The sequence below is a fragment of the Nelumbo nucifera genome, chromosome 4 (genome assembly GCF_055504915.1).
Source record: "Nelumbo nucifera cultivar China Antique chromosome 4, China Antique-T2T, whole genome shotgun sequence".
In the NCBI taxonomy this organism is placed as follows: Eukaryota; Viridiplantae; Streptophyta; class Magnoliopsida; order Proteales; family Nelumbonaceae; genus Nelumbo; species Nelumbo nucifera.
This window is the reverse complement of record NC_142652.1, coordinates 35,486,194-35,553,316: the sequence shown is the minus strand read 5'-3', so window position 1 is coordinate 35,553,316 and position 67,123 is coordinate 35,486,194. Positions and strand designations below refer to the sequence as shown.

The 67,123-nt window shown below is 38.2% G+C and overlaps 1 protein-coding gene across 3 annotated transcripts; it reads left to right on the top strand.

The window, feature by feature from the left end:
* Positions 1-22,263: 22,263 nt before the first annotated feature.
* VCL1 (vacuoleless1 (VCL1)) lies at positions 22,264-59,140 on the top strand. Of its 3 annotated transcripts, none has more exons than XM_010273035.3 (15): positions 22,264-23,291; positions 23,599-23,889; positions 25,928-26,067; positions 27,357-27,462; positions 27,557-27,649; positions 28,562-28,651; positions 28,750-28,863; positions 29,053-29,160; positions 29,315-29,388; positions 29,571-29,625; positions 46,858-47,039; positions 49,782-49,911; positions 50,100-50,202; positions 53,123-53,220; positions 58,746-59,140. In XM_010273035.3, the coding sequence occupies exons 1-15, from the start codon at positions 22,515-22,517 to the stop codon at positions 58,908-58,910; spliced, it is 2,526 nt and encodes an 841-aa protein (XP_010271337.1). In that variant the 5' UTR covers positions 22,264-22,514; the 3' UTR covers positions 58,911-59,140. The 3 variants fall into 3 exon arrangements, 2 of the variants coding, with proteins under 2 accessions (XP_010271337.1, XP_088742673.1); XM_088886547.1 differs by having other exon boundaries at positions 58,659-59,140; XR_002023234.2 differs by lacking the exons at positions 50,100-50,202; positions 53,123-53,220; positions 58,746-59,140 and adding an exon at positions 49,417-49,564 and having other exon boundaries at positions 49,782-49,906.
* Positions 59,141-67,123: the final 7,983 nt, after the last annotated feature.

Sequence of the window (67,123 nt, the reverse complement as noted above, 5' to 3'; positions counted from 1 at the left end):
GAAGAATAAAAAGAAGAAAGGAGATAGAGAGAGAGAGAGAGGAACTCCACTTCCTGTCGAGAGAAAGAAGATGAATCAATGCTTCTCCTAACATCATGATAAATCGATAGATCATTGATAGTTTTCTCTCTGGATCTGCAAAAAAATTCCACAAATGGAGGTCTAACATAGTCACATTATTAAACCATTGTGGAGGTTAGAGTTACATGATTGGCACCAAATATTAATTTCTATTTTACTATTTTTACTTTTTTACATTAATAAAAAGTCAACCAAATATTAAAATCTCAAATGTAAATTAAAATATCAATTCATAATTTATAAAAATATATAATTTCAATTTATAATACATCAAATCTGTTAAAAATTCTAGATACATATCATATGCAAATTTTTAATTACTAAAATAATTATTCGATTATTAATATTTTTGTGTCTATAATTTTTTTAAAATTAAAAACCATTTTTTGATACAAATATTAATTTGTAGATTTGATAGGTTCTATTTAATATTATATTCTCAAATATTTTCTAATTTTTTTATTTTTGTAAACAATTAATATATTATTATTTAATGTAATAGAATATCGGTCTCTATTGCTGAATTTTGGCTCATACAAAGCGACGCAGATTGATACGCATTCATATCAACTATCGGACGTATCAATATTTCAATCATTGCCATTAAACTCAGCATAATTGACTCTAATTAACACTTCATTTACTACTATTGATTCCACGACTAACCTTATTTAACACACCATGGTATCTTAGTAAATTAGCATTGACAAGTAACCATATTATATCTATGCATATTAAAGTATAAAAAGCTAGCTCTAATTTCTCTTGCCTCTAATTTCAATTATCCATTTAAGAGACTTTTTTGGATGACTATTTCATCAGAGAATGCAATTTTCTACTATGACATCACTATTATTTATTAAACTTTGTTTACTTTAAAATTGGTAACCTTTTATATGATTATTAATGAGATTTATAGATCACATAGTTATAAATTATTAAAATACACATTTCATATGCATAAAGTTGTTAGAGTTATAGATTACATATATTTGAATTTCTATGGTGTGTCTATGTGCGTCTTAATTTTTTCACCATATCCATGTATATCCGAACCCTATCCAGAAGTCTATAAATTACCTCTTCAATATTCTTCGCATTTTTCAATACTTTGAACATTTAGCCAAATTTTACATCACATAAGTAAAATGTTATGCCCCCTTTTAAGTAGAAATGATGTAGTAGGTTAGTGCTAAAGATGGATTTATACTCAGGTATAGGGAGTGGGCATTCACAATAAATATAATTGGGTTTGGATAATATTAAGGTTAGATACCTTTCAATTCTTATGAAATTTTCATCCCTAAGAATAACACATTCCCCAAAACCCTACAGGATTTGATCCCAAATATCTAGAGGTCTTATTGTCTTTCTTCAAAACTTCTACCTTAACAACAACACTAAAGTTGAACTAGCATTACCAAATGGAATGGTTCTACTAAGATCATCGAAATGTGGCCTTGTTATGAATGCTATGCTTGAAGATGCCTTTTGTTTTTTTTATTTTTTGATACCTGAAAATGCCTTTGCAAACAAAGGAAAATTATATTTAAAATGATAGTTATAACCAGCTACTTGGAGTAACAATTACTATTTTAGTGCTTTACTTCAACCATCTACAATATTTTTTGTTTAAGTAAAATTCAAAACATTTTGTTGAATAGACCCAAATTCCACCAAAAACTTTATAGTACCATCTTCTATGCCCTAAACAATGTTACAATTAAATGGGTATTCATCAAAATTCACAGGTGCTTTAATCGGTCAAAGCTCTTCTAGTAACATGTCTTCCTGGTATCACAGATTTACCTAAAAATAAAAGTTCCTCCAACCAAACTACCAAAGTCATGAAGAGATAATAGGCAAAGAAAAACCCTTTGATTTTTTCCTATGTTTCTAAGGTTGTGTTTGGTTGCAATATTGATTTATTTGCATTGATGCAAATGATTTTAATGCAAATTATGATTTATTTTATTTTAAAATTTACTTTCTTTTGTTTGATTGCAATACAAATAAATAACATAAAACCTGAAGCAAAATAAAGTAAAACCCAAAACAAAATTAAACCAGAATTTACCTTTTTTTCATTTACATTCCCATGCATTTGTACTAATTCAAATAAAATTGCAATACAACCAAACACATCCTAAAGATTTTCACATTACAAAATACAAATGCAGCAACAAACTGCACAATATCATATTCAAAAATAAATAAATAAATAAAATAAAGACAATAATTTGTAGAATACACACACATATCATCAAAGCCAAGAAAAGATACAACAGGAACATGGCAAAGACATGGACAAGAAACAATAACGATTGTGTCCTTTAACAAGTCTTTTTTGAAGAAAATCTGACAATCAAAAGACGTAGTGAGCTTTTTTACATATGGTCCCGTTTGGTGTGTCTTTCTGTGTGGTCTCTCGCTTGTTTACAAGCTAAGCAAACTGCACCACAATCTTTTTCCATTTGGTTCATTACAAATCTAGTTACCAAAAGCCAGTGCATTGATAACTCGATATTTTGATGCCTTAAGGGCATCATTTTAGGGGTATTTCAGACCTTAGACAAACTAATTTGTATCCTTTTCTGGTTAAATTCAATATTTGTGACTTTTGAGGGTCTCTATGCAAATTCTGGATAAAAATTGGAAAATTTATAGAGTTTTCTGCAAATTTTGAGAAGCTAGTGAGAATTCCAACCGAGAGAGAGAGTGTTTCTATGAAAAACTAAGCACAGAAGGGCGCCTCCTATCTGCTAAACCCAGAAAGGCACCCCTCCCACTGTATTAGCATACTCCCCTCTCCTTAGCAAACCCTAGGGCGTCTCCCCACTCATTCTTTTCACCTCTAACAAACCCTATCTGCCTCTAACTGCTAAATCTTCACCTTCCACTCCTCCCTAACATTTAATCTCAACCATCCAAGCAAGCCTTAGCAACCTCCCATACCCTTAGATCTTCACCTTGCAATCTCCCCTCTCCATTCTAGGGTGCCACCTAACTCCTTTTTATCTCCACCTTTCAGTCCTAGGCACCCAAATCTCCACCATTCAATCCTATGAGCTTAAATCCTAACCCTCCATTCCTAAACCCTAGGGGCACCCATTTTTTGCAAAAACCCACTAGCCGCCCCTCTCTTTCTCTCTAATCCTACTTTTGTCCACTCTTCTCTATAAAAAGGACCCCAAGGGCCCTAGAGAAGGGGTTAGTTAGCCTATCTCACAAGGCCAAGGCTTCTTGAGGGGTTCAAGGGTTATAAGAAGGATGATGCCCAGTGCTTGTTCGGAGGGGTTCCTACAAACAGTTCGTCCAACTTGCAACTGCCGCCACTAGAGCTGATCCACCATTTTTATTTTATTTTATTTTCTTTCTTTTTGTTATTCAGTTTTTCTAGCAATTTAATTTCTACAATTTTGATTTTGGTTTGATTTAACTTCTATTTTTCTTTGTCTTTTGTAGATCTGAATTCGCCCAGTTCAACGCTAAGGTGTCTCGAGGGGTTCAAGGGCTGAACGAAGGAGGAACGGCTTACAATTTGTCTTCCTGGAAAGCTATCGCCACTGGATCCGAATTTCTGCATATTTTTGTTTATTTTCTTGTTAATTTCAGTTTTATTTAATTTCTTGTCTTTTTCAATTCTGAAGATTTAATTTTATCTTTAATAAATTTTATTTTTCTAATTTTATACAAATCCCAAATCTGTTTTCTTTTTCTTATTTGTCCAAAACAAAATAATAATTTTTAACCTTACTTTCCTAAGGATTCGACCCCTTCCTCACCACTAAACTACGTTCTTTATTTAGTTTTGAGAATTGAAAAAATATAAATTATTAAACTGGTGTCCTAGGTGTTTGACGATGCAACCTGGGCGCACCATGCATCGTAAAGACACGAGCAACCCATTTTGGGCTGATTTTGAGAAGCTCCAAATGGAGCTTTTCGCATATTTCTTGTTTTATTCTCATAAGGAAAGACATGCAGAAAGCCACGCGGTAGCCAAACTAGCTTCGGGCTACTCAAATTTTCATGCAAAAAAATCAACGTGTCTTTTGATTGCCAGAGCTACTAGAAGATCTTACCAAAAAGACTTGCCAAACAGCCCTGATGAAGGGAGATTTGGCCCGACCTCGTAACCACTCAACACATGGCAAAGGCAACAACTCGGCACAATAGCACACTCAAGGCGCAAGCTCCGAAAGGAGGAACCAGCGGTCCGAACTCCCTACAAGGAGATAAACTCCCCGCAAGGAGCCCGAGCTCTCCCTTAGACCCCAAGCCTTACGAAACAACCCGAACTGGCCTGCCCCATGACAGTTCGGGCCACACCTCCATCCGAATTCAAGACTTCACCCAGCACACCACTCCAACACTACGCCTCCAAGACGCCGAATTGAACAACCATACCAAACCTGACACCGAAGGAGTCCGTATCCTGAGGCGGCGCACCTGACTGACTTGGGATCTGATGCTTGACAACCGCACTTCAACGGCCACCTGCCACCGCCACCTGCCACTGCCATTTCCAGTTACAGAGGCAGCTCCGACAAAGAGAGCAGTGGCGGTTCTTCCCCAGCAGAGGTGATGACACCCGAACTGGCAGAAGCGCAGAGGTAATCATACCCGACCTGACAGAAGCTTAGGAGTGAGTGCGCGAAGTGGTTATAAAAGGCTCTCTACCCCCCCAAGAACGAGGTATGTGAACTTTGCGCCATCTGGTTTATCTTGCCTTTGAGAGAATACTAACTTGAGCTTCTGAGCAATCTCATCGGGTTCCTCCCTGGAGATTCCTCACCTTCTTCTCCGTTTCAAGCACCTGTTGCTCCAGTCAGAGGCAAGGTCGTTGACAGCTAGGACCGGCCGGATTGCGCACCATCAATTGGCGCCGTTTGTGGGAACGCTTCTAAAAGCCTCCCTCTAAAACTCTCATAACCCCTTTTTTCCAAAAAAACCCCCACACTCATGGCTTCTTCCAGCAATGCCGGACGTGTCACGGAGATGAATACCACCGGGGAACAACTTCAAGTCCCCGTGGTGTGCATCAGACAGTTCACCATCCCCCTTCCGGTGGATGGGATCCCCAGCCTGAATGCGCCACGAACAGTGGTGCCCGTAAACCTTCCTGCCACAAACGTCCCCTTTCCTCTCCCTATCGAAACAACCTTTACTGAACCAACTGTTGTCCCCCTGGCGACCAGCAAAAACCAGTTTGACGACCTGATGCAATGCATGCGGGCAATGCAAGCCCAAATGCAACGATTCCAGCAGCATCAGCTCCAGCAGCATTAAGTACTGCACCACATCTCTCAGTATCACTATCAGCAGCAGTTCCCTCAACTACCTCTGAACCAACCACAACTTCCACCTCGGCACCCAGCTCCCAACTTTAGAACCACCACAAGAGCCAGGCCTCATCCCCGGGCCGAGGGAAAAGAAAAATCACCCCCGCCTCGCAGCTTGCCGGCGGGTCGGGAACCTCGCCCGCCAAGTCAGTATCTCGGCACTCCAAGCCTAAGCTCCCGCTGACAGAGAATCGATTCAGCGTCCTAGCGGCAGACTACCAACAGTCCGGGCCCATTGAGCTCGGCAACACAGAGGCCAGCAGCGCCAGTACCAGGCCCACTCAACAACGAAGACGCCGGCGAAGTCGCCGAACTGCCACCCGTGTCCTGCCCGAGCTCAGAGGTAAAGAAGAGACAAGCTCAAACGAGGTAAAATCTGCCCCTATTCTCTCAGTTCCTTCCCCCCTCTCATCAGAACTCCTTGCAGTCCCCATGCCCAGAGACTTCAAGCTCCCCCCTTTAGAAAAGTATGATGGGTCCTTCGATCCCAATGACCACGTCGATACCTTCCAGTCCCAAATGCACATAGCCAGGGCCAGTGAATCGTGCATGTGCGTGGCCTTCACCACCAACTTCAGGGGGGTGGCCCGCACTTGGTACAGGAACCTGGCCCCCGGGTCAATAAGAAGTTGGACCTAGTTCATGCAGGTCTTCACCGCACACTTCGTTACCAACAAGCGGTGCCCTAGAACCGAGGAAAGCATCTTCGGAGTAGTCCAGAGGGAAGGAGAGTCCATCCGGGGCTACATCAAGCGGTTCAATGACGTGTGCTTGCAGATACCATGACTGGACCCCGCGGTGCAGCTCGCGGCGGCCAAGAGAGGAGTAACACACAAGGAGTTCAAATGGCACATGGTAGCTAGCCAGCCCGCGACCGTAGCCGAATTCCTTAAGCTCGCGGATAAGTTCATGAGAACAGAGGAAGAGATCAACCAAAGGACCGAAAGCGGGATCGAGAAAAGGAAGAGAGAAGGCAAGCCCTCCAACCTAGTTGACAGAAGAAAAAACCCGGCCCAGGAGATGAAGCCGAGCCAGCCGTTCCGAGCTCCCTTAGCAGCTCGGACTTACTACACACCCTTAAAAACAAGGTGGACCGAGATCTTGATGATGATCAAAGACGCCCCATACGTAAAATGGCCACCTCGCCTAAAAGGGAACCTAAACGAGAGAAAATAAAAACTTATACTGCAATTTCCATAGAGACCACGATCATAGTACCAAGCATTGTAATAATCTCCGGGACGAGATAGAGGGACTCATCCGTTGCGGGTACTTGAGAAATTTTGTATAGCATAGCAATAATAATAATAATAATAATGAGACAGGTCGGCAAGGGGAGCATGGTAAGGATGCTCCCAAGTCCAGCGGTAGGCCGACCGAACCGCCGCAAAGACAGCCTCCGGAGGAGAGGCCAGTTTGGGGAACCATCCACATGATAACAAGAGGTTCGATAGTCGCGAGTTGCACTTCAGCAGCAGCCCGGGCGTCAGTTCGCGAAGCTACCCGAGAAGAGCAGAACCCTCCAAAGAGGCCAAAGACGGAGGAACCGATTTTCTTCACGGAAGACGATGCGCGAGGGGTCCGCTACCCCCACGATGATGCGCTTGTCATCAAACTAAGGATCAGCGACTTCGAAGTTAGTTGCAGAGAAGCGAGTTGAAGCCCGCGAACACTCCCCTGGTGGGTTTCAGCGGAGAGGAAGTCAGGCCCCTTGGGAAAATAACAGTACCTGTGGAAGTCGGCACATGGCTCTGTGCGGTCAGACTCAACCACGATTTCCTGGTGGTTGCGATCCCCTCCCCATACAATGCCATAATAGGGCGGCCAATCACTCATGTCCTACGGGCAGTGGTCTCTACCAATTACTTGGCAATGAAGTTTCCTATAGACTTCGGTGTGGGGGTAGCACGGGGCGACCAGCTCGAGTCCCGCAAGTGCTATGTTGCCGCCCTGAAGGGAAAAAACAAGGTGGTCGACGACCTCGAATTGGAGCGACCTACGGAGCAAGGCGAAGAACGAGTTGCGCCCACAGAAGAAACAGTCACGATCCCAACTTCAGCTGCGGACCCAGCTCGGATACTACAGATCGGTGCTTCCCTCAGAAACCTCTATGAACCGAACTGGTGAGTTTCTTACTTCAAAATTTAGATATTTTTGCATGGTTTGCTTCCGATATGCCCGGTATTAACCCCAGCCTTATAACTCACAAACTAAATTCTGACCCTGTAGTCAGACCCATTAGACAGAAGAAACGCAACTTAGCCCCAGAGCGCTGGAGGGCGGTTGACGAGGAGGTCGAAAAGCTCTTCGCAGCAGACTTCATAAGGGAAGTTCATTACCCGAGCTGGGTAGCCAACCCAGTGCTGGTAAAAAAGGCGAATGGCAAGTGGCGCATGTGCGTCGTCTACACCGACCTGAACCGAGCTTGCCCGAAAGATTGCTTCCCCCTCCCCAGAATTGACCACCTAGTGGACGCGACCTCGGGACATGAGTTGCTAAGCTTCTTGGACGCCTACTTGGGCTACTACCAAATCAGGATGGACCAGTCCGATGAGGAAAAAACCACCTTCATAACCGAGTTCGGCCTATACTGCTACAAGGTCATGCCCTTCAGACTAAAGAATGTTGGGGCGACCTTCCAAAGATTTGTGAATAAGCTGTTTCAGCCCTTAATTGGCACGAAAATAGAGTGTTATGTAGACGACATGGTCATCAAAACACAGTTTTCACAGGAATTAATACAAGACTTAGATTCTGTCTTCCAAATTCTGCGTCAATTTAGCATGAAACTGAACCCAGACAAGTGTGTCTTCGGGGTCGCCTCGGGTAAGTACCTAGGGTACATTGTCAACCGGCGCGGTATTGAGGCCAACTCGGACAAGATAAAGGCCATCCTAGATATGAGACCACCCCAAAAAGTAAAAGAGGTTCAGAGGCTAAACGGCCGCATAGCCGCTCTGAGCCGCTTCATGTCCAAATCGGCAGACCGCTGTCTGCCTTTCTTTAAAGAAATCAAAGGCAAAGGGTTCGAATGGACCCGAGACTGCCAGCTCGCGTTCGACGAGCTAAAGAACTACCTCGCTAGTGTGCCGGTCTTAACCAGGCCCGAGGAGGGAGAGGTCTTAGAACTGTACCTCTCGGCAAGTGACGATGTGGTCAGTTCGGTACTAATAAAAAAGTAGATCGGGTCCAACGACCCATCTATTATGTTAGTAAAATTTTGTAGGGAGCAGAGACGAAATACCTACAGATAGAAAAGCTAGCATACGCACTGATAATTGCAACTCGAAAACTCCGCCCATATTTCCAGGCTCACACTGTCATCGTCTTGACTGACAAACCTCTGAGGCAAGTCCTACTCAAGCCTGAGGTTTTTGGTCGACTGACGAAGTGGGCCATCGAGCTTAGCGAGTACGACCTCCAGTATAAGAAGCGAACTGCTATTAAGGCCCAAGCCTTAACAGATTTCATCGCCAAGTGCACGTTCAACCCCGAAGTCCCTAGGCCGGTCGAGCCCGAGATCCCCAGTACGGGTGAGCCCGGAGCTCCCAAGCCAATAAAGTCCGGAGCTCACAGGCCCGGAGGTACTTCTTCATCATCAGAAGGCACTTCAACGATACCCGAAGGTCTTGCCTCATCCTCAGAGTCCGGTTCACCGTCTGCAGCGTTGGCCATCTCCTGAGTAATGCACGAAGTGATTATAGCGCTAATATCGAGCTCGGGGTACGTATATCAGATCATCCACCGGCTTAATTTGAAGCCCCTTCTGTATGAGCCCACCATCAGGTCATCAAAGCGTGACGAGATGATGTATTCATCGATGGCCTTCTTCTTGGCATCCTCGATGCCTTGAGAAAAGATCTGTGTCCGCTCCCTAATATCCTCTTGAAGGGATGCTGCAAATCCAGCCTCAGGTCCGCCATATGCTTCACCACAACTCCCATGGTCTCGGTATCTCTCTGAGACCTCGCCAGCGTGGCCTGTGCGGCACAAGAAGCTACCTCAGCAGCTCGAGAAACCGCCTCGGCAGCACGTGAAGCCTCTTCGGCAGCTCACGCCTGCCTCGAGCTCCTTTCCACTTGGGCCACCAAGGCATGGATAGAAGAATTCACCTACCAAAAGGAAAAATAACAAATGATCAAAAGAACGATAGCAAGAAAGATAAAAACAAAGAGCTCGACAAGAAATTGCTGACTTACCACCATGGCATGAGTGGCAGCACGACAAGCGACCTGGTTCAAAGGGAGCTCGGTCCATGCCGCGACCTCCTCAGGATAAATGGCCTCCCTACTCTTCTGAAGAGCATGGTTCGGCGACAACACGCTCCTGAACTCACCTTGGGCTCCCGAGCCTGAAGGCCCAGCTCGCGTATAAACAAACTCAGAGTAAGCGGGAGCCCCCGTGTAAGTAGCCTCGGCATAAGGGGCCCCTGTTGCTTCTTGCATTGGAGGGGCCATCTCGGGCTCCCTGGGCGGATCCACTGACGGGTAGTCTGGTACCTCGGGCTCCACATCTCGGGGCAACTCGGCACGAGTTCGCTTGGCGACTCGCTTCCTCCTCTTCATGGCGTGAAACAGGTTCCCGCCACGAGTCTTCTCTGAGTCCATCACACCTGCTAAAAGAGCTCGGCATCAGGAAAATGAAAGAACAGAACAACAAAAGGCAAGCCTCTGAGTAAGGAACCTACCCGAACTCAGACCGGCCTTGATGAGCTTAGCCTCCGTCAGATAATGGTGGCATTTTAGCCCAAGCCGTGCCCATTGCCGGAGGCCCTTCGCCATCTCCCTATCAAGCGTAACACCGGCATCAGGGGCAGCCATCCCCCACCCAGTTTGGAACGGCCACCCCAATGCACTTCGCACCCCGAAGTAGTCCCGTTTCCACACCGGGACCTTGTTGGGAAGATCATGTAAAAGCTTAAAACCCGGGCGAGGAGACAGGTAATACGCCCGCCTACGCCCGAGAAGGGGACCCGCTTGCTTCTTAAGCATTAGAATGGAAGAGAAGATCTCCAGGTCTAAAGGCAAGATTTGTTTGCAAAATAGGGAGATTGTCCCCACCAAGTTACGAATAGAATTCGGGTGAAACTGGCCGACAGTAACGCCGAAGTGGTTCATAACCTCGACAATGAGGGGGTGGAAAGGCAAGCGCAACCCAGCAACGAGCTGCTCCCGGAATATCACGGTCTCATCAGGACCGTGTTCCCAAGGGAAATTGCCTGAGGGTATAAAATAGGTGTACTCTCTAGGCAAGTTGAACTGGGTAATAAGGGAGTGAAGCCCCTCAGGCGTCATGGTCGAGGGCCCAAACTTATCTAACGTCCGACCTCGACGGGAGGAGGACGCCAAACTACCGGAGGCGACTCGGCCTACGGGTTCAAGCTCCTCCTCGAGCTCTACCTCGGGTTCACTAACGTTGTTGGGGGATGTAGCTCGATTCATAGAACCTGCATCTGAACCCCTCGAAGAATCGTTTGAGTTGTCCGAGCTAGACATCAGGAGGAAAAGGGTACCAGGAAGAAAGTAGACTGACGCGGAAAAGGCAAACGAACTACGGAAACTTGGACGCGAGCTCAAGAAGCAAAACGCGGGAGAATGGCAATGAAAAGCGACTGGGGTCCCCCACTATTTATACCCACAGTAACCGAAAATCAACGGTTCTGATCAAAGCAAATCCAACGGCCCGCAGCCACGCTGACCGCACGTCTCCTAAGACCGAGACGTGACTGGCCGCACGTCTTTTGAAACTGAAAGAGCGCTAGCGCACATCTCCTTGCCTTAAAGGCGGTAGCGGCGCATTTTTTCAAATTTGAAAAGATGCCCGCTGTCACGTCTCCTAGCGGCACGTTTTTTAAATTTTGAAATAAACGCGCGCTGTCATGTCTGTCAGCATTTATAAACGGATTGGCGCATTTCCCGACTTTTTGGCGCTCGAGAAACCCGGAAAAATCCTGACAAACGCGCACTTCGCGCTGTCAGTCAAAACCAGTTCAAAGTACGGGTCAAATCCACCCGCCACCTCGCGAACTCCCCGCACCAGGGCAAGTCCCTTTGCGCGAGGAGTGGGGGGCAATTGATGAAGGGAGATTTGGCCCGACCACGTAACACTCAACATGTGGCAAAGGCAACAGCTCGGCACAACAACACACCCAAGGCGCGAGCTCCGAAAGGAGGAACCAGCGGTCTGAACTCCCTACAAGGAGCCCAAACTCCCCGCAAGGAGCCCGAGCTCTCCTTTAGACCCCGAACCTTACGAAACAACCCGAACTGGCCCGCCCCATGGCAGTTCGGGCCACACCTCCATCCGAACTCAAGACTTTACCCAGCACTTCGCCTCCAGGACGCCGAACTGAACAACTGTACTGAACCTGACACCGAAGGAGTCCGTATCCTGAGGCGGCGCACCTGACTGACTTGGGATTTGACGCTTGACAGCCGCACTTCAACGGCCACCTGCCACCGCCATCTCCAGTTACAGAGACGGCTCCGACAAAGAGAGTAGTGGCGGTTCTGCCCCAGTAGAGGTGATGACAACCGAACTGGCAGAAGCGCAAAGGTAATCATACCCGACCTGACAAAAGCTTAGGAGTGAGTGCGCGAAGTGGTTATAAAAGGCTCTCTACCCCCCCCCCCAAGAACGAGGTATGTGAACTTTGCGCCATCTGGTTTTATCTTGCCTTTGAGAGAATACTAACTTGAGCTTCTGAGCAATCTCGCCGGGTTCCTCCCCGGAGATTCCTCACCTTCTTCTCTGTTTTAGGCACCTGTTGCTCCAGTCAGAGACAAGGTCGTTGACAGGTAGGACCGGCCGGATTGCACACCATCAAGCCCTATAAGGATCTTGGCAGCCCAAAGATCGTTTAATTGGAAGCACGTCTTTCCGTGTGAAAACAAAGAAAAAAGGCGAGAAACTTTATTTCTACTTTCCCTAAATAAACTTGAATTGAGATTCTCACATCTTTTTGAGGTGTGATCTTTTGATGGAAAGGTCTTCCCCCAACCAAACGAAAAGACCGAAAAGTTAACTATTGTACTTCTAAAAATCCAATAATCCGCATAGAAAGACGCATCAAACAACGCCTGTATCTATTTTGGATTTGAAGACACTAGAATTTTAAAGAAATAGTGATCAACCCATTAATCCATGCGAAGAAATATTGGTCACATATCAATTCTAAAGAACAGGGGAGTGCAATGGATTCAATTACAATAGATTTCAACCTAAAATTATTGATCTGACTGAAATGTTGTAACTTGTAACGAATAAAACAGATCTTATGTAAATCAGAGGACCATGTAAAAGCATGTTATGATAATAACATGATAATGATGCATATAACATTTAACCAACCATATTCCAAAAATGGATGACACAAGGAACAAAGCAAGCACATGACCAAGCAACAATACTAAGAGATCACCTCAAAGATCCTTCTTAATTAAGGAATATTAGTTGATGGAATCTTCAAGGAAACCCATTGAATACAAATGCAATACATTTCAACATAAATATTAATCTGACTGAAAACCCAAAAACAATAAAAGTCGGCTGTACACCAATCAAAGAAGCTCCCTCAAGGTTTATCACGATGACCGCATAACATCAAAGTCTTGAATGCTGAAAAGCATGGAGTATATCTAGCACCTACACCAATCGTCATTATAGACTAAAATTATATATCATGTGAATTGCAAACATGGGATCCTCTGTTCAGAAACAAAAAGATTGAACATTTCTTAAATTTCCATATGGCAATGCATAATGACAGGGAATGTCACAGTTGTGCCAAAACCCCCAAGATTTGAAACTGATTGGAAAATAGAGAAAACGAAAGAAAAAACCCCATAATAGAGCAATTCAAGAAAACACACAGAGATCTAATGTAGTTTGGCTTTAAGCCTACATCCACGGTAGGAGGAGCAAGAATCCATTATAATCAACAATGGGGTACAAGTATGAACAGCTTCTCTCAGTCCCTTGTGCCCTATACACCCAAAGCCTTCTCTATCACTCTGTTTTATGTAACATTCTCTTATAATTTTGTATTCAATTATTAATTGTACTCTTACTCTTATTTAAAGTTATTTTGAATATTGAAATGGAGTTTAAATTTATTCATGTTATAATTTATTATAATTAAAATATTTGTGTAATAATATTATTTATTTATAGTTCTTAAAAAATTATAGCGATGATAATATAAATAAATGGGTGAAACTTTACACGTTCTATTGGTTGGTTGCAAAAAGGAAAATATATGGTGGGTAAATCAGTGCCAATAACATTATTAATTTATTAAATATTAAATTTCATTTTAATTAAATATTCATTAATATCTAATTAAAAATAATGTTTTATTTTTTATACTTTTATTTTATTATTAATTAGCTATCTAGTTAGTTGATTATTTTTCATGTTTTAGTTAACTAGTTAGTTAATTAACCTTTAAGGACTGCTTGTATCTAGTGATGTCAACAAACTGGATTTGGCATGGGTTTTCCCAAGGTTTTAAAAAACAACATGGAACTAGAACTGTTTTGGCCACCTATTTCTGGGTCAGCAATTCGATCATCTAGCTTGAATGGATGGTTCATCAACTTAAAAAATAATAATAATAATTAAAATAAAAAAAAAACAAATTATAACGGGTCAACGTTTTGACTACCCGAGTCAATGGGCCGTTGACCAAATCAATAATTTTTTGCCAAGGATTGGGTTAGGGGTGAAATGAAATTGTTCTAGCCAATGGCCACTAGTTCCAAGTTTAGCGGTCCAACCATTCAGGTCAACGATGATTTGAAAATAGTGGGTTTTCTTCAACCCTAATTTGACCCTTAAATGTTCCCATGTGCAGCCCCAACCAAAATTGACTTCAAACCTAACAGACCCAGGAGGGTTCAACATTATCCAATAATACCAACCCACCCCCATTTGGTCAAACCTAATTGTCCCAAGAACTAGTTGGTTCAATTCTCGATCTAAAATTACAGATCATATTCAGTCTGGTTTAATTCCAAACACTATTTTCAACCATCATTGACCAAATAGAAAGACCGTGTGGTTCAGAAACTAGTGATCAGAATGGTTTTGTTTCACCCCTAACCCAATCCTTGGCCAAAGACTGTTGATTTGGTCAACAACCTACTAACACAGGTGGTTGAACTGTCAACCCACTCAATGGTTTTTGACCATTTTTCATTTTATTTTTATTTTTAAGTTGGAATGAGTCGTTTGTTCAAACCACTAACCAAAAAATTGATGGCTAGAACAGTTCTAGTTCTAGGTCATTTTTTTTTAAATCTTGGTTCTAGGTACATAATATTTTTTGTTTGTGGTTCTACTTCTACCCAGACCCGACTTGTTAACAACCCTAATAATATGTCAATAAATCTAGTGTTTTTAACTAAAACTATCTTATATTTTATCTATCAAATGTATCATTTCAGACATAAAATTAATATAATTTTTGAAACATTTATAGATTACTAAAAAAGTAATAAATTTTATTAGGTAGACCCTACCCATTAATGCCCTATTAGTTATTAGAGAAAACCATATAACCAGTCGGTTGAACCTGAGAATTGGGAAGCCGGTTCTAGGTTCTTCTTAACCAGCCCATTTATTTTTTAACATTTAACCCGTAGAAGGACAAAATGAAAGCCCTAGTGTTTTACCTCTTGCTCTTTACCCTCGTTCACTCTTTTTCTTCCATTCTCCATCATTCAAACATCTAATTCTGGAATTGTTTCTTTGTCGAGTAACAAAGAAGGCTCCAACGACTGCATCTTCTTCCTCCTAAAATCTAGTCCAGCCGCAGGCCACAACGACTTCCTCCTTTTTCTTCATTCAGGAATCTACTCTAACAATTTTGGCTTCAATCGAACATCACTACAACATCTAAAGTACAAATAAGAAATCGCATTCTATACTACCCTTCCATGCTATGGCATTTCAAATCTGAGAAAAATTGAAAACAGAAAGTAGTCAAATAACATTTTAACTATATATCCATTAGGGTGAACTCTTGAATTTAGATATAGTTTCAACATTTGAAGTTTGTTCTTTTTTTTCTGAGACCTATGAAATAGATTTGGCTTAGTTTAGGAAGAAACTTATGCACACAAAGTATATGTATTTTTGGTTGATGTTTGAGTCTGATCTCAGTTGGTTATGATTAAAACATGTGCCAATTCTTAAAGAGCATAAATGTTAGTAGCTGCCTTAGTTTCAAGTGCTTGATTTGAAAGATAATCTCTTGGGACCTTAGTTTCCTAGTTTGGGGAACAAACTCGTTACACTTATACTTACAAAGAGTTGATTTAGCTAGCACTGACATTTGTTGTAAAGCTCCTATTATGAATTACTTTAGAAAGACAATAAAAACAAAATCAGAGAGCAAACTATAAGTTTTTCCTAAGCTTTCTTGGACTGCCATTGCAATCCAATAGTATTTCCACAAGAAGTTAGTTTTTAATTGTGGGGTATACTTTAATCGACGAAAGTTGTTTCCAATGTTTTTTTCTCCAAACCACTGTTGGAATACTTAAACCACTAGAAAGATTCTAAGCAACACGTTAAGCATAATGGAATCTTGTGAGTACCCATTCATAAGTAGCCAACATGGAAGGAACTTGATAAACTTGCTTTGGAGTTCTAGCCAAATGGCCTAGCCAATCAAGGAAAAATAAAGGGAAAGTAAAAAAAAAAAAAAAGAAAAGGATTATTAAATGATTAAATCTTAGTTCAGATTTATTGTTCAATTATCTTCTTATGGGAGTTAACTACATGTCTGCTAGTCTATACCCAATTAAGTAGTATCTATACAACATGACACACCAGTGATAGTGTATAGGTTTGCATACATATTTATTCATCACCATTAACTTTAATTTCCTTTTCATTTAAATTATAGTAAATTTCTAGATAAAATGATAAACAAAAGAGCTTAATTTGGGGAAATTAAAATTTCAGATTAATGGAATAACTTATATATAATAATAAAAGGATAAACAAAAGACCTCAATCAACCATTGGTGGATCAAATTTTGAGTGTCAGTACTATGAAATTTTATGAAGAAGTAATTGGTCAAAGATTGCTACACAATTCCATCTTGTTATAAACAAATTTTACTTATTGTAGGATTATTGAGGCAGCTAAAGCATCTTATTTTGGATTGTAACATGTTTCAGATAACTAGATCACACATTTTGTCTCAAAATTGCATTTTTTTAGGCTTGAACTTCAAGTATTTGACATGCGAAAACTCACCGATGGATTGAGACATTCTTGTGTTAACTAAAATATGAAAGATAACAATAACAACAATATAACATGGCCAAACCTCATTATAACCATAAACTCAACTTTAAACGAGCCATCTCATAAAACAATACTATAAAAAATAAAAATGGAAATAGTGGAGGAGTTAGTACTGGTTTTCCTCAAGCTCTAGAATCGCTTGTTCAATCTTGAATGAATCGTTCAATCTTGAATAAAAAAGGGGAAAAGGAAATCACTCGTTCAATCTTGAACTTATTGCTCATTCAATCTAGGGAATTGGTCGTTCAAAATCTCCTTTAGTCATTTGTTCAATATGGAAAGAAAAACAAGAAAGAACCCTAACTTTCATAGAGTTTTAAATTTTTGAATAAAAGGGTAACATTATCTCAGAAATATTGCAAAGGGTGGTTTTGGCATTTTAAAAAATGTAAGTTGCACATGTGGTGCAAATGACTGATGGAAATATGGAATTTTAACATAGATCATTAGGTAAAACATCATTTTTTAATCTACTATGTTCGCTCAATAGACAATTAGACATAAGTTAGGTGAAGAAGATGACGGTTTGAGTCGGGTACGGGTTGGGTTTGAAAAGTCCTACTAGTCCATTTAACTAATGTGTCGTGGCAGCTTAAACTAAGGCGGTGTTTGGCACCGTGTATATCTCGTGGATGGGACTGTTTTGGTCCCGTCCATGGGATTTGGTCCCGTTCGGCTGGGTGTGGACACAACCGGTCCACATCACACCCCAATATAGTGTAGACCGGTCCTGTCCACACCCCAATATAGCGTCAATGGGAAAAAATCGTGGATGTATCCCTCTATAGTTGATTTTTTATCCCACGCTTCACAAGTCTCTTTGAAACCTTGTTTGTTTCACATTACCATTGAGGTCTCCGCTGCCCACCCGCCCTACCCGCTGAAGTTTCTCCGCCGCTGCAACTCTCCACCACCGGTAAGTTTCTCTCCGCTCACTAGTTTCTGCATTTCTCTCTCTCTCTCTCTCTCTATTTCGCATAGATTTATATTTCTGTAAACAACCTGATGAAACTAATGAATGTTAGCTCTTTTTTTTTATCAGACAAAACTGATGAATGTTAGCTCATTTCTCTCCGCCCACTAGTTTCTTTCTTTTTCATCAAACAAAAAATGAATGTTAGCTCCGGAAAAACAACCGTTGTTTGTCAGAATCAGAAATGAATGTTAGTTCTCGAGGAAAAACAACCTGCAAATGAATGTTAGCTCATTTTTTTAATCTTTTTACATTTATTTTCAGCTTATAATTTTTCTAGAAGCACATACCTTATCCAAACTTGATTGGTTAATTTGAAGCAACTTCATCACAGGTAGTTTTATTTATTTATTTTTATTTGATGCAATATCTGAAGACTTGTGAAAGAGGCTTTAGGAAGGATATGTTGATAAGGCATAAAATAATAGTTTTAAAGCAATTCTTTTCAATATGATTGAAAATAAAACCTTATCTTTTAGTAAATTGGTAGATTCCCTTAACTCCTAAAGAAAGGGAGTATGAATTGGTATATATCTATTTAAATAAGAATTGGTATATATCTATGTATATAGCTTTCTATTAGAGTGATATCAGCATTGGCAAACAGTAGTTAAGTTCTTTGTGATTTAGAGAGATTGATGTCAGTGAATAAGAAAATTTTCATTAATTTTTTATCATTTTGATGCTTAGATCATATAGAAAAAATTTCATTAAATTATGGGATTGTGGGTAAGTGGTTGGAATTGGTGTGACCTATTTCTTTGCTTCTAGGCTCCATAAATTGTAAGTTTGTAACTATGTACCAAAACTGTCCTACTTGCAGTGGAAGAAACTTTTAGGTTAGGTAGAGTTAGTTCCCATATACCATTAAGGGATGTCTTAAAGCAAATTCATCACTTAATGAGAAAACCTTGAAAATAAGTTTTCAAAAGTTTTTTATATGATGAAAACAATAACCTCAACCTCTCAAGTGTTGTGAAACTAAAGACTCCACAAGTCGGATATTATGTTGCTTGCATGTTGTGGGTGTAACATACTTTGTACTATTCTTCTTATTTCTCTTATAATGGTGGTTCTTTTATTTTTGTTTAAGTACTAATTGTAAGTATGATGGTTTATCCATGCACCATTTTAGGAAATCAATTGAATAATATTTTGATGTTATACTTGTCTTACAACTAGTACATGAATCAATGGATTATTAGTTTGCATAAATCGTTAGATGTCATGTTATCTTCCAAAAATTTCTTTTATCAATTGTTTAAATATTATTTTTAAATATTTTTCAATAAAATATTAATTATTTTACTTAATTTTTATAATTTATAATGTTTTTACCAATAAAATAATATTTTTAAATATTTAAAATATATTTTTTTAATTTTTTAATTATTTTACTATTGTTGTATAAAAAATAACATTTATTGGTTAGTATTAATTCATTGATGCTTTCAAAATATTTACCATATAAAATGCAAAAATTAGATATATATGATTAACTATGTATATCATTCATAAAATGCACATGAGATACATGGAATCAAAAAAGTGTGGTGTGGAATGGTCCACACCATGCTACGGAACACCATTGTGGGTATAGACTGGTCCAATCCACACAGTTTGTCCACAAGAATAGCTATGGACTATAGTGTGGTGTGGATTAGTTCCTGCCACAAGGTGTGGTGTGGATTCGTCCACACCCACCAATTTCTCACCCACACTACAGAATACCCCCTAAATGGATCGGGTTCTAAGTGAGTTTGATCGTAAATTGACTTGTATCTGATTTGATAATTAAATAATTATATAGATATTTATTATTTATTAATATTTATCAATGGTATTTTAAAATAATTAATTAGGGTATTTATTATTAATTTTTGAAGAGTAGGGTATTTATTAATTAACAATATTTAATATTTAGTTATATTTATTAATTTAATTAATTAATTAATATTATTTTAATATAATTAGTAGTATTTATTAAATAACAATATTTATTAATTTCATTAATTAGTTACCGTTAGGGGTGTTCACGGGTTGGGTTGGGTCGGTTGGAGTCATTTTCTTCAATCGACCCGACCTAGTCGGTTTACTTATTGACTAAACCGAAACTGACCGACCCAAACATGAAGGGTCGATTTATCGATTTAGTCAGTTTTTTTATATATTTTAAACTAAAATATCTATTTATATTTAAGTTTATTTCTTTTTAGTTTTTATGCAAAATCAAAATATATATTTAAATTGATTAGTTTTTTATGCAAAACTGAATTTTTTTTGTAAATATATATTCAAATTTATACAAAAACTGAATTAAATATTGTACCATTATATTATATTTATATTGGTTTTACTTTTTAGATTTTATCATAAATAACCAATTTGTTCAATGTTTAAACAAAACAAAAATAAAATATATCAACATTAACATATAGGGTAGGGACTAATTAATAATTACTTAAACATATATGATCGGTTCGGTTTGGTTTGATTTCAGTTTATTTTCTCATACAAGCCGAAACCAACTAGTGGTTTTACAAAACCGACCAACTCGGGTTGGGCCGAGCCGGTTTGACATTTAATGTGAACACACCTAGTTACCATTTAAATAGTATATACTACTAATTAATTAATATCATAGTTAATTAATCATCATTTATTAATTAATAGTAGTTTTATTATTTAATTGTATTCATTTATTTAATTAATTTATTACCATTAAGTAGTTAATAATATTTATTAATTAATAGCATTTTAATATAATAATGTGAAGGAACAACCAAACAAAGAGAAATTGGAGGGAATGAAATTCTTGTCACCACTATTTTTGTCTTCGTCTCAGGATGGAAGACGATGAACAGTAAACCTTGGATTATTAGCTCGAATGAAAAATTAGGTTAGGCTTTTATAATGGGGGTTAAGGTTAGTTTTATAATTTTAGGATTTTCAAAGGGCATTTTGGTAATTTCAACAATATTAGGAATATTTTGGTCAATTTAGGTCTAAGGAGGTCAAAACTAACATTCTAATATAATGGTGGGTATTTTGGGTAAAAAAAATGAAGGGTGAAGATGGATTTGAGTATACATAGTGGTTTTGTATATACAGGCTAATGGATTGGATGAAATGAAGTTTTTTTTTTTTTTTTTTTTATTCGAAGGGGCAAATAAGGGTATTTTTAATTGAAAAATTATAGGATGTTTTTTTTTTTTGAATTTTGAATCAATTGGTGGGATTAACAGGCCCTGAGTGGGTAGATCTGGAGGGGATAGTGTTTTAGTCAATCTAGAGTTTTGAAACAAAATTTTGGTGTAATGGAGGGGAAAATGAGGGAATTTTGTGTTGAAATTTGATAGGATGGTGTTTTTAAGCATTTTAGGTTGATTGGTAGGGCCAGATTGACAAAATTATGCCTAGATGGGGCAAATCCAAAAAGAGCTTGATTCGGTCAATCTCAAGCTTTAAAATAGAATCTTAGTGCAATCAAGTGGAAAACAAAGGTATCTTGGGCTGAATTTTTGTGGGATAGGGTATTAGAGTGTCTAGGATCTAATGACAACATCTAATTGGTTTTGAAGGGCCAAAATCATAGACATTTGGGTTATTAAGAGGATTCAAAGTTAAACCTTATTTTCATAAATGGGCAAATGGGGGAATTTTAGTTTGAAACTTTATAAATTGATTAGATGTTTTGGTGTGCCTAAGGTTCAATTGTATGGTCTAATTGATTCATAGGTGTTAGGATTAAAGAGATTTGGGTTATAGGTGCTTCAGGCTAACGAGAGGATTTAAAAGAGAATCATGGTTTTGATGAGAGAGTTTGATGGCGATGTTCAAGGTTTTTAGGTGTTTCGTAGGGGTCGTAATGGTCTGATATGGTGTTTGAGTTAAATTGATGGTTTTAATGACGACCTGAGGAAAAATCAAATACTAATGATGTGGTTTTTGAAGGTATTAGTTTCTTGTATCATTTGGTGGAGTTTGATTAGTATATAAATGGTTTGATCAAGGATATTTAAGAAATAGACATCTTGGGCAATGAGATATAGTTCAAATTAAAATCTTTGTATGATAAAAGATCAAATGACTGCAATAAAATTTTGTGACGAAGTATTTATAAGTATATAGGGCTCTGAGCCTATTAACTCTAATTTACAATTCGGTTAAAAATCCCATATCTAGACAAAAGAAAAATATCAAAATTTATGAGAATATATAATTACCGACGAGTAACATATTGTGTTTGGAAATATATCGAGTAAGAATGAGTGGGTACCACAGGAGTGATATCGAGTCTTAATTTTAGATTATTCATCACATTGCAGTCACTGTATCGAACGGCTAATAGAACATAATAAAGAAATGGTTGTGTGCGTGAGCCTTCATCGAGACCCGCTAAGGCGAAAGTTAATATCTGAGCTGTTTCTCTTCCTCCCTCTGAAAAAGAAATCATATATGCTCCTAACACCACGCGCCTCACTCCGACCTCACAGAACATTTCGCCCGTGCATCTAAAACATCTCCCCACGAACTAAAAATTTACAGGTACGAGCTATTTCAGGTGCACGGCCGAAAGATGCTTTGAGGTCGGTGTGATTTGTGAGGCGCTCCGTGAGGAGATCCGAACTCTTTGAAAAAAGTAGGACAGTGGAGAGGAGTCCTTCATGTCGAGTACGTCTGCGTCCAAAAGCTAAGGTTCGAGAAGCCTCGTCTTGTTTGTTCATCTTCTGCTTCAATGGAGAGACCTGATATTTCATTTAGCTGAAGCCCTAACAGCAGCCATAGATCATCAATGGCGGCCGTTTCAGTGGCTGCGGAATGGCAGCTTCTCTACAACCGCTACTACCGGAAGCCCGAGATCTACACGATGCAATGGAAGCAATTCGATCTCAATCGCAACAAGGTTGCTTGCGCTCCCTTCGGCGGACCGATCGCCGTCATCCGGGACGACTCTAAGATCGTCCAGCTTTACGCCGAGTCAGCTCTTCGCAAGCTTCGAATCTTCAATTCTGCCGGAGTTCAACTCTCCGAGACCGTTTGGAGGCATTCTGGCGGACGCCTCGTCGGAATGGCATGGACCGACGATCAAATTCTGGTCTGTGTCGTCCAGGATGGGACTGTGTATCGCTACAATGTCCATGCCGAGTTACAAGAACCTAATATTTCGATGGGCAAAGAGTGTTTCGAGCAGAATGTGGTGGAGTGTGTGTTTTGGGGGAATGGGATGGTTTGCATAACGGAGGCGAATCAGATTTTCTGTATTCCTGATTTCCAGAATCCAAATCCGTGTAAGCTGGCTGACCCGCTTCTTGAAGAGTTCCCGCTCTGTATGACTGTTATCGAGCCTCAGTACACCATGTCTGGCAATGTTGAAGTTCTTCTTGGTGTGAATGATCATGTATTGCTCGTTGAAGAGGAAGGAGTTCAGCAACTTGGAGTAGGTGTTGGGCCACTCCAAAAAATGGTGGTTTCGCGGAATGGAAAGTTGCTTGCTTCATTTACCCATGATGGGCGTGTTCTGGTTATCTCAACCGATTTCTCCAAGATCATATTTGAGTACAACTGCGAGGTCAGTCTTTTCACCTGAGAACACCCTCCTCTATGTAAACAATCAAGTCTGTATTGAATTATTCATTATTCCAATGATTCAGGATATGGAGGAAATTAGTGCTGAAAGCATTTATTTTTATGTTGTAATCTATGTCCCTAGGAATATAATTTGAAAAGGAATGCGTTTTTGGTCATAGTTCCATGAAATGGAGCTCCTAGGAGTAGAAGGCACTTAATGGCATTCAACAACAAACTTGTATTCATCCTTCGTGGTGATTAGGTTATGATAATCCATGTCCTGAGTATGGTTTCATTCTTGTATGCAGTCTGCCCTACCCCCCGAACAGCTAGCATGGTGTGGGATGGATAGTGTGTTGCTTTATTGGGATGATGTGCTTTTGATGGTGGGTCCTTATGGAGATCCAGTGCGCTATTTGTATGATGAACCAATCATTCTTATCCCAGAGAGCGATGGAGTAAGGATTCTCTCAAATACAAGTATGGAATTTCTACAAAGAGTTCCTGATTCTACAGTATCAATCTTTAAGATTGGGAGCACACTACCAGCAGCTTTGCTTTATGATGCTTTGGAACACTTTGACAAGAGAAGTGCTAAGGTATGCCTATCGTTGCCATTCTGTTTTGGCTGCAATGTTATTCTTTTTTTAATTGTTATTTTTTGATGATAAAATAAAAGTAAAATTCATTAAAGAGAAATGGAGTGTACAAGGTAAAAGTAACTCCTTTGAAAAAATACCATACTAAGCACCTAAATTTAACACACGATAACAGTAACACCAACAATAGTCTAATCAACATGCAAAATTGTAGGCATATTAAATAAAATGTGATTGCTCCCGAGCCTTCTAAAAAGGATCATTGCTCTATTGGCTTAAATCATATTTGATTAGGGATAACATCCTTTCTAGCATCACTGGTAATTGCACATAATGATTAGTGCCTTGGTGTTGTGCAACATGTAGAAACTAGCAATTGTGTTTAGGAATTAAGAAAAGTGCCTGCCTAAAGACTAGCATAGGTGCTGTAGGTCACCAACTACTCTCTGCCTAAAGACTAGCACAGGTGCCTGCCTCTCAGTATGAATTTATACACTAAGTACTGTTTTGAATCTAGAGATGTAGGCTTTCAATCACAAAAAACTTCTTTTTGTTTAAGAGATTGAAATGTTAGCAGCATGTTTTAGTAGTAATAACAGTCATCATCCATGCCTTATCCCAACTACGTGAGGTCAGCTACATGAATCGTGTTTTGCCAATCAATTCTATTTAAAGCCATATCCTTTGTAATTGTTAATGCTTAAATCATTTCTTACTACTTCTACCAATGTCCTTTTTGGTCTACCTCGAGCTTTTCTATCCCCTTCAATGTTTGACAAATCACTTCTTCTAACTGGTGCAGTTGATGGTCTTCTATGCATGTGACCAAAGCATCTTAGTTTACTCTCTCTCATTTTATCACCTATTGGAGCTACTCCTAGGTTCTTATGGATTACTTCGTTTCTAATCCTATCCTTTCTAGTTTTTCCACTCACCCATCTTAGCATTTGCAATTCTGCTACATTGATTTTGTGGACATGTTGTTTCTTGACTGCCCAACACTCTGCTCCATATAACATAGTTAGCCTTACAATTGTTTTATAGGATTTTCCTTTTAATTTAAGTGATATTTTCCTGTCACATAAAAGTCTAGATGCACCTCTGCACTTTGCCCATCCTACTGTAACTCTTTGGGTGACATCCTCCTTGCTCTTTCCCTTGTTATGAATTATTGAACCAAGGTATCGGAAATGGTCACATTGAGTTATCTTTTGGTCTCCAATTCCAAGTGTATCTTGATTTACACTCCTATTATTATTAAATTTACATGTCATATACTCTGTTTTAGTCCTACTTTTTCTAAAAACTCTTTTTTCTAAGGCATTTGTCCATAAGCTTAATTTTGCATTTAATCCTTCATTGGTTTCATTAATTAAAGCAATGTCATCTGCAAACAACATGCATCATAGAACTTCCTCCTAAATATGTTTAATCAATTCGTCTATGATAAGTGCAAATAGATAAGGGCTAAGTATTGGACCTTGATGATGACTCGTAGTAATTGTAAAATTTGAAGTATCTCCCACTGGTGTTCTAACATTGTAAAATCTGAAGCATCTCCCACTAGTGTTTAAGCATGTCTACTTACTAGGAAGCAAGAGATGAAGCATCATATATTCATATATTCTTGATATGAAAGTTCTTCCTTGAGATTTTAGCCATTCTGTCATTGAAACTTCTCTGAGTTTTGCAAAGATTTATTTCTAGTTTTGGTGGGGTGAAAAGGGAAGCAAATGGGTTGGGTGATGTGCTAGCAAAGCAAGGGGCCGATAGACCCACTTTATTTGGGGCAATTCTGTAATCTGTTTTAACCTGGGTTACATATATATGGTGGATTGTCTTTGTATTTGTAACCAGTAATTAATAATTTAATAAATGTATTTTCTTTGCTGATAAAAAAAAGAAGAAAAAAACTTCTCTGGGTTTCATGCTCTTGTGAACTATTTGGGATATTAGTTTTTCTCTTTTTAATATAAAGTCTTGGCTGGTGATGTGATGTCTTATGAGTACATCTTTAATATTCTATTTTGTTTTGCAGGCAGATGAAAATTTACGATTAATTCGCTCTTCTCTTCCTGAGGCGGTTGAAGCATGTATTGATGCTGCTGGCCATGAATTTGATACTTCACGCCAGCGAACACTATTAAGAGCTGCCAGCTATGGCCAAGCTTTTTGCAGGTTATTCTTTTTTCGAATTACTTCATTCTATTTGACATAAATAGAAATGTTTATAAGATATATTCCTTTTGGATCTCTCTTTGAATACTGGCTTTGTTCTTCCTACTCAATCATAATTTTTTGGGATTATAGCAGATAAGGGCAACTTTTGGACCCTATATCAATAAAAGTAATATTTTTAATAAAATTTCAAAAATAGATTAACTTTTTAAAAATAATATCAAATAAGGGCAAAATTACTGTTTGTCTTCTTCCTAATACAAATCATTCATCAGCGTTGCCGCCTGCCGCCGCCTCTAGCAACCTTCGGCCATGCCTCCGCCCACCTCCATCTCTACCTCCAGAGGTGGGCGGAGGCGGCGGCAGGCAGCAACGCTAATAAATGATCTGCAGGAGGAAGAAGATGAATAGTGTTTTTGCCCTTATTTGATATTATTTTTAAAAAGTTAACCTATTTTGGAAATTTTATTAAAAATATTACTTTTATTGATATTAGGGACCAAAAGTTGCCCTTATATGCTATAATCCCTAATTTTTTCCCATTTATTATCAAAAGAAAAAATATGTTCCTTTTAGTTGCAAGAATGTGGAGTTTACAATTAATCTCTTATAGTTTTCCTATGTTTTTAAACTGATATTTAGCTAGCATTGGTGAATCTTGAAAACCTTGATGTTAATAAATATGGTATATTTATAAAATTGTATGGTATTTGTTATTTATTCATGTGTGATGCATGGACAACCAATTCCATTATCTAGGCCATTGATCAATTCATTATCATCCATGCCTTATCCCAACTATATGGGGTTGGCTACATGAATCTTGTTTTGCCATTCCATTCTGTTTAAAGTCATATCCATTGTTAAACTATTCCATCATGGGTCCTGATCAATTGGACATGCTGGTGTAAGGGCACGTGCTATGCCATGCACATTGTTAAATTATTCCAAAAAGCTGAAGACAATAACCTCTCGTAAGAAGAGACAACCACCCATTCAGTTAGGATACTTGGTCTTGGTGAAGATCCAAGATTGTAGGTTTATGGCAGCAGTTGGTACACAGGAAATGGAGTTTAAGGCTGACTTTAGATTATGATAGACATAATTGTCATTTCGTTCTTGTCCTTTACCCAAGGATACCTTGTTTCTTGCCTTTTGAAGTTCAATGTCATGTGGTATAAGTACTCACTATATTTCCAAATTATATTTTTTTTAACATTTAAGGAATTCAGAGCAAAAAAAAAGTCTGATTTGCATTCTCAATAATGATATCCAGTTGGCTTTGGCAGCCAGTTTCAACGTGATCGGCTTCAGGAGATGTGCAAAACATTACGAGTGTTAAATGCTGTGCGCAGCTATGAGATTGGCATTCCTCTTAGTATTCAGCAGTATAAGGTCTTCAATACTTAGCTTTATTTTACTGTTTATTGTGCATTACAAGATCCATGTGCTTGTTTTCCATAACTATTTATCTTTTTGTGGCCTTCAGTTACTCACAGCATCAGTTCTGATCGGTCGTTTGATTAATTGTCACCAACACTTTCTTGCATTTCGGATATCAGAGTATACTGGCCTTAATCAAGTAAAGTTGTTTTCTCAGAAAATTCAAAGCATACCTATATGATGCACCATGTTTATCTCTACTATTTAGTTTTAGGTTTTATTTCCTCTATCTTAGGCATTTCACTTACCGTGCAACTTCTTAGGGGCCGCTTGATAATAGCTGAAGATGCTGAACTGAAATAATTAGTGAAATGGTTATCACTTTGTCTTTTCAATTAATAATCAAGCTGAATGGTATATAAAACTAGGGAGAACTAGGCAAAAGTTAATTATTTATATTATAATATACACACACGAAATTGAACTCCTCCTAGAGATGACTTTGTAAATATTTCCAATTAAGGTAATAAGAAATCATTAGTAGAAGATAGCATCAAGTTTTTTTTTTCCCTGAAACAAGCACAATGAAAGTAGAATTGTGCAGCAGGCGGTCAGCAAGCTGATTTCTTGGGTGTCTGTAGCCCCTGATTTTAAAGATTTGAATGTACTTGAATATCTGTATCCATTTGGGATCTGTGGCAAGTCCTGTGATCTGAGTAGCCGCATGTGGTTAGCTCTCCTGTTGTAACGAGTTCTTTCTGAATTAATAAATTTCTCAATTTACCTTTAAAAAAATTTGCTTATGTATTTACTATTGTGGCACAACTTATTTGCAAGTTTTTCTTGTATCCAATCTCAATCTATAAATGGAAGGTTAATTATAACAGGCTACCAGATCGATGTTATCAATCCATGTCTATACTGGAAACTGTTTCCTGATGTATTGACATGTAAACATGGAAGCAGTCATATGTTCTGAAAATCGCATTAAATATTTTCAGAAATAAAGATTACATAATGTCATTTCATATGCTGCCTAATATTTTGGAACAGATGCATGGCATACCAAGAAAACATTTGCATAATTTTATCTTCTTTTGGCCTTGCATAGGAAGTTGTGATAATGCACTGGGCATGTGCAAAAATAACAGCTTCATTAGCAATTCATGATGCAGCTCTCCTTGAAATCTTACTTGATAAGGTTTGTCTTTCTTCTGCATGGTTGCTCAAGCTAGGTTAAAATTTTCTATGGTTTTCACTCACAACTACTTCTCTGAAGTTGCTTTTTCTGAGTTTCAGCTTAAATTATGCAAAGGCATATCTTATGCAGCAGTAGCTGCTCATGCAGATAAAAGCGGACGTCGTAAGTTAGCTGCAATGCTTGTTGAACATGAACCACGCTCTTCTAAACAGGTGTGTTGTTTGGTAAATTGTTCAATATAATTTCCTTTCTTTTCTCACTTACATTGATCCTTCATTGTTTGAACTTCATTATTATCTTTTGATAGTAGATATTACTGCATATAATCTCATGAGAAATGTGGAAGGTATAATTGATAAGAAATTATAAAAGGTATACTAATTTTTATCTTGTCATATCAGGTTCCTCTTTTGTTGAGTATAGGAGAAGAAGACACAGCATTGGTGAAAGCAACTGAAAGTGGTGATACTGACCTTATTTATCTTGTTCTATTCCATATCTGGCAAAAGGTAATCCTTGTAGTAAATATCAAAATAGATTTTCATATAGTACTGTGTTTACTTTGATCAACTTGCAATATATGTGGCATGGATGAATGGTATTAAAATAATTTATATCTATGATTTTCTTATGCTTATACACCTTTTCTTTTCTTACGTGCAGAGGCCTCCATTAGAGTTCTTTGGAATGGTACAGGCAAGACCTCTGGGTCGTGATCTCTTCATATCATATGCTCGGTAATTTGCACTCTTTTGTGTGTTCTAGTGACATGGTTTTGTAACTTTTCTTTCCAACATTCATAGTTACCAACTTTTATTAAATTTAAAAATTGTACTGATAAAAAATTTAATTTAAAAATTGTCTCTAGGAGCCCTAGTTTTGCAGTTCATGTTCCTTCATTGCCTTTTTTGCTCTGCAGGTGTTATAAGCATGAATTCCTCAAGGACTTCTTTCTTTCAACTGGTCAGCTTCAAGTAGGTTCTAAATTCTGGATGTGTGGATCCATTGATCAAATCAATTGGTTTCCCTTTCTTAGTGATATTATTTTGACAAAATATACAAACCTTACACTTGTCTGTATCTAGTGAAAGAAGAACTAAGCACTTTTAATTAATTGTGTCCAAGCAATTAATTGTAATCGCACTACATTTAGTTGGATTAGGAGGACAGTAAATGTAATGGCAGACTCTTTAGCCGGGCAAGAGGTTCACAGGGAACACTTGTTTTGGGCTAAATTGTAATTGGGTTGTATTGGAAAACGAATTGAGTGGCTGGGGAACTTTCCAGCCTGTTGTACTTTTGTAATTATGTCATTTTAGTTTAATGAAGTTTATGTTGTTTATCAAAAAAAAAAGTGTGCTAGCAATTGTTTAGCATAGTTTTTTTTTTTGATCAATAACACTTTCATTAATTCATCAATAGAAGATTTACAAAAGGAAGACAAACACACTTATCTTCCAAGAGCAACAAAGAACCTCAAGAAAAGGAAAAAAAAGAAAAAGAAAAGAAAGAAAGAAAGAAAGAAAACACACTACAGTTACAGCTTGGCCCAAAAAAGTGAGTCCCTTTCTGCCCCTTGTTTAGCTAAACCGTCAGCTAGGGAATTAGCCGATCTTTTAACCCAATGTATCTTAACTTCCATCTCCCGCACCAGCCACTTGAATTTCCTCCTTTCATTATTGTACTTCAATAAACCAATGTGATCTTTAAGCAGGCACCCTATCACCACCTCTGAATCCCCTTCAATTAAGAGTTTCCTGATGTCCAACTCCTTAGCTTTTTGGACTCCTTCCATAACTGCAAAGATCTCAGCTCTAAGGGAGTCACCCACTCCAATTGGGCCTGAGAACATGGCAGAAATGACTCCATTTTCATCCCTAAAAACACCCCCAATCCTTGATTGTCCCGGATTTCCCCTGCTACACCCATCAAAGTTTAGTTTCACGAAACCACTAGGTGGAGGGGTCCAAGCCACACACATTACTGACTTAGTTTGTGTGCAACTTGCAATTTCACCCCACTTTTTCAACAAGTCATCCACTGTGTAATCTGTGAAAAGCTTCAAAGATTTCAGCCTTTGTACCGCCCTAATTTGAATGATAGCCCTCAGATCTACTGCTCCTCTCTGAGCTTCTGAGAATATCCTGGAGTTTCTTTCTTCCCAAAGTGTCCAACACACTGCAGCCCTTAGTCCTCTCCACATCGTCCTTCCCCTTTTTATCCGCCACCTGAAAAAAGAAGGGGAAAAAAGGCCTTGCAAGTCTGATGGGGGGTTCCAACTGCAACCAAAAAGGGACAAAGCCCATTCCCAAATTAATCTCGCAAAATGGCAAGACACCAGTAGGTGAAAACCAGTCTCCCCATCCGCTTTACAAAGAACACACCACTAAGGTGACAAACAAGTATTGGGTCTCTTCTTTTGGAGTAAATCACCAGTGTTGATTCTTTCCAGATAGGCTTCCCAACAAAAACTACCAACCCTAGGAGGTATTTCTCTGCACCAAACCTCATCAACAGGAAAATGAAGGAAGGTAGGACTGGTGGACTGACTTAAGACTTTGAAGAAAGAAGCACAAGAAAAAATGCCATTGGGAGGTGTACAAATTCTAGAATCCGCCCTAGTGGGGTCTAAGACAACGTTATCAAGAATTGCAATAAGGCTCAAGATAGTGTCAAAGTCTGAGTCCCTCAAATCCCTTCTTAGACCCAAGTTCCACCCAATCCCAGAAATGGAAGAGGACGGGGTGGTAAAAGACGAGATTGACTCATTTTTCAAATCAGAAAGAGCAAACAAAGAAGGAAACTGATCCTTTAGAGGGGCACTCCCCACCCAGGTTTGTTCCCAAAATTTTATGGAGTTACCGGAATTCAAATCATACCGCAATTGTTTAGCATAGTTTGCACTTTGCAATTTGAAAAATTAATATTTTGATGTATTATGTTTATTTGTCATTGTATATATGGATTTTTAAGAGAAGGGTGGAGGGCAGCATTGCATGGATAGCGAATCTGTCTTAGGGAGTGTGCAGTGAGTTGAAAAAAATGGATTTGTCCACACATAAGGGGAAAAAAAGGTTGCCATAAAAAAATTGGACATCATGAAAAATTTGACATTCATATACCTATAGAAAAGAAAACAAAAATGATAGTTGCTACCTAGGAATCTGCAGTGCCTCCTTCACATGGTTGGTGTACCTGTGTGTTGGACCCGGTATGTAGCCTATAGAAGCCACAGATGTGGTCCCCATCTCTTTCTATTGTACTCGTATATAACTACTATGTGGTCCCCACCTCTTTCTATTGTACTTGTATACATCTACTAGATATTTAAGTGTTAGTCCACAATTAGTTGTTAGTCTTTTATTAGGACTTTAATTGTTGTCTTTTATTAGGATTTTAATTTTGCCACGTAAGCAGTCTTATCCTTATTTCAGAATTAATATAAATAGAAAGAGGGGGCGACAGATTAAGCATCATTTTCTTTTCTGAAATCCTTCATTCAAAATCTTAGAAACAATTGAGTGGGAAAGCCAGAAGGATTCATAGACCTATAGAAAGCAGGTTGAAACCAATAGGGTATTTGAGTTTCTAGCTGGTCTGAATTCTGAGTATGACATTTTGAGACAACAACTTCTAACAAGAGACAATGTGACTATCACAAGCTTACTCTCTAGTGCACAACAAAGAAAGTAGAAGGAAAGTTATCTTACAACATTCGCCACTTGAATCAGCCTTGGCAGCAACTAAACCCAAGTTTTGGGGGGATAAGGAGAGAGAGATATGAAGAAGGACTTAATATGTGAATATTGCAAGAAACCTAAGCATACCAAAGAAACCTGTTGGAAGCTACATCCTTATCTAGTTTCTGCAAAACTCAGGAACAAAAAGGGGAATGCTAATACAACTGTTACTACTGATTGTGCAACTTCATCAGGCACCAGAGAAGCACCACTAGACATTCTTTGTCTGTCCGAGCTGCCTTGACTCAATTGGAAAAGGAGGTTGGTAATTCAGCATCATCGTCTCAGTCAGTCACAACATCCTCCCACTTCAACATTTGCTCATTTAGGTACATGGGCCTCAACCTATCATGCTTCAGCTCCAAGTAACACTGAACATTGTTGGGTAATAGACCCAGGTGCATCTGATCATATGACTGGTTTGCCTTCACTATTTACTACCTATTACTTATCCTCTGGTAAAGACAAGGTGTCTATTGCTGATGGATCACTTGTTCCCATTTCTGGCAAGGGAGACATTAAGTTGTTTAGTGCCATTTCCCTCTCTTCTGTTCCGCATGTTCTTAAACTTGGCACCAATTTACTTTCAATTAGTAGCATTACTAAAAACTAGAATTGCTTAGTAACCTTTTTTCTTGATCGATGTGTTTTTTAAGACTTGGAGACAAGGAAGGTGATTGGGATTGGCCGTGAGACAAATGGAATCTATCTGCTTGGAGGAAGTTCACAGTGGGACGATAGTGAAGTTAGAGGGTCTTTTGTTTCTTAGTCTATTGGTTAAGTCATGCTTTGGCATAATTGATTGGGTCATTTATCCTTTAGGTCTTTGAAAAGCTTGTTTCCTAGTTTATTTGAATCTATCCAGATGTCTAGTTTAAAGTGTGAAAGTTGTAAGCTTGCAAAGCATTGTAGAACAACCTATTCATTAAGTAATAAGAGAAGTAGTGTTCCTTTTGACATTGTGCATACCGATGTTTGGGGACCATATCACATCACTGCTATGGGGGTACAGATACTTCTTGCTGGTTGTTGATGACTACACTCGGTTTTCTTGGCTCTACTTGATGCGTTCTCGAGATGAGGTCCCTACCCTAACCCAGACCTTTCATTAGACGATTTTAACCCAGTTTGGGTTAAAGATCAAAATTTTCAGATCCGATAATGCGAGAGAACACTTTAAAACATCACTAGTCTCTTATTTTCTTGACCATGGGATTATCCATCAGAGTACCTACCCTCATACCCCTCAGCGGAATGGGGTGGTTGAGAGAAAGAATAGGCATATATTGGAAGTAGCTAGAAGTATCATATTCAACTCCATTGTGCCTATAAATTTATGGGGAGATGCCATTCTCACAGCTGTGTATCTCATCAACCGAATTCCTTCACGGGTTCTTGACATGAAACCCCCCATTCAGTCTTTTATATCCTGATAAAGGGTTGTTTTCTGTCCCTCTTAAAACCTTTGGTTGTACCTGCTTCGTGCAAATTCCTTGGTTATGCACAAACTCCAAAGGGATACTGCTGCTACGAACCTGCTTCAGGAAAGAGATTTGTATCCATGGATGTTACTTTCTTTGAGGATGTACCTTATTACTCTAGGGTTTCTTCTCAGGGGGAGAGTAGTACGGTTGGTGTTAACACATTAGAAGTCCCTTTACCTGTTCCATTGAGTGAAGAGGGGTGTAATGGGGAGGGTTGTCAAAAATGTCGGGATTTTAGAGTTTATCACAGGTGATGGAGGCAAGTTGATTTCGGTCATCAGCACTTCAGGCCAGCCCCAATTCCTTCTGAAGATCCAGATCTAGATACTACATCTCTTCCATCTCCCATTACAGATGAGCCTTCCGCTGTTGAGCCTTCTCCATCTTCTGAGCCCTTACTTCCATTGAATGATCTTGACCTTCCCATTGCAGTCCGTAAAGGCAAATGCCGTTGCACCTCATCCACAACCCATTGTATCTCACAATTCTTGTCTTATGATCACTTGTCTCTCTCTTACAAGTCATTTCTTATATCAATTGCTGATATTCCCATTCCTAGAACAGTACAGGAAGCCCTAGCCATTCTTGAGTGGAAAGATGCAATGAAGGTAGAAATGGATGCCCTTCTGAGAAACAATACTTGGGAGCTAGTTGATCAACCCAAAGGGAAGAAACCAGTTGGATGTAGATGGGTGTTTACTGTGAAACATAATGCTGATGGTTTCATTGAAGGATATAAGGCCCGGTTAGTTGCAAAGGGATTTACTCAGACTTATGGTATAGATTACTTGAAGACTTTTGCACTAGTAGAAAAAATGTCCACTATCAGAGTGTTATTATCTTTTGAAGCCAGACTCTTGGCCCTTGTTCCAAATGGATGTTAAAAATGCCTTCCTCAATGGAGACTTGCAAGAAGAAGTGTACATGCAGTTACCTCTTGGTTTTTATAGTACAAAGATAGGTAAGAAGGTTTGTCGGTTGAATAAAGCTTTGTATGGACTAAAACAGTCCCCAGAGCTTGGTTTGATAGATTCAGACAAGCCCTTGAAAAGTTTGGCTATGTGTAGGCTCAATCAGATCACACTTTGTTTATTAAGAAAGTTGATACTTCCTCGACTCTACTTGCTGTCTATGTGGATGACATTGTAGTAATAGGGAGTGATAACACCGAAATTGAGTCTCTTAAGAAATTTCTTCATCAAGAATTTGAGGTAAAGGACCTAGGAGAGTTACGATATTTCTTGGGTGTTGAAGTAGCTCGGTCCAAGCATGGAATCTTTGTTTCTCAAAGGAAGTATGCCCTTGATTTGTTAGAAGAAACAGAAAAGTTGGGTGTTAAGCCAGCTGATACACCTATTGAACAGAATCACAAGATTAGTGCAGAAAGTGGAGAGCCTCTTGAAATTATATATAAATATATATTCATTCTATATATAAATATATACTTATATTATATTTATAATAATCTATTTATAAATATTTTATATATTTTTAAAATATTTATAATATATTATATATCATTTATTATTTATAATATAAATATTATACATATATTTATACTGTGATAATATATCTTTGTCTTACACGACCAGACATCAGCTATGCAGTTAGTGTTGTTAGTCAGTATATGCACTCTCCCAAAACTACCCACCTACTTGCTATTGAGAGGATATTGGCATATTTAAAGAGGTGCCCAGGTAGAGGTGTATTATTTAAGGATAATAATCACATGAAGATAGAAGTTTACATAGATGCAGATTGGGCCGGTTGTGTTGATGATAAAAGGTCTACCTCTGGATATTGCGCCTTTGTAGGAGGTAACCTTGTTTCTTGGAGGAGTAAGAAACAAAATGTTGTTTCTCGTTCCAGTGCTGAAGCTGTTTACCGGTCCATGGCAAATGGTGTGGCTGAAATACTATGGTTGAAATCATTGTTTGTTGCATTGGGTTTACCTATGAGAAACCTCTAATGTTGTATTGTGATAATCAGGCTGCTATTAATATAGCTTATAACCCAATACAACATGACAGAACCAAGCACATTGAAGTCGATCGACATTTTATTAGGGAAAGGGTTGCATTTCAAGAAGTCAGTCTTCCATATATCAGCTCCAACATGCAGCTTGCTAATCTTCTCACCAAGGCAGTTACAAAGAAGAAGTTAGAAGCAAATCTATGCAAGTTGGGAATGACAAACATCTATTCCCAACTTGAGGGGGAGTGTAGAAACCACTGATGTGGTCCCCACCTCTTTCTATTGTACTCGTATATGATTACTAGTTATTTAAGTGTCAGTCCACAATTAGTTGTTAGTCTTTTATTATGACTTTAATTGTTGTCTTTTATTAGGATTTTAATTTTGCCATGTAAGCAGTCTTATCCTTACTTCAGAATTAATATAAATAGAAAGAGGGGGGCGACAGATTAAGCATCCTCTTCTTTTCTGAAATCCTTCATTCGAAATCTTCTTCTCTTCTTTTCTCTTTCTCCTCTCATTCTCTCCTCTCATCCTCTTAATTTCCCATTGATTATACACCACAGCTTGGGCTGTCAGTAGTCTCATACGACTACATAGCCAGTATGAAACGAGATACTGTGTTAACTATTTAAGAGCATGTTTATAGGATAAGCACTTCCAAAAGTGTGTAAAGTGTTGTCAATGAGATTGAGGATGATGGCAATGACTTTGGACAAGTGTCTCACAAGGTCAAATCTGGAGAGAAGGGGATTGCAGATCCTGGATCAGTCTTGTGGCCTCTGTGATCTAGTACCTGAAATCACTGACCACCTTACCTTAGTCTCCACTGTGCTGTCACATCTAAGGTTTGGGATCACTTTCTCAAGGCTGCTGGGCTGAGCTGGGTAATGCCGATTTCAGTTAAGGAGTTGCTGTGCAGCTGGAATGCTCAAGGTCTGAAGGAAAAAGGAAAGATTGTGTGGAAAGCTGTTCTTGCTGCTGTTCTGTGGTCCATCTGGGCTGAAAGAAACAATAGGATTTTCAATAACAAAGTGAAGAATTCAGAGGACCTTATTCACTTTGCTATTTGTAACTTGGTCTCCTGGGTCTCTGCGAATGCTGAGTTTAAGAATATGAATGTATCTGAGTTGTTAAGAACACACTCCATTTGGAAGTTGTAATCTGTAATCTGCTCAGATTTACCGGCCATGTCTAATGTTGGTGTGGGAGCTGATATAATATTTGTGTGATGTTCTAATAAAGCTTTACCTTACCCTTAAAAATATGTTCTTGTATCTTCACATGAAGGCGATTTTATTCAAGATGGGCAAATAACAGATTAAATGCTTAATTTCTAATAGGCTTAAGGGCGACAACTGCTGAAAAATAATCAAGAGGGTCCTTGGAGATGCAATCATATAGTAAGGGGGTAAAAGACATCTTGAATGACTTAAGAGCTATAACTGCTTGGGTTCCAAGGTTTGCCACTGGATTTGCAGATGCTTTAGTCAAAGAGGAGGCTTTAAAAAGTCAGATGTTTTGGGGATTGATACCCCAACGAGGGGGGGGGGGGTTGTAATAGGCATACCATGGACCCTTCAAGAGATGGTTAACTGAGGCCAACCACCTCTGTAGGATTAGTCACCTGACTCATGAAATCATTTTGTAAGACTTTTTTTTGATAGGAAACGGTAACTTTCATTACGATATTAAAACGAGATATTACAATTCCAGCATTCCAAAGCTGAAATGCTGAACCCAAATTTATAACCACTCTTATAAAGCAGCCCAGAAAAGTTCACTCCTGTTTGATCCTTGTTTGGATAGAGCACCAGCAAGGCCATTTGCTGTTCTTCTAATCCATTGGACGTTTACTTCAATTTCCTTTGTAAGGCACCAAACTATTCTCATAGCTTGCCTGTGGTTCCAGATTCTCAAATTTCCAGATTTCATCCAGTCTATTACTAATCTTGTATCCCCTTCCACTTCAATCTGGTGTAGCCCCATCTGTTTAGCCAGTCTCAGACCTTGCAGCTGTGCCAACACCTCATCTCTTAATGAACCACCCACTCCTATAGGTCTCAAAAAAGAGCCAAAATTTTGCCTTCCGTGTCTCTAAAGACTCCTACACCTGAGGGCCTTGGATTACCAAGGGAGCTGCCATTAAAATTGAGCTTTATTTTTTGTTATGTAAAGGCTGCCCAACTCTCTTGAATTGCTGGGCTAGATCTTGAAGAGTTTGCTACTGAATTCCAGTCCCTGATTATATCATCCACTGTGAATTCCTTAAACAACTCCTCTGATTAGGGGTGCAAATGGATCTGATCCGATTTGGACGAATTTGAATAACCCCTGTTCGGATCTTTGGATCGGATCGGATCTAGATCACCCCTATCCAATCTGAGAAGATTCGATCAGATATATATTATATATTTATAAATACAAATATATGTTATTTATTTATTATAAATATATTTTTATATTATATTTTTATAAATTTTTTGTATTATTTATTATTTTTATAAAAAACATGTATATATATGATGAAAATAATTAAAAATTACCTGTAGTTTTTGTTTTTACTTCATTTAAATTAGTATATTTTAATTTTCTTTTAATAATTTATTAATTTTTAAAGAAAACAAGTCGGGTCGGATCGATCAGATCCGAAGATCCGATTTATCGATAGGATTCGAATTCAAATCAAGTCCTATCAGATCCGATTGGATTTTACCCAATGCACTATCTTGACATGATGCTATCAAGTCCTCCCTCAAGTCCTATCAGATCCGTTTGCATCCTTACATTGGATTTTACCCAATGCACTATCTTGATATGATGCAATCAATCAAGTCCTCCCTCAATTTCCTTTTTCCTTGAATGACTATTATTTCTTTCCTCCCAAACTGTCCACAAGACTGCGGCTCCTGTGGCTCTCCACAACATCCTTAACCATTTTTTTTCGGTTGTCTAAAGAAACTTGCTTCAAAAAGGCCTGCTACATTGGGGGCTGTTGTCCACCTGCAACCAAAGAGAGAAGAAAACCAATTCCAAATAAAAGAGACAAAAGGTGTAGGAAATTAACAGGTGCTCAGAAGTCTCACCACAAGTATAACAAAGGAAGCAGATATGAAGGGAAAGGCACTGATTTGGCCTTCTTTTCTGTAGTACATCACATGATTGATCTTTGACAGAGCCACTTCCAGCAAAAATGCCCTCACTTTTTTTAACACTTAATTACCATATTTATTAAATGCAGAACTATTTTTCATAAAAAAGGATGATCAAATTCTGATTGCTAATAAATATATTTAGGAGAATTTGAGATCTATGATAGAGGTTTTCTTTGGAAAAGGTAAAGTAATTTTATTCATCTCAAAAAACATACAAGCTGGGATCAGACCCAGAAGGGCAGTCTGAAAAACCACAGTAGTTACACTTTCCTCCAGAAATCAGAACAATAAAAAGAAGACAAATTCAGACTTTTAAATTCTTCAGTTACAGATATCCATACCACAGCTCTCTGAATGATGTCTTCAGGATTTTTGCCTCTCTTATTGAAGATTCTATTGTTTCTCTCAGCCCAAATGGACCATAAAACAGCGGCTGGAATAGTCCTCCACACCAGATTCCCCTTTCTTACTAAGACCTCCCACCTTCCAACAATCGAGGAGATCCTTAACCGATCTAGGCATTACCCAACTAATTCCCAAGACTCTGAGGAAGTGTCCCCAGATCTGAGAAGAAAAAGGACAATGAATGCATAAATGATCTGTAGATTCAACATGTTGCCCACACAGACTACATAAAGGATCTATAACCTGAATGCCCCTTTTCACCAAATCGGCTCTGGAGAGACATTTATCCAGGGCCATCGTCCAAACCAGAAAGTTGACTTTTGAAGAACTTATGGTATTCCAGATCCGAGAAGCAGGAAAATCAGTAGCATCCACACTACCTAATTTTGAGGCAAGGGACTTAACAGAGAATTCACCATTCGAATTCCATTTCCATCTCCATTATCTTCCAACTGCTGATCAATCCTCTGATTTTTAAGGAGAGCCATCAGATCCCCAATCTCTTCTAATTCCCAGTCATACAAATCCCTCCTAAAAATGGGAGTCCAAGTTAAAGATCCACCTGCCACACAACAGTACTCAGCCACAGAAGCTTCTTGATTAAGGGCACACTGAAAAAAGTGAGGAAAAGATTCAGCAAGGGTCATATCCAGATACCAAGAGTCCTTCCAGAATTTTGTTCTTTTCTCATTACCAACCTTAATAAAAATTCCTTCAATGAACACAGAGCAGCTTTTCATTATAGATTTCCAAGGAGAACCACCCCAACTTAGGGGAGGATCCCTGGATCTCCAGTTACCCCACTCCACCCCATATTTATCTGCAATGAGAAATCTCCACCAAGCCTCCCTCTCAACCGAGAACCTCCAGATCCACTTGCTTAGCAGGGCAGTGTTGAAATTCTTCACTTTCCTAATGCCTAATCCACCCTCAGCCTTAGGAAGACAGACTTGATCCCAGCTTACAAGATGCACTTTCCTCTCCTCCCCCCAACCCCTCCAAAGAAAATTCCTCTGGATCTGTTCCAGTCTTTTGGCAACTTTGATAGGGATTGGGAAGAGAGAGAGGGAAAGTAAGTTGGTAAATTGGAAAGAGTTCTTTTAACCAGAATAAACCTACCCCCAAATGAGATATATCTAGCCTTCCATGCAGCCAACTTCCTTTCCATTTTTTCAATAACTGGGTCCCAAATCGAAGAAGCAAGACAGTATGCACCCAACGACAATCCCAAGTATTTCACCGGGAGGAAATCAGTTTGACAAGCTAGGACCTCTGCACAATCAGCTAAATTAGAAACCTGGAGCACTGGAGTGATTTGACTTTTACTCCAGTTGACTTTCACTTTGATAATTACTTCAAACCAAGATAGGACTCCAAGGACGAGCTCTAACTGGGATGTAGAAGCATCTACAAAGCATATCATCTTCAAATTGGAGGATATTGATCTTTTCTCCATCAAGAGAGAATGCAAATCCATCCCACTCACCAGACCCTGCAGCCATTCTACAAAACAAAGTGAGGATCTTCATGACACAAATAAAGAGTAAGGGGGACAAGGGATCACCTTGTCTAAGTCCCCTAGAGCTATCAAAAAACCCTGCTGACTGACCATTCACCAACACTGAGAATTTGGAAGTGGAAACACAAACTTTAATCCAGTTTCTCTATTTCTGCCCAAACTTCATATGCTGCAACACCAAATCAATACACCTCCAGTTGACATGATCATAGGCTTTTTCAATATCCAGTTTTCAAATTAAACCAGGGGAGCCCTCTCTTCTTCTTGAATGAATCAACTTGTTTGCAATGAGAACAAAGTCAAGCATCTGCCTCCCCGGAACAAAAGCACTTTGATTATATGAGATAACATTCCCTATCACCCCTTTCATTCTTCTCTGCCAGTACTTAAGCTAGGATCTTCTGGAAACTATGCAAGAGACTGATTGGCCTGAAGTCTTTGATGTTAACCACCCCTTCAATTTTTGGGATGAGGGTGATAAATGTAGTATTTAAACTCCTTCGAAGGGAAGCATTCTCATAAAAAGCCTGAATGACATTCAAAATATCTTCTATCACAATATCCTAGCATTTGACATAGAAAAGGTTTGGTAAACCCATCTGGCCCAGGAGACTTATCTGCAACCAACATAGATATGGCTGCTTTAATTTCCTCCTTCGTAAATGGTCTCTCAATGAGATTGGACTGATCTTCATTTAGCTGTTTGAAATGAAGGTCTCTTGGAAAGGGTCTAATCGGCCAATTCTCTTTATAGAGGTTTTTATAAAAATTGGTAGCTATTACCTTCAATTCTGCTTCAGATTCCCCCAGTCTATCCTCCCACTCCAGCTTACTAATTGAAGAAACTCTTGCTCTGGCATTTACCATTTTATGGAAGAAATGAGTGTTTTTGTCCCCCTCTTTTAACCAGGCCACTTTTGCTCTTTGTCTCCACTTGATTTCTTCTTTTACTACCAACTTATCATACTTAATTTTTGCTTGAAACCTCTTCATTTTGTTTTCCTCAGTTAAAGGACCTGCTTCTTCTGTAGCATCAATTTCCTTAATAAGACTCAACAAGGATCTCTTTTCAGTTTCAGCATTCAAATTGTTTTCCGCTTTCTAGATTTTCAGTTTCTTCTTAATTGCACCAAGCTTATTTGCCAAAATGAAAGAGCTAGTACCCTCCACTTGCATTTCACTCCAAACATTCTTCAGAAAGGAATAAACTTCTCATCTTCAAACCAGGCATTCTCCACCTTGAAAGGTGCACCAATTCTACCTCTAAATCCATAGACCAGCTGAATTGGACAATAATCTTAAACAGGCCTAGGAAGAACAATCTACCTAAAATTAGGAAAAAGATCTTCCCAATTCAAGGAAACCAAAACCCTGTCCAACCTCACTAGTCGGGGTATCTTGATTGTTCGTCCAAGTAAATCGGCTTCCCTAAAGAGAAAAGTCAATCAGCTCAAATCTGTTGATGAAATCAACAAATTGAATCGTCCCTCTTGACCTCCTTCCACTGATGTTTTTCTCAACAGCAGCTAAAGTGACATTGAAGTCTCCACCATTGACCCATGGCTAAGATAGATTACCCCTCACTTCAACCAATTCTTTCCAAAACTCCTCCTGAAGATTACCATCTGTTGGACCATAGACATTTGTGACTTGGCAAATGTTACCATCAGGAAGTTTCACAATTAATGAAACTAAGAATCTCCCAATGTGAGCAGAAACTAAACTACAGATAGTAGGATCCCAGAGACTCAACAATCCTCCTGCACTTCCCACTGCCAGTTTAGCTTTCCATCTGACCTCTCCCTCCCCCCAATTACTCCTCTTTTTTTGATCAATAACCACAAAATTCATTAATATTGGAAAAAAGGTTACAGGGAAGAGGAGCTAAAGATTCTTAACTCCCCAGAACAGAAATACATCTGATTTAAACACTCAGAACCTTACAATTGAGCCCAAAACCCAGAATTTCTAAAAACTCCTTGCTTAGCCAATCCATCAGCAAAGGAATTAGCATTTTTTTTAACCCAAGTACGTAGGACTTCCATATCCTTAATCAGCCACTTGAATTTTCTTTTCTCATTGCTGTAGCTCTACATCTTGGAAATGTCTTCTTTCAACCAATCCACAACAACCGCAGAATCTCCTTCTATAATCAGTTTCTTTACTTTAATTTCTTTGGTCCTTTGCACCCCTTCCAATACTGCTAACACCTCAGCCCTCAAGGAGTTTCCCACTCCAATTGGACTAGAAAACAAAGCTATTACATTGCCTTTCTCATCCCTTAGGACCTCCCCCCCCCCAATACCTGAAGGCCTCAGGAGGTGGAGTTTTCCACATGAGATTCAAAGTCTTCTTCCTTGTAATTGAGCTAACAACTTCTTTCCACATTCTTAGCAAATCGTTTGTTGAGAAATCTGTGAACTCCTTCATTGTCTTCAGCCATTGTATTACTCTTATATGAATCAACTCTACCATATTTTCCAAGCCTCTCTCCTTTTCCGAGAAGATTCTTGCATTTCTTTCCTCCCATAATGTCCAACAAACAATAGCTCTCACACATCTCCACATAATTCTTGATCTTTTCGTTGAGTGTTCAATAGGTGAAGAGGAAAACAAGCTTTGCAGACTAGTTGGAGGTGTCCACCTGCACCCAAATAAAGTGGCAAACCAATCCCAAATATTTTTTGCCAAAATTAGCAGCTTTGCATAAAACACACCAATGTGGAGATAAACAACTATTAGGTCTTTTTCTTTGAAGTAGGTCACCTGTGTTGATTCTTTCAAGGAAAGCTTCCCAACAAAAGTTCCCAACCCTCGGAGGTATAGGTTTTGTAGAGAACACTGATGTGGGCCCCACTGCAGTGGTCCCCACTGTGTTCGTAGGACAGCATGTGTAGTTATTTGTTCCAGTTATAGTAGTGTCAGTTTGAGTCAGTTTGTTAATTCAGTTGTTATTTATTTCAGCTTTTATTTACTTTATTTATTATGTAAGTACTAAGGGCAGATGTGTCCTTTCCATTATGTACTAAACATAACCTATAAATAATAAGAAAGTGGCGGCGGCAGATAAGTAAGAATCTGTCCTTCCTTTCAACCACTTGTGTTCTCCTGTTTCTCTTCTATTCTCTCTCCTTTTCTCTCATTTTCTTCTGTTTTGTAAACCTAAAACCTATTAGGATTCAAGACTGATTACAGTCTTGATCTTCTACTGGTTTACACCACACTTCCTTGACAGGGAATGACAGTCCAATAGGAGTTTCTGGTTGTATCAGGGATTTAAAGAAGGATGCACAAGTAAAGGATCGAAAGGGAGACAGAGACCAGATCCTACTATCTATCTTTATGGGTTCCAAGAAAATCCCATCAAGAATGGACATAAGAGTTGAAACATTATCTAGTTATGTGTCCCTGAGTGCTCTTCTCAAACCCAAGTTCCAAGCAAACCCGGAATTTGAGTTTGAGGAAACAAGGAAATTGGTAATTGGTTCATTTTTGAGGGTGGAGATTGCAAATAGAGCCGGAAATTGTTCTTTCAAAGGGGTCTCCCCAACCCAAACATGTTCCCACAACTTTATGAGATTACCAGTGTGTAAATCATACTTGATCCAAGGAGAGAAGAGGGGCAAAATATCTTGTATGGATTTTCATTGTGATGCTCTTGTAGCCATAGCCAAAATCCTAGAGTCTTAACCATTCTCTGCAAGCCCGTGAATACTACAAATTATCTTAGTCCACAGTTTCTCCCTCTCCAAAGAAAAACTCCACAGCCATTTCCCTAGCAAAGCCAAATTCCTCTTCCTTATATCCCCAATGCCTAGCCCTCTATCCTGCTTATTCCTACACACCATCTCCCATCTAACCCTATGATCATTTTTTTCCTCCCCTGGCTTCCACAAGAAGTCCCTCATTAATTTTTCCAACTTGCTAGCCACCCTTGCAGGCACCTTAAAGACTGAAAGGTAATAGATGGGCAGATTAGCTAGGGTAGACCTGATTAAGGTAATTCTTCCCCCAAGAGATAAGTAGTTTTTCTTCCAAGAGGCAAGTCTCTTTTCAAACCTCTCCACTACAGGAGTCAAAAAACTTCCTTTTTGAGGATTATCTCCTAGAGGAAGACCGAGATAAATCAAAGGCCAATTCGATACTCCACAACCCAAAATATTTGCACACTCAAGGATCTCACTTTCCCCCATATTCACACCTACAACACAACTTTTATCAAAATTAACTTTCAGATAGGACATTTGCTCAAATAGTTGTATTGTAAGTTTCACATTCCTAATCCAATTCATGTCCCCCCTCTCACAAACAAAATTGTATCATCTGCAAACTGCAAGTGTGTTAGTGGTATACTCTCCCTGCCAACTCTCCATCCCTTAATTAGCCCTCTAGAATTTGCCTTAGAGATTAGACTCCCTAATACTTCAGTAACCAAGGTGAACAAAAAAGGAGAAAGGGGATCTCCTTGTCTTATTCCCCTCAATGCTGGAAAGAAGTCTACCACCGTTCTGTTCACCAAAATAGAGTAGTGACAAGACCGAATGCACCCCAACACCCATCTGCACCATCTATCTCCAAACCCAAAACTAGTCATCACCTCCAACAAAAAGGACCAGTCTACCAAGTCATAAGCTTTTTTTCCAAATCTAGCTTACAGACCACCCCCTTCTTCTTAGATTTCTTAAAGTCCTCTACACTCTCATTTGCTATAAGAATTTGATCAGTGGTTTGCCTGCCCCTCACAAAAGGTCCTTGATTAGTTGAGATAATGGTATTGAGCACCTGTCTAATCCTGAGGGACAAAACCTTTGCAATGATCTTATATAAACTGTTCACTAGGCTAATAGGTCTATAAGGATCATCTATCAGCAATCAGTTGGGGCTCCCAAGACCCTTGGTCGAACCCCTCTATCAGGATCATCTTCGTTCACTTCATCTTGATCAGGGTACTTCATTTGCAAAATATATTTGAGAAAGACTTAAATATAGTGGATAGATGGTAAATTCTTAATTTATTGATAAAAAAAATATTTGAGAAAGGCATATGATAACGTAAGCTGCTTTATCTTTGATTGGGTTCTAGATAAATTGGGGTTTGGGAGGAGATCTTGTGAATGTTGGGCTAGAGATATCTTTCCTACTAAGAGAGGATTAAGGCAAGGAGACCCACTGACCCCTCTTTTCATTTTTGTGGTTGGTCTTGTATCAAAAGCAAGTGAAGTGGGTCCTTTTGGGGTTTTTGAGTGGGATATGAGGAAAGTGCTAGTCTCATGCATATGGTTTATTGATGATATCACCATCTTTTGTAAGAAGAGGTTACATAATCTGAAAATATATATTTGAAAAAGAAATTGGGCTATTTGGTTGGATGCCAACTTGTTTAGATGGCCTTTGGGCTCATACACATCTTATTCAAAGTCACTGGCTGCCAGGCTTAACAGCTTCATGGGATGCTGATGGGCTCCTAGATTAGCTAATGATATTGCTGACTTTTTGGCCAAGGAGGCAAAGACACTATTGTAAGATTTGATTACATCCTTCTATTTCTTCTATCGGTTATTGACTGTTCTGGCTCTCTATAGCCCAATCACAGTGGTCAGCTGGAGTTTACTTAATAAATTAATAGAATGCCTTTATGTGTCCTGGATCATTGTTATTTATCCCAAAAGAGAAAAAAGAAATGATATTTAGCTTAAAAAACAAAATATAAAAGTATGGTGTCACCATATTAAATGACATAGTGTACCTTTATGTGTCCTGGATCTTAAAGAAATGAATAGTCATTTCCTGATCTCTCATATTTGTGTCCATTTCTTGGGTTCTTATCTAGGAATTTATGAGATACTTGGAACTCAGTTCAGAACCTTCTATGATATTTTGGCTTTTATGAAATGCTCTCCAGATTTTTTGAGGGTTATTTGTCTTCTAGGATGTGGCTTTCCTGTTATGGAAAGAATCATGGGAACTGGTAAAAAATCCAATGGCAAGTAAGGGATCTCCACTTCATGGTCCACGCATAAAAATAATTGAGAAGGCACAAAATCTTTTCTCAGAGACCAAGGAACATGCATTTGAGGCAAAAGCTGCTGAAGAGCATGCCAAATTGCTAAGGTATATAACAAGATGATTACGTTCCTATACTAGTGTAGTACATTATGGATTTCCTTTTGTTAAGAAAAAATAATGATGGGAGTTTTCCTATTTACCATTTAGTATCAATTAAGGCTATATCTGTCCTTAATTCATGATTTCTGATCTAATGATTAATTTTAGATTGGTTGCATGCTTTAATTCATAATCTTCCTTTTTCCTATTCTCTTGTTTATGAAAGAATCTTCTCATGTTTATCAAATCTTTCATCATCTTCTCATTGATATAAGCTTCAAGTGTTGATGATGCATGAACAAACAAGTCAAAATTGTTAGTTTTCTGTAATTTTGGACAATAGGCATATTTTGAAAATTTTACCTACCGTGAGGCTGGGCCTTAAGGTTCAGTTAATTGAGTTTTTATGTGATTGTAGTTAGTTTTATTTCTTTTGGTTAAATAGTTTTTGACTAGCAGAAAAAGGGGAAAAAGCACAAATGATGCAATTGTTGTTGTGGCTTAAACTTGTTGACTAAAAGCAAATAGAAGTATAGAACCCCAATCCAGTAGTAGAAAAGTGCAAAAAATCTGTTTTGATATGCAATCTGTGTAATGGAGAGAGATAGAAAGAAAAGAGTAGGTTTTTGCAGAAAATTGAAGAGAATGGGAGAAGCCAAAACTTAGGTCTGGCTGCCCCTTTCATTAGCTTATATACTTGTAAATAAAAACTGAATACAAAGACAAGTATTGCCCTTGGTAAGTTGGCTACTTGTAAAAACTAGGTAAACACTGTTAACTTAAACATTAACTAATGGGCCTTGGGCCCAATAACTCTCTAACTATGCTTTATAAATAAAAGCAAATGTTATCAGCCCACAACTCAACAATTCTCAAATGAATGGTGACTGAAGGCTAGCAAAGAACAACCCTGGCTATCACTGGTGCTCTGATATCATGTGAGTAGCCTAAAAGAATAAAGATCAATAAAAGGGAAGAAAAATAATAAGTGGGCTGCAAGCAACCTGATTTGTTATAGAGTAGAGAAGAAGAACAGAGAAGAGGAATTGAGAAGAATAGGGTGAACAGCCAATCATCGAGCTATGTACCAACCCCACTGCCACCCACTTTTATTAGAACTGTAACAGTTTTGTAAAATTACACTTATGATCCTAACTTAAGTAATAAAGATAAAAGAATGTAGAAGTACAAAAATACCCCTACCATATAAAGGAGAACAATAAAACTAAATTTAACTTCTAACAGAAATCATTCACCAAGTAGGTGGTCCTGGCTGACTTCATGCGTATTCTCTATTCTTAACTTAAAGGCCATTACCAAATGTTTGTCCCAGCTCTATACAGTGGGTGGGGTGATCAGAAAATGCTTTGGCTGATGTGTTAGCCAAGCAAGGGGTAAATAGGGAAGAAATGTTTTGGGCTCAGCTGTGATTTCTATAATTTATTTTAGTTCTCTTGTAAGCCACTAAGAGCTGCAAGTCGCGCCTCTCCATGGGATGTTTTATGAAATTACAATTCTAAATCAGTTTCAGAATTAATAAAATTTCACTATTATTCATCAAAAAATGTTTGTCCCAGCTATCTGGGGTCTTGGGAGGGGTTGACTGGATACAAACCTAACATTAGAATTTTTGCACAAAGTGGCTGCTCTCAGACTACTCTCAACTTAATGGTAGCTAAAAATATAAAACTTGCTAATAAAGCGACTTACTTTGCACATGTGACAAGGTCTCTTAGGTTGAAATTGTTCATGATAAAATAGAGTGGGAAGAGGAAAGTCTGGCAAACTTGTTCATTTCTTCCCTTATATATTTATTTAAATTCTGAATGTATTAAAGTGAAAGGTATATAAGATGTATAAAGGCTATGTGGCTCAAGCAAGAAAATAAGAGAAAGAAGTCAGTCCCCAATAGATAAAACATGTCATCAAAAAGCCACAACTACCTACTCCCAGCCCTCTGCACAAGAAGCACCAGAATGAACCTACTGCCATGAAGCTGTAAGCAGGTTGGTCACTTGGGTCTTTTACTGATATTCCCTAAATGACCCAAAAATCTTCCAGGTGGCAGTGTAGTTGGGAGCCCCAAAAGAGCCCACATGTTTGTCTTATCAACCTCTATTCTTGGGCAAGCTTCAACTTATAGGCACATGTCAAGAGATAAGCCCTTGTTTTTGAGTAAATTTTATATTAAAAAGTTAGTACTTTGAATGATTAATATTTTTATATCTAATACATTAATTTACCTTATCAAAAAAACGAAAAAGAAAAAGAAAAAGAGAAAATTTTGTCCAGCTATTGATTCTTCCTCCTTTCATATGTTTTGGTAACTTTGGATGCTCAAACCTCTCCAATAGTTGTTTTTCTGCATTTTCTGTTGCTGTAGAAGGTCAAATGACACCAGGAAGCAACCACTGCAAGGTTGGTTTTAATGTTGATGTGGATGGAGGTCGGACACCTTGCCAATCTAACAGCCCCTTATGCAATGAATAGTTCATACCTGCCACATTACCATTCAATGTTGCAGAAATAGGGTAGGTTGTTTAGGCCAGCTTCCTAGTTGACCAAATGAGGAAATAATAAGGGAGTGGTTTTCTAGTCTTGCTGTTTATTGCACTTCCTCAAAATTTTCAAATGGCTTTATCCAGGAGGCACAATGTCAGTTTTTTTTTTTTGATAAATTCTGGTATTCATGTTCTTTTCTTTATAATTCTTCAAGCAAATTTTGGACTTATTCCTCAGTTCTTACAGAATGCAGCATGAATTAGAAGTGACCACAAAACAAGCCATATTTGTTGATTCAAGTGTCAATGATACAATTCGCACATGTATTGTACTAGGAAACCATCGAGCTGCAATGAAAGTGAGAACAGAATTCAAGGTTTGTAACCATAGATTGTTTGTCTTAATTCCAATGATAACTGAACATTATTAAAACAGGAGTGCAGCTGCATTAGAGAAATGCTTTTCCTGTTTATCGTGTCTATTGGCTCCCTATTTGTCTTGATTTTGTAGCTTTAAAAATATTAATATTGTAACTCCAATTATCAAGATTTATTTTTTTACCAGGTTTCTGAGAAAAGATGGTATTGGCTCAAAGTTTTTGCTCTAGTTACAACAAGAGACTGGGATGCCCTAGAAAAATTTTCAAAAGAGAAGAGACCACCCACTGGTAAGGTTTTTGACTTGTAGACGTGGTTTCCAGAGTAATTTATGCATTGATCCTGGAAACTTTCCCTCTTTTAGTGTACAAATGAAGGGTCCTTTGTTGTTATCAAGCTTCACATGGTGCAAGGGATCCTCTCCCTCTTTATTTCCATTGTATCCTCTCCTTTTATTATTAATACAATTGAATGCATCGGTTATGATTCTCATTTAATAATCTTATCTCCTTCCCTGTTGAATCCTTCTATCCAATTTTTTTGAAATATTTGTTCTGAAGTAGGGGTGTCAATTACACACCTAGCTCTGAGTTACCACCATCTGAAAATTTCTTTTGGGTCTGGGTGAGGGATCTACATCATAGTTTGATATGAAAAGTATTGACTCTTCAATAGTAAATGATTAAGTTGAAAGTTTTAAAATATTATCTATGAATATGATGGCTTCTGTTTTTCTAGAAGTGCTTCAAGAATCAGGTAATGGCCAAGATTGAGACTGGAACATACTTATTTCTTTTAGGCCTATATACTCTCATAGGGTAATGCTTAATTGTAAATGTTATATATGGCCCATATTGCCCTATTACTTTTGCATGCTTTTCGGTATAGGAGTTCACATCTCCTCCCCACAAGGTGCTACCCCACAGCAAATCCCCGCTGTGTATTGGGAACATCTCCTGATGATAGTACCAGAACCGATGATGTTATCATCGAGAGATGTTCCCAATACACGGCGGGGGTGTAATGTGGGGCAGCCCCATTTGGGGAGATGTGAACTCTTTGTATAGGGGCATTGAACCTTTTATGTTTTTCTATTTACATAATTGTTTTATTGCCTACGAAAAAAGGCTATCAATCCTTGCCCAATCATAGTGCATTTAGTCATTAAAAGCACTTGTTCTTTGAGATGGATGTCTGGGGATGGAAATGAGATCAGAGATGAACTAGCCCATTTTGCATCACTGACAGGGTGGGGGCATTGGCTTATTGCCTTCAGCTTCCAGCTACATTCCGCTTGCACCCTGTGTTCCACATTTCACTACTGAAGAAAGCTCTCCCACCATCTTCTACTGTCAACCCAACTCTACCAGACTTTCTGGTGAAGGCAAGCCTATTCTTGAACCTCAGGTTCCTCGACCAACTTTGGATATGTGTCAGCAATTCGATGGTCAGAGAGGTGTTGGTTGAGTGGACTCAATTACCCTTGGAGGAAGCTACTAGGGAAGTTTATGCCATCCTACGACAGTAATTCCTGCATGCCAACCTTTAGGATTGTTGCTGCAATGGGGGTGGGGGGTGGGGGCAAATTGATAAGGCACAGCCTAACCAGTGGGCCCAAGCCTGATTCTCTGAGAGGACCAAATGTTGCCCAAAACCGGAAACCAGCTATCAAATATGTCTATATTTGAAAGCCACATGGATCGAGTTAGTTATGATGTCACATTAGAATTTGTGATTGTTGTCAGAGCCTCTATATCAGGCTATTTTGCAGTTAGAACTGGGCAATTCGGATTCCCTGAATTCATTTCTGTTCTATCTTTCTGTATTCAGGAGGAATGGGCTCCCTCGAAGTAGTCTCTGTGGTGAGTAGTTCTCACCAGGATCAGTCTCCATGGACAGAATACTTTCCTTGTTCCCAGCACATATCCACTCTCCATAGGCCACCTTTCCTTGCAATTGGAAGATAAACCTCCTCTGATCTCCACCCTTATTCTCCTTTGCAAATTCCCACTAAATTATGGTTTTTGTTTAGAGTTCTCTCGCCATCCTTCCATTGCTTAGGTGATTCAGTTTTCATCAGTTTTATTGTGCCAGACCAACTGCATCATTAACTTTTCAGTTGATATTCTTGTTGTGACCACCTAGGACAACTAAGCATCAACTAGGTCGAGTTGATGATTAATGGAAAGTCAACCTAGTCGAACAAAAGTTCATTTTAAAGCTTTATTTGTTTGCTTGTACCCCTAATTATTCAAAAGAACATAGTATGTATTTTGTTATATTCATGTTGTTGCTTTAAATATTCCAAAGAATATAGCAGTGGAGGATCTTTAAAATTTTCTTCCAATTAGTAATGTGTTGACATGTAGTTGCCATAAACAAAATGGCACATTTTATAGTCAAGGTTGCACTCTTCTTTGGAAAACGAAGGTTATGATTTCCTGTCCTAATCTATTCAGCTTTGCTTTCTCTTTGTTTGCAAAACAAGCACTGTAAACTAAATGTTTCAGTATCATTCTTTTTATTGCATAGTTGTAGTCTATCTTATTTATGAAATTGTATCAATATCTTAAATTTAGAACATATCTTGTTTTATTGACTAACCACCACCTAGACACCGACTATTTATCGCATCAACTAGAGAGGCCAAAACAACTAGTCAACACTTTACCACATTGACAACTCTGGTTCTAAGAGGATATGCCTTCCATTTCATATATCCACTCTTCACACTAAAATTGAAATGCCCCATGAGATCTCAGAGAGATCTTCACCTGATTTATTGTCTTGCAAAATTTAATTAAGGTTCTAATCTATATTTTTTTAGTCTGATTTGATAAAGTATATCATTTTCATATTTTAGAGTTGTACATGCTAAATGCTATTAAGTATGTTTTAGTAATGTCCTTAGTGTTGGGTTATATCATGCATGGATATGTAATTTGTTTGATGTGGCCCGGTATTGTAGCATCTGGGGTTTGTGGTCTCTTTTTTGAATGATCAGCCTTAAAGAAGTGTTTTAGCTTTTCACAATTCACTTAATGTTAATTGTTTTCGTTATTGATAACATAACTGCCAAAGAACAAAGCAATGTAAAGAATTAAGACCAGTTGTACATTATTCTTTTACGTTCTTTATAAGCTAAGTTCTCCTTTTCAATTGTTAATGCTCATTTCAAGGTGGATTCATAATAATGGTTGAATCAAATAGGTTATAAGCCATTTGTGGAGGCTTGTGTTGATGCTGGTGAGAAAGATGAAGCCATTAAATACATTCCAAAACTTGCAGATCCACGAGAAAAGGCTGAGGTAACCTAATCATTACTCTTCCACTGTCTGGCATGTTCTAGATTGCATTGAAACATATGCTATTTATTATTTGTTAGCTTTATGCTCTCTCTCTCTCTCTCTCTTCCCCTCCCTCTCTCCCTCTTGTCCACTGGTCAGAAGTGGCGATAAACTTAAACTTGCATGGTTCTCTTAGTAGAAAAGTTTTGTTAACCTATTTTGATATAAAATTTGTAAAAGAAAGAAGAGAGAATGACCCCCTCATCTTCACTCAAATCATTTCTTGTAGCTACAATGTCATCCACATACACAATCAAAATTGAAACCAATGACCCCCTCATCTTCACAAATAGAGTGCCATCAGATTGGGTTTGAGTATAGCCAAATACAACCAATACACTTCTAAACCTATCAAACCAAGCTCTGGGTGATTGCTTCAAACCATACTGAGACTTCTTCAACATGCATTCCTTTCCCTTTTCTACATATTGTAGAAACCAGGAAGATGCATATACACCTCCTCTTGCAAATCCCCATTGAGAAAAGCATTCTTCACATCAAGTTGGAAGAGTGGCAAAGAGTATGTAGCTGCTAGTGATAGAAGAATCTGGACTAAGCTCATCTTTGCCATTGGTGCAAAAGATTCCAAGTAATCTATGCCATAAGTCTGAGTGTACCCTTTTGCAACCAGCTTTGCTTTATACCTTTCTATACTCTCATCAGCCTTGTACTTCATTGTATAAACCCATATGCATCAAACTGTCTCTTTGCCTTCTGGTAGATCCACAATCTCCTACATCTGATTCTTAACCAAAGCTTTCATTTCCTCTTGCATAGTTGCTTTCCACTCAAGTTTGGAGAGAGCCTAACTAACACCCTTGTGTATAGACACGGAGTCAAGGGAGGAAAGGAAGGCTTGGTAGGAAGGAGATAATCCACTGTAGGAAATATAATGTAAGATGCAATGAGCAGTACACTTTCTCTTCCCTTTTTTGAGTGCAATAGGAAGATCAAGGTCATTTGCAATGGGGTTAGGAGCAAGGGTAGTAGTATCAATAGGAACTAAACCATCAGAGGAAGCAAGGGGCATACCTAGGTTAGTGTTAGTTGAACCTGGAATCTCCGATGAGCCAATAGGGAGTGATGTGGGTTTCTTTGTTGTGGAATCAACCTCCCTGTGTAGTCGTAGGTGCTGTCGTGTAAAACACTGAGAAACAGGATGCAAGGGAGGTGGTAAGGTGGGTGAAATAGGTGGGTTTGACACTTTAGTGGACAAATGTGGCTGGAACTGGAAGTGGTATAGACTGCTCACTTCCTTCCCCAAAAGACTCCCCCTGAGAAGAACCCTTTGCGAAAAAGATGTGGACTCTAAAAAAGTGACATCCATAGTAACATACCAACTCTCAAAGACTGGGTCATAGAAACAATATCCCTTTTGATTTCTAGCATACTCAAGGAAGACACACTTCTTTGCCTTAGGGTCTACCTTTGAGTGATGAGGACCAAGATCATGGACAAAGCATACACATCCAAACACCCTTAGAGGAATATGGAATATCTCCCCATTAGGAAAAAGAAGGCTGAATGGAGTGCTATATCCAAGAACACGAGAAGGTGCCCGATTAATCAAGAAAACTGCTATAAGAACTGCATCACCCCCAAAACGAACTGGAACAGTAGAGCTCAAGAAATCTTTAAACATGCTCTGATACCAAGTAAAAAAGTTTTGATAACCTGTTTTGATATAAACTCTGTAAAACAAAGAAGAGAAAAAAGAGAGGAAAAGGTTTCTGCTAGAAAGAAATAGGAGAGATAGAAGAGAATGGGGAGAAACAAAAAATCAAATCTGAAAGCTCCTTTCATTAGATTATCTACTCATAAAGTATAGTGTACAAGTACAAGTATGCCCTTAGTAAGTCGGCTACTTGTAAGAAGCTGAAAAGCCACACTTAACTTAAACACAAACTAATGGGCCTAAGGCCGAAAAACTACCTAACTAAGTTATGTAAATAAAAAAACAAGTAAAATCGGCCCACAACTCAACACTCTTTGTTAATCAATATGAAACCTGATGAAATTACCAAATGTTTGTAAAACCGGACTGGACCGGTTGCTTGAACTAGTTGAACCTTGACCTGGGTCCTTGGCTGGTTCAGTTATACCCGAAAAACCGGAATTCATATAAAACTGGTCAAAACTGGCTGATGGTGGGTTTAACCAGAGAACCAGTCCCAGTTTAATGAAACTGCCTCAGTCACTAAATATTGAAATTTCAAATGCTTATGGCAAGACTTGAACCTATGGCCTCTTTATTTGTGCTAATTAATGACTCTTTATTGCATATATTACTTTGTTACACATAATTTATAAAAATTAAAGAATTTTCCATCCACTGCACTCAAATATAACATAATTTATAAAATATGTTATGTATAGTATTTATATGATCTGCAATACATATACATATATGTCATGTCATCATTGTTTGACCTTTGGTTTGACCCTAGTTGAACCTTTGACTCGTGAACCTCTTTCTTTTCCAATTCTATGTCCTGCCCGGTTCTCTGAACATTGCTTTTGGTCAATCTGGGTTAGTCTTGAATGTATTTAGCAAATTAGCATATGATTTAACATTATATAGAGGATATGCATTTTTTATACTAAAACAAAATTCATTAAAAATAAAAGAGAAATTACAGGAGAAAGAAATGACCTGAGAGAAAAAACCAAACCAACAAACAAAACCAAATCACTTACAACCTACACAAACCCAACCAGGATGACAGCGACTTGCAAAAACAACCGCACTCCACCTCACCAAAAATAAAAGAGAAATTGCAGGAGAAAGGTGATAAGAAATGACCTGAGAGAAAAAAACAAACCAACAAACAAAACCAAATCACTTACAACCTACACGAACCCAACCAGGATGACAGCGACTTGCAAAAACAACCGCACTCCACCTCACCAAAAATTAAAGAGAAATAAAGGTGATAAGAAATCACCTGAGGGAAAAAACCAAACCAACAAACAAAACCAAATCACTTACAACCTACACGAACCCAACCAGGATGACAGCAACTTGCAAAAACAACCACACTCCACCTCACCAACCACAACCCTGATCAGAAAAACTTCAGCATACACTGCTTAGAGGCTGAGTTATTCTTCCCCATCAAGATCGTCTTCCAGACCTTCTCACTCATCCCATGCCTCCCCTCCTTCCCTTAGAGAGGTCTTCTTTTGCCTCTCCTCATTTTTCTTTTTGAAAATTTTGTAGGCTTTTCTAGAAAAAGCTTCATGGCCCAAGAAAAATACTCTCTCTCTTTCTTTCCTTATTGTTTGCAGTGAAGACATCTTTTTTACTTAAAACTATCTTATGGAAACCTAAAATTAATCTTGATTTGATACATAAACTCGCATTTAATCTAAAACCTCTATTATTGATTCTTTGATTTTTTTCTTATTTAAATTTTTATTTTTAAATGTTTTTTCCTTTTCATATAGGTTGAGGGAAGATATAATCAGATAAGCCATGTCTTAGGGGACTTTTGATAATAGTTGAAATGGCTAAGTAAATGACCTGTTGAGTTGTCATTTGTCATTCAGGAAAGAAAACCCTAGACACTTAGAAGTGCTTCTGTTGCTGCTAGGTAGGGATGCAAGACTGCAAGTTGAGCTGGGTTAAGTTGGGTTGAGGTCAGCCCTAATCCAACCCAAATTGTACCCCCAACCCTACCCCAACCAAATGGTCTTGGGTTGACAAGTTTTTGTTTCACTTCTTTTTGCTAAAATCTTCTTCTCTCTCAGAATTCAACTTGATTAAGGTTTTCTTGCTTAACATTATTATATGTTTAAAGATATAATTATGCTTAGGAGTATTATATTGTTATACTAGATTGTTTTTTCATATATTCATGCACACAAATACATTTGTACATGTTTATGTGATACATAACATACATGAAGCCGTGTTGGCTTTGGACTAATCTGACATATTGTGGTGTGGTTTAACTCAAAACTGACCAACCCAACCCAATCTTGTGTCAATTGGGTTGGGGTTTTCAGTAATCCGATTCGGCCAACCCATTTTTTGATGGGTTTGGTTAGGGTTCAAGCTTTGGGAAATCCAACCCAAGGATTAACAAGAAAGATTGTGGAACTGGTAGACACTATGAAGAGGTGGATTGATATTGCATACTTAGAAGAAACTAAATAGAATGGGGAAATAGCTAAAGAAATTGATGATTACAGATTATTGTACATGGGTGAAGTAAATGATAAAAATGGAGTAACAACAATAATAGATAAACATCTAAAAAATGAAATTGTAAATGTTAAAAGTATTGGAGATGGAATATTTTTAACTAAACTTACTTCAGGTGAGGAAATCATTAACAAATTAGTGCTTATGCACCTCAAGTAGGTTTAGAAGACAACATTAAAAGCAATTTTGGGAAAACCTAGAAGGATTAATTTAAGAAATTCCAAACAAAGATGAGATTTTTATAGGAAACTTAGCCATGTTTGGGAGTGCTTATGTTAAAAACAAGTGCTTAAAGGCAAGTGAATATTCAAATAAGCACTTATTTGCATTTGGCACCCAACTTTTTCAAGTGTAAAAAATAAGCACTTACTTCATATTGGGAATTTGGTAGTCTTTTTCTCCAATAAGCACTTAAATATGCATTTGTGACTATTTTCCCCTTTATTTTCTTTCAAATTTTACGAAAGCACTTTTACAAAAGCACTTTTACGAAAGCACTTCATAAAAGTACTTTTATGAAAACATTTTTATAAAAACACTTCTATGAAAGAACTTTTATAAAAGTACTTTTACGAAAGTACTATAAAATTCACTTGAGATAGTTTTATAAGTGGTATTTTAAAATTCAACTAGGGATAATTTTGGAATAAAAAAATGAATAAGTGCTTATTGTAGATGCACTTAAAAAGCTGGAAATTTGGGCTAAAAAAATAAACCCTTATTTTTAAAATAAATTCAGGCTTATTTTCCAAACACCAATAAGTGCTTAATGGTGTTTTCCTAGCCCAAATAAAAACTTATTTTTAAGCACTCCCAAACATGGCTTTAAATAGGCTTGTGGGGAAAAGAAGTGCAGAATATGATATATTGCATGGGGGATTTGGATTTCGAGAGTGGATTGAAACAAGATGTTCAATTTCAGGATTTGCAATAGCTTCTGATATGACAATAGTATGAGAATCCCATCGTATAATATGGTTTCCCTGAATCCAACAAAATTAATAAATGGATCAAATATGTCTATTAGATCCTAGTTGTACCCAGACCTGGATCTGATTTTTTTCATGGTTTAGCATCAGCTCCACCATGAACATGATGAAAAACGATTAAGGTCCATGCCTAGGTAGCTCAGTGCAAACATTCTTTGTTTCCTTTTATGGCATTGATGCCAATGAGTTAATCAATCTACCAGGCTTGTTTGTCATTGCTGTTAGAAGGGGAAAATACAAGAAAATAATGTTTTTCTCCATACTTGTTTATGAACGGGTTCTTCAAGCAGGCATATGCTCGCCTTGGTATGGCAAAGGAAGCTGCAGACGCTGCATCTCAGTCAAAAGATAATGAATTGCTTGGCAAATTGAAACTAACCTTTGCACAGAATGCAGCAGCTTCGTCTATTTTTGACACCTTGCGGGATCGGCTAACATTCCAAGGAGGTTCTTAGTCATTATTATCCATGCTGCTTCCTCATTTTTTAACTACATATCTCTAGATCTGGTCACCGCATTGCAATGCCAGCTGAAATTACTGAGTGCTTAGCGTTTGTGGATTGGCTTGTCTTTGTTACTTGTGAAGGAATGGAGTGTTTCATTGGTGTGGTTAAATTCCTTTCTTGAATGTTGTGTATAATCCAATAAATGTGATCTACGTGGGGATTTTCTTTCATCACAAAAATGCTTGTGACTTTTATACTCAGTGTCTACTTAGTTGGGCTAGAGCAGGGCATTGTTGTGATGTCGATTTCTTTGAACTGATAAGAAATTGGATAGAAGTCATGGAACCATTGAGCAAGGTTAAATTTGTTAGAAACACTGAGGCTATGTTTGGTTTGAAGGAAAATGTAGGGAAAGGAAGGGAAAGGGAAACCTTTACAAACTTTGTATTGGTTTCTCTATCTTTCCTCCTTTCCTTTCTCTACTTTTTCTTTCAAAGCAAACATAATCTAATTGTATCGGAAAGACATTTAAAAGATGTATCGGGATATGCTTTGGATACGACGATACATATTGATGCAGACAAATAAATAGGATATACAGGTTAAATATAAATATATTCATACCATTAAATATGAGACCTAAATGAGTTGTATATATATAGAAATTACGTTTTAGTAATTTTTATGCAAAAATATATCGTAACCAATATACAGGAAAATAGGGTTTACACCCCATTGTGGTTATGATACGGGGTTGACATGATGAAAGGGCACAATACAAAGGGTTTTGCAGCATTTCCTATGCCTTAATAATATGATATGTATCGATTAATATAGGCTGATATATTGTAAATTTTTGAATCTTGCCCTTGAATTCTCACTTTTCAAGGAATATATGTAAACCGATTGATTTGATGCAAAAATAAAAAAAAGGTGCATGAATCTGTTCTTAAAGTACTGATCACGTATCTTACTTTTCAAATTTTTTATTATTTCTTTGTGATTTCTGAATACATGTTTCTTTTAACTTAAACTTTAAAAACAATGTTTATATTTTGTTGCTACTTAAAGGTAGGGTAGGGATGCGTGGGTTAGGTTGGGTTGAGGTCAATCTAATCGAACCTGAGTTGTTGAAACCCCAACCCTAACCCCAACCTGAATCCAAAACTATAGGTTGTATTCAGGTTGGGCTCAGTTAAGCCTCGGGTTTGGGTTGGTCAAGCCCCCAACCCTGACCTGACCCAAAGTTAAGGCAGGCTCATACTTTTTAACCCTAATCCTAACCCAAACTTCAACTAAACCCAAGCCAATCCGGCCCTACATTTATGAGATAGGGTTTAGGCAACCCAACCCAAGTTGTGGCTCTACTTATAAGTTTACAATGTGAAGACTCTTTACTAACATTAACAAATAGGGACAAGGTTTAGAGTATTGGAAATCATAGTGTTTAGAAAACTGGACCTAACTGGCTGATTGGACCGGTTGACCGTGATTAGGACCTTGACCAATTTAGTCTTACCTAATAACCACTTTTATTAAAAAATTGGTGAAAACCGGATACCGGTTGATTTAATAGAAAAACCGATGAACTAGTCCCAAATTCATGAAATTGCCCAAGTGTTTAACCAATTGAAATTTTAAAATACATTTAATAAGATTTGAAAAACAAACTTGTCATCCAAACACCATATTTAATTATAATAAAAATTGTAAAAGTATATTATATATAGTATTTATGACCTTTAATATATATATATATATATATGTATGTATGTATGTATGTATGTATGTGTGTGTGTATGTATGTGTGTATGTATGTATGTATGTGTGTGTGTGTGTATGTATGTATGTATGTATGTATGTATGTATGTATGTATGTATTTATGACCTTTAATATATATATATATATATATATATATATATATATATATATATTGTGTGTGTGTGTGTGTTCTGTGTCCGATTTGGCTCTTTGAACATTGAGAAATCATCACCATCCAACCCTTATCCTATGTTCTATTGTTAAAAAAATCCCAACTATATAATTTTGGATTCTGCTTCACCATTCTGTAGAGGAGTAAATCAGGCCATGTTGGGCCAGTACGACATGGTCTACACAAAGCACAAGTTGTGATTCCCTCCCTTGGGATACTTCAGGGGGTCGACCTAGCATGGCCCATGGCTCAAGCTTATGCGGACCCGTGTTGTGCCATGCCATGGGCTTGGGTTGGGTAGGTTGTAGGCCATGTTGAGCTAGGCTACAATCTGGGCTGAACTGGGCTAGTTTTTTTTTGTTTTTTTCTTTGACATTTTGATTTTTTTTTTCACTTTTTTTCTAAGTAAAATACTCGACTTTGGGAACAAATTGAAAAAATAAAAATTTAACAAAAAGTAAAAGATACTTAACAAAATACAAAATGTACAACAAATAGGAAAAAATGAATTTTATTTCATTTGAATTTGAACAAAACAATGATCAATGAATGAATGAAATATGGAAAATGGAATAAAATATAAAAATTATAATGGAGTTATAAATTGAAAATAAAAACATTACATTGTTGAAAAAATAACAAATAAGTTAAATAAAATTGAAAAACAAAATTTACAATAATTTTAAAAAATACTACACAATTGTTGAGTATAAAAAAAGCTCACTGATATTGTGATTTCTATCATGTGTTGTAGCTAATTTCAGAGTTAATTTGATCCATTGCGTACCTAGTAGAGGACTTATTAGTTTGCTTCTCATGTGAAACCCGTTATTTGTTGTAGCCCAATCCCAAAATTAATTGAACTTATGCTGACATGTTTTATCAACCTGTGTATAGAAGAACCATCTCATAAACTTGTCTGACATTCGAATCCAGTTGTTTATTATTGTTATGAGTGCAAACTGGGTAAGCCCCAAAATGGCTCGGAATCGTATCGGGCCTGACACGGCTCATTTACCGTCATACTGGGTCGTGCTAGGCCATGGGCAGCACAACTTGATTTACACCTCTAAGCCGACCCCATATAGTGGGGATAAGTTAAGGATGATGTCGATGATGATGATGATACACCATTTATTGTACTATGCAAAAAAAAACATTTTACACAAGCACAACCCACATATAAATCTTTACATTATGTATAAATATGTAGATAATGATGTTCCCATGTATTTTTATTTAGGGCAAATTACAAAGAGTTCATTGTACTATGGGATCTGTGACAAAGACCCCCTTGTACTTTGTTTTGCTACAAAGACCCTGTTGTATCATGACCATGAGACAAAGACCCCCCTTAATTGTTAAATCAGATGGCGGAATGCGTTAAATTACCAAAATAACCCACTAAATTTTTTCTATTTTCTTTTTTTGCCCTTTAACCTATTGTTTTCCCTTTCTTCTCTTCTTTTCCCCTCCCTCACCGTCCTCTCTCATTCTTTTTCTCTCCCAACTCTCCGAAATCAAAGGACGGAGGATGTCTACCCATATCTTCGAGAAGATCACCCAACTTCAAGCTCTTACAAATCTTAGCCTACATGACAACGTTATCACAGGGGCAAGAGGGGATCTAAAGTTAATCACCTAAGATACAGAAGTATTTGGCATTTGGATAAAGCTGAACCCATTTAAAATCAAAAGGTCTTTCACCAACATTGGCTTTGATCCTTTCCCAGTGCACCTGTTGGATCATCGTGTATGTGTAAAGGATTCCCGAATAAAATCAAAAGGTCAATACGATCGAGAATCCATTAAATTTTCTGATGCCCTAGAACCCAGAAATCTGAAGTGAGTACATCAACAACTGAAAAGGCAAAGCTTATCATCCACTATCACCAGATAGATGCTTATAGTCTCTAGATTCATCAATTGTGGTCTTGAACGATGAACTTTATCGTTGCTGGTGCTCATATTGGTATACCACTTTTGACAAATTCTATGTTGAACCCAATGGATCAAAGACTATGCTGCATTCCATGCATATATAACATCTCTCACGTTTGAGTTTAAGACTAACATCTAGTAGTAACAACCCCTGAAAATCTTTGTGCTGGTTCTATTTTTGCATTTAGCATTTATAATTTTGGACTAGTGATATTCATGTTAGAGCCATTTCTTGGTAGCTTGGTGCAAGTGATGACAAGCAAGTACATATGTTATAAGGACCCATAACCCCTAAGGATCAAGAACTACCGAACTACTTGCAGATTCACAGATGCAGACCCAGACTTGGTATCCCCTTTCCCTACAATTAACTTTATGTCTTTCTATTCACACCTGTTCTAACTAACTGGTCTAGAAGGCTATTGGCATATCTAGGTATTCCATTTGAATGAGAAGTTCATCTTGGAAGTCGAAGCCTTTTGCTCCAGGACCTTCTGTCCTTAACGGAAACCAACTAACTACTCATTAACAAATAACAATCCCCTTCAATTATCAACCCAGTCTAGTATGAAGAGTAATTATATTTAGCAATAGTGTCTGAACTCTGAAGGAGGGCAAGAAGTCATTTTCTTATTAGGTTTGAAAAGCTTAGCAGAATGGTCCATTAATGACCACTGACTCCTAGAGTTCATGGGTTACTAGAGGGTGTAGCAACCACCAGCTAGCGTTTAGTTTTTATTCTTTCCAGTCCCAGATCAAGTGCCCCTCCTAGTCTATCAACATTTTGTTATCTTTTTTGAAGCATAACAAACAACCAACAAAGATCTTTTCAGAATAGGTTTCTGGTGTTTTTATATTCTTGATGCATGCATAGCGTGGTGGTAGAATTCTCTGATGAAAGAACCACATAATTGTGATAACTGAGAATGGAGAGTGGAGATCCTGACATTGTTAAGGGGAAGGGAACGAAGAGAGATTGGGGGAGAGTGGAGAGAAAGGGAGAGAGAAGGAGAGAGAGAGAAATGTGAAGGAAGGGAATGATAGTATCGGAAGATTATGAAAGATGAACTGTGTTTTTCTAGTCTAGTTATTAAAAGGGTAGTATGGGGATTAAAAAATATTGTAATGGCCTTTTTGGATGGAAGGCTAACGAAAGGGGGTCTTTGTCACAAATCCCATAGTATAGGGGGTCTTTGTAATTTAACCTTTTATTTATTTTGTTTCTATTGCACAACCCAAAATATATATGAAGCAATGAAAGATGGGCTAAAAAACCCTTTAACCCAACCAACTTGCTCAGGCCTGAGTCCTGACCGAGTTCGTCCAAGTTAAAACTTAATACAATGTGGCCTTTGGCTAGTCAAGTTGGGCTTAACCTATGGTTGATAACCTATACTGAGTGACCAAGTTTTATGATTGGGTTTTGTGTTGGCTTCTTACTAGCAGAAATTTCAGTTTTTGTAATATATATATATATATATATATATATATATATATATATATATATATATATATATATATCCAAGTAGTGAATCTTAGATTTTTCTTTTTCTTCCTTTTTTGGTGGGGATCGATAACAATGAATGACAGAAACATATTTGATTAATGAAAATATGAAAGAGGACTGCTAAAAATCTAATTGCAAGGAAGAAAGCAAATTACAAACAACAATTGACAAAACAAGATATAAAAGTTTAAAAGTTAAAGATGAGTTTAATTTGGGTATTGTGGCCTTCAAAAAAGGTCTATTCTTCGAACTCTCTATTTACAAGATAATTTGCACAGGACATTAACTGTTAGGTAGCGATCCTTGTGAGATTGAAGAGCTGGGCTCTTGAATAATGTAAGGAACCATGGTGTTAGGATTTGATATGCCTGGGCAATCTCCAATGTGATTATCAACATAAGAAGCTGGCACGTCAATAGATAAGCATGGGTAGTCTTACCTGATATTAGTAATCTCAGAAGCTATTGAGTTAGCAACTGGTGGACATGGATATATATGACGAACAGTTTTGATCAGCATTAACCATTAGCTTTTTAATATCTGCACTCTCAAAATTAGAAGGTAATCTCCGGTTTTGGTGATCTGGCAGAGTACCCAATGATGGAACTATTTCAGATCAAAAACATTGAATCGGAATAAGATGCACACAAGGAAAATTTTAAGGAACAAATGAAAGCAGCAACAAGAAAATGAAACAAGGAAGAAAATAATTGACCTGTTCACTACGATAAGGAAGTGAGTGTTCACACATAATCCAATTTGTTTTTGAAGCATTTTTGCAGAATCGATTCCCATTTTTTTGTATATTGGTAAGACACCAAGCTTTTAGTGGCATCCACTATCCTTCCCTTGTGATTCTTAACATAGGAGTCCTCGGAACAAGCCTTCCAAAATCCATCACTAGCTTGATGATGGGGTCTCTATCCATTTACTGACTTCTTTTTTGTTATAAGCCTCTTCTCATAGGCGAGAAGAGTGTTTCACTTTGCCCCGAGCAATCATGGCTGGTAAGCATTGCTCAAAGAGGTTGGAATCAAAAACATAGTATGCGGTTATGGATAAAATTCTTGATGCCTCTTTATTATTGATACCTATCTATTTATAATCATCAAGACAGGAATAACGAACAATAATTGTAAATGATTACAATGATGAGAGAATATTCTTCAATAATCGTCCTATAATCTACTATAATGACTTGCATTAGGCACGGGCGGAGGCAGGGTATCATAATGACCTGCCACATCCTTCGTAGGGGAGTCGAGCTATAACACTTTAAACAAGTAGAGAGCTTCATTACCATTCTTGCCTTCTTCCTCATTGGTCCATGCCACTATCAGTCTATCAACACCAAGAAGATTTCATTAGCTCAACACTGTAAATATCGTAATCATCAATGACGTCTAGAGCAATGCTCCTACTGGAAACCTTCTTCTCTAGATAATAGACGATGAGCTCCTATGTCGTCGGTCAGAATGTAAAGCCTAGCGGAATACGACGTACACCTAAACAACTCATCTTCTTGAACTCCCACATAAGTCTTCACTTCTTATAACATCCGAGTTTCTAATTATAATTGGCAAAAGTAGAAGTTTTTGATGTGTCCAGATCTGCTCCTCGTAGAGCACTCCTTATACCGACCTCATAGCTGTATATTTAGAACATTTCCCATACTTGCAATATTCAGGGAAGATGTTCCCAATGCATGGTGATGGCAGTGGGATATGGCTATGAGGTCGGTGTGGGGAATACTTAATGAAGAGCAAATCCCAATTCGTTTCTAATTACACCGCACTTCTTACTTAAGGACTGCTGAGTTATCTTAACATCCAAATTCCAAAATTCCAAAATTCCAAAATCAGAATCAAAATCACTTATTCCTTCCTCCCATATTCAGCTCCAACTCCAATCTAACCCCCCTTCCACTTCCTTTAACTGATGAACATTGTTTGAGAGAATTGGGATTTGCTCCTCACAATGTGCACCTCACACCGATCTCACAACCACATCCCACTGCATATTGGGAATATCTCCCCTTAAATAATAAATACAAATATGGGAGATGTTCCTGATGTATGATCAGGACATGCTGTGAGGCACGCTCTTTGAGGTACAGATCCGGTCTCCGATTGAGATAACTTGTATAACTTGGTTAAGGAGACCTTTAGATTAAAACAATTGCCATGCGGTCAAAATAAGCCCTTTTCGGATGCTTTAATTTAGATAGCTTGTATAACTTGGAGAGAAAAGGGTCCATTTGGTAGGAAAAACTTTGGCTGTTGGGAGCCAATAACCTATGCTGTTGAGAACATTTTTTGGGAATGCCAGTTACCATAGAGTGGGGTAAAATAGTAATTGCCCCTATTTCTTTTTAATCATAAACATAGACATGAGTATGAATTGGTGAACTTGTCCATCCTAAAAGCACTTTCAACAACATAGGCTGTTGGCCCTCAACAACCAAAGTTAACTCTGTTTGGCAAGTTTTATTTGAAAGATCTTTCGGTAGACCTAACAGCCAAAAGACAATGTGAATTTTTGCATTAAGATCTTAACAACCTGAAGACCGTTTGCACAAGGCGCGTCTTCACATACCTCTTTCTATACGAAGATGTGATGAAGAAAAGTAGAAAAGCTTCATTTGGAGCTTCCCAAAAGTAGTCCACAACGAGAACATCTTTTTGTGGCTAGATTTTTTCCCAATCAAATAGGAAAAGGCAAAAGTACAAGCTGCTAGCATTCTAAATAGAGGACAATCTACATGGAGAGATGCACCAAATGGGGCCCATTAGGCCCTGAATTTGTTCACATGGCTGCAATATGTGAGGTCATTTGCAAGC

Excerpts from the sequence above, each read along its gene's own strand:
- VCL1 (XM_010273035.3), top strand. The coding sequence starts at position 22,515 with ATGGCGGCCGTTTCAGTGGCTGCGGAATGGCAGCTTCTCTACAACCGC. Across the intron at positions 26,068-27,356 it reads TATGGCCAAGCTTTTTGCAG|CCAGTTTCAACGTGATCGGC; the intron begins GTTATTCTTTTT and ends TGGCTTTGGCAG. Across the intron at positions 29,161-29,314 it reads TATTCCATATCTGGCAAAAG|AGGCCTCCATTAGAGTTCTT; the intron begins GTAATCCTTGTA and ends TCTTACGTGCAG.